The 72,089-nt window shown below is 34.1% G+C and overlaps 2 protein-coding genes across 2 annotated transcripts in view; one reads left to right on the forward strand and one right to left on the reverse strand.

The window, feature by feature from the left end:
- Positions 1-482: 482 nt before the first annotated feature.
- On the reverse strand, positions 483-57,860 carry LOC142973295 (pickpocket protein 28-like). The gene is made up of 11 exons (XM_076114935.1): positions 57,654-57,860; positions 52,760-52,863; positions 48,794-48,953; positions 46,312-46,457; positions 38,260-38,385; positions 34,132-34,213; positions 27,720-27,993; positions 26,492-26,548; positions 16,752-16,875; positions 10,354-10,460; positions 483-634 (listed from the first exon to the last, which is right to left on the reverse strand). Exons 1-11 carry the CDS (start codon positions 57,858-57,860, stop codon positions 483-485), a joined length of 1,539 nt encoding a protein of 512 aa, XP_075971050.1.
- A 3,289-nt stretch (positions 57,861-61,149) lies between these two features.
- Positions 61,150-72,089, forward strand: part of LOC142973296 (sodium channel protein Nach-like) — a 19,232-nt gene continuing 8,292 nt past the window's right edge. Inside the window, exons 1-6 of the mRNA XM_076114936.1 lie at positions 61,150-61,365; positions 63,914-64,020; positions 64,501-64,654; positions 65,949-66,079; positions 66,157-66,277; positions 69,254-69,415. Coding sequence (XP_075971051.1) covers positions 61,150-61,365; positions 63,914-64,020; positions 64,501-64,654; positions 65,949-66,079; positions 66,157-66,277; positions 69,254-69,415 — 891 coding nt within the window. The remainder of the gene's footprint in view (positions 61,366-63,913; positions 64,021-64,500; positions 64,655-65,948; positions 66,080-66,156; positions 66,278-69,253; positions 69,416-72,089) is intronic.

Raw genomic sequence — 72,089 nt, forward strand, 5'->3', positions numbered from 1 at the left:
GTGTTGACATTTATGTATTTGTATATAAATGTTAACTAAGTTTGAGTAAAGATAGTTCACAAATTAAGGTGAAATCTAAATAATACTTAATCACTACTTGCACTAAATATAATTTACAACTATGTTTGTTTTATAAACTACTTTAAAAGCTATTCATAAACAATTATCAAAACTAATTAAAACTTCTAAAAACAATATTCTAATACAAATTGGTCAAAACTTAAAAACATATAATAGATTGGTAAAGCAATTTCTGCACAAAGTTTTTGTTTTAGTTAAATACGCATTAACAACTTGTAGACAGACGAATAACTTTTGATTAATTCAATATGTACATGAAAAATCAATTTTAATGCAAAACAATGTATCCGTCAAAAAATATAAATTCTTTCAATATTACAATATTCTACTCTTAACAATGAACTCTCACAAATCCAAAAACAATAAAATTCTACAACTTTATATGAAGTGAAACAAAAGCTTCAATTACCCACATGTAGCCTGTTCCTGGTCATAACAATGGAAATAATTCGTATTATAGCAGTGATTATAAAAGAAACGAGTAAATACAGTAATTCAACAAACGTTATTATAGAACCGCCAAAACTGAGGGAGAATATACCGCCGTATGTAGCTGGAAAGAAAAATATAGAAATGGTTAGTACAAATTATTTTTCATTATAATTTTAACATAAATTCTTTAAATCATTATATTATATGTACCTACAAACGAAAAAAGAAAAATAATGGAATTAAATATAATTACCTTATTTTAATTATATTTAATTCCATTTTTTTCTTTTTTCGTCATAAAATATCTCTGCATCGCCATCCTTGGGTCCGTTTAAAGTTAAAATATTACTGTTTGGACGGAGATGAAAATTCCGGGAGTGGACGGCCTATAAAAAACATACATTGATCATATCGGTGATGTCTTTCAAAAAGGTCGGGTGCGTAGTACTCGTAACCGACGGTTCTGTATGATAAGATGTATGGAACGTACCAATAGTCGTTCTTTGGTCTCTGCATACCATATGGAAAGGTGTGATTTTTTATACGCAAAAAGCGTTGAGATTTGGTGAATCTCAAAATGCAAATATCTCAGAAAATATTATGATGGATCGATACACACAAAAAGCATTTTGGCTTGGTTTCAATAGGAAAGGGGGAAAAATTATATATTCTCAGCGTAACTTATTTATAGACACGAGACTACAGAAAGAAATAATGAATATAATTATTTTGGACCAATAGTGAGATGAAATTACCAAGATATAAAACAAAACCGAAACTTAAAAATAAACACAAGAACGTGACAAAGAACATGGTCACACGTTGTATATTTTTTTGCTTTCCATTCTTAACCACAGTTTATTTTGCTAAACTCTCTGAAATAATTCCCTAATGTTCTCAACTTTGAAACCAGTTAATAATACTGTACCTTGATTCTCTACCACTATCGACTTCCGACAACCGGCTAGCTATCGACATTTGACATTTAGAAAGTACTGCCAAAAAAGTTTCTACGACGCCCGTCAGAGGCGCTGATAAAATTTTCATACAAATACAAAAATTCTTGATGAAAAGTCGGTTGACGGTAGTCATACATGGTACTGAAGACTTAACTTAAAAACAGACAGTTTTAACTCTGTAATAGCGACAAAACACTAAAAAATCACATACCAAACAAAATATACACAAAAACATCCAATTGAACAACAACGCAACGGTAATATTCAGAAAGTTATTCAAAATTGCGAGATTAAAGCATAAGAGTAAATACCCAAGTCAAAGCAGAAATTCAAAGAGAAACTGCATTATTATTCACAGAAACGGTCTATTTTCGTTAAGTAGGTTTTGAAAACGTTACAGTGCATTGTTTCTGAGAGTAGGCTGTGAGTAAGCTGCTTATAGCATCGGATATCTAAAGAACAGAATTCTAGTAAAAGCTGAAGCTCTTGGTAAAGTTCATTAAATACAAAATCGTGGAAGCCGATGCGTCGCAATGTAATGAAAATATTCCGTTGATTTAGGTAACGATATAAATTTTAAGATTAATTAAATTTAAATAAATTTAACCCATTAATGTCCCACTGAGACAAGGTCACTGGGCAAAGGTCTCCTCTCGAGATCATTTCATGATGAACTCAGAGTCTAATGGTCTCCTCTCTTAATTTGAGAGGAGATCCTTTCACTAACTGGACACTGGAGTGCGGGTAGGAGCCGTTGCAGGCCTTAAAAACTGTTCTATAAATCTTTCAGGCATGAAAGGTTGATAAATAATGAATTTGTCATCTGAAATGCGTTAACGATGATTTTGAACTGTTTTGATTTGTGAACTCCAAATATTAACGGCACAACTGTGTTATACCCAAAGGATTACGAAGTCAGATGTATGTATGAAATGCAAGCAGATTTCGTTGTATTATCGGTGAAGCTAATTTAAAAATATTCTAGTAGAAATTTGAAAATATTTTGCGATCTTATATGGAATTATTAAAATGGACTAAAAATCTAGACTAAATCAAATTCAATTTATTCAGAATTAACATGAGTACAATACTTAACTTACGTCTTATAATTGAATTACATAGTACAAATAAAGTTAGGGAGCCTGTACTAGGATATAATCCTCTGTCACAGGCAGTTGGATAAAACAAGTATTACATTAGAGCAGGAAAATTGACACAATATTTAAACATTAATTATAATAATCATTAGTCAAAATTCTACCAAAATTAGGTTCAGGCAGTACTACTAATCTGTGCAATACTTTACACACCGACTAGACATTACACCCTGACTCCCGTGCAAGGGTAGAATATGCCCGTCAGTATCCCTCGTAAAACACAGATTGCAGTACATTGTTAATTAAATACAAATATAATAATAATAATATGAAATTACGTGCTGACCCCCGCAACTTCGCTTGCGTCACATAACAGAATGGGTCAAAATTTTCCCCGTTTTCGTAACATTTTTTACTGGTACTCTGCTCCTATTGGTTGTAGCGTAATGATATAAGCCTATAGCCGGATAAATCGGATCAGTAATATTATTATAGATTAGTATAGATTTAGCTACAAATAAAACAATACTTTGAAAAATGTTTGCATCACTGTATTTAAGTTGGTAAAAAATCGATGGCTCATCCATTACTGTTAAAAACAATTCAAAGCTTAATTTATAAGTTTTGAGAAAACAGTTTTAAACAACAGCAATTTTAAAATGTTTTGAACTGGAATTAATTGTAAAAAGGATCAAAGTTTTAAGTAGGTATATTTGTTTAGGGCTGAACACGACTTAGTTTGTAATACTTTCAATCTGTTAAAACCATGTGTTTAACATTGTTATTTCAAACAAATATAGCTACGAATGTGAGAATAGTTGGGGTTGGGTGGTAGAAAGAAGCGTGCTTTAAATTCGGTTGGTATGTAAAATTTTTCTTTCTTTTGTTACAACTTTTACAGAAAATGTGTTTTCGGATGAATAATTAGACTTAATATACGTCTTTTAAAATTATGACCAAGATGCTTCAATATTTTACCTTCAGATAATCATAATAAATCCGTCACCAAACCGAACTTGTGTATTAATCTAGATACATAAATCAAACCAGTATTTTTATCTAAAAAAGATAAGAAGAAATCACAACTGTCACTGACGAATAACAAAATGTACAAATGAAAATATAGTCCTTCCCTAGTTACATAAAAACAATATGTAACAATCTATATAAATATGATATCTATACTAATATTATAAAGCTGAAGAGTTTGTTTGTTTGTTTCTTTGTTTCTTTGAACGCACTAATCTCAGGAACTATTGGTCCGATTTGAAAAATTCTTTCAATGTTAGATAGCCCATTTATCGAGGAAGAAATAGGCTATATATCATCACGCTACGACCAATAGGAGCAGAGCACCAGTAAAAAATGTTACAAATACGGGTAAAATTATGACCCATTCTCTTATGTGACGCAAGCAAAGTTGCGCGGGTCAGCTAGTATAATAATAAATCTGGAATATGTATGTGCGCTCATAACTGTAAAACAACTACACCAAGTTGAATAATTAGTTTTTTAATGTGTTTGTAATTGTCAGGACAGGGTTTGTATCGTACAATTGTTATGTTACCTCGTTGATCCCGATCAGCGAGGTCCAAATTCCCACAGAAATAGGATTAACGTACTGTAACTATAGGAAGTCGGGCCAGTCCGATAGTTATTATTATATCATTGCTTTATTTTAATTTAATTCCGATACAAAGTGTATTTGAAGAAGCTATTTGTATTTTCTAATTATAAAAAGACATACCCTGAAGGCGTTACATTAAATCCTAGCTCAGTACAGCAATGTATTACAAAATTAAGGCTTTTTAAACAACTTAAGTGAATTTAGAGTACCCTTTTCAGTTTAAGCGACGTTTTCAGACATGACAGATTTGCGTGTAGGTACTAGGCATTATTTTTTATCTTGATAAAAGACCTAAATCTTTGCACGTGTTGTAATATTTTTAGCTACAATTTCTTGGTTAAATTATCTTTAAAAATATAAGTGGTAATAAGAATAAGACAATACAGATCATATTGGTGATGTCTTGCAAAAAGGTCAAATGTGCAATACTCGTAAGCGGTGGTCCTGTATGACAAGATGTATGGATGTGAATAAAACAAAGGAAATTTGTATGGATCGTACAGAGTGGCGTTCTCTGGTCTCTGCCTACCCACATGAGAAAGGGCACGATTTTATGTATGTCCATAATAATATGTATATGATATTCTTTGGAAATCTAGGTGTTAAAGTTCCCTAGTCTTCTTAAATAGTCTATTGATCAGCATATGATTGATGAAAAAAAAATCGATCGTAATTTGTAGAGAAGCCGCAAGTCATAAAGAAAAATTGGCTTCAGTGTTGAAAGTAATTAGAAGAAGTCAACGACCTCACTATAAGACATGAAAGTGTAAACAGGTAAAGAAAAAACCGGCCAAGTGCGAGTCGGACTCGCGCACGAAGGGTTCCGTACCATAGTCTATAATAGAAAATCACGTTAGCTGTTTACCTTAATATTAATTTTTATCCGGTTTTATCTGTCCAAGAAAATGTTAAAAAACACGTTTATTGCATTGGGACCACTCTTAATTATTTTTTTTTTGTAATTGCTACTAGGAGCGACAATAGAAATCCATAATTTGTGAAAATTTCAGCTTTCTAGCTATTACGTTTTATGTGATACAGCCTGGTGACAGATGGACAGACAGACAGACAAAGCCTACGTAATAGGGTCCCGTTTTTATCTGTTAGTTTCGGAACCATAAAAATTAAGGAAATAATGAGAGTCGTGATTTTCCTCTAAGACTGTTTGTTACGATTTCAAGTCAAATATTTTAATGTTATACACGTGGTACCATATCATTTTATGTGAAGAATAAAATGCTATAATATAGAGATCTACCATTAGTTAGCTTAAGCCCTTCTTAAAAAATAAAGATAAAATGTGTACCTATGTGTGTGTGTGTGTGTGTGTGTGCAGAACATCGTCTATATAAATAAAAAAGTGCATCGTAACAAACTTCGAGTCTTGTATAAAAATATGTTATCAATGCAAAATATAATTTGTTATTTCTTAAAAACACTCTTAGTTATATAAACATAAAAAAATATCACAAAAAACATATATTTTTTATTGGAAGAAACCATGTCTACTTTCTACGAATTCTTGTATAAGTAATTTTGATCAAAATTGTGTTAATTAAGACTTCAAACCGTATGGTTAGGTTACCGAGAGTATAACTATTACTTTTCTATGATTTTCACTTTGTTCATGAAGATAAAAGTCTTAGTTAATTAGTGAGTCTGTTAAAGTTAAATATTTCTTTGACAATAAATGTAAATATTTAGTTAGTTTTCTACCTAAATTTCAGAGGAATCAGATCAAAAGGCTTCGCAGGGAATTTTAACAAAAACTTCTTAAGTGGTGATGTTGTACGAAATCTTACCCATTTTGAAGCATAAATAAATAAATTACTTATTTTTATTTCTGAGTATTATATACTAAATAGTTTATTCTTTATTTCTCAAAAGACCACTCTTATAATAAATATATACCAACATAATCCTCTTATGCTGGTATATCCGAAAGAGATTACTGGTAAATGCATTTTGTACACACAGTTTTAGTCCCGTAAAGTTTTAAAATTATCGAATAAAATAAATGCAAACAGAAACTGAAATGTTGAAATTAGCAAGCTTTACACACACACTATCGCGCATTCTTAGGAGCATTCAATACATGATTACGCGCGGTAAAGCCAGCACACTTTTCGCTCGCGATTTTCTTCGCGCGTCCTATTGATGAGCGCGGCGCGTGGTCTTTCCTTTTCTCTTGCGCATATTTTATACGCGCGGTCTTTCACGCGCGATTTTTGTTTCATGCGCGATAGATTGTGTGTAAAGGTGGCTATTAAACTTTGCAACATAATTTTATTAGAACTAAATACCACTAGTATTACTAAACCAAATATACAGCAACTGAACGTATTTTGTAAAACATACCACAATTCAACAGAATAATTTAAATGTACGTCGAAATTAAACAGAAAAGCCTAAACTAATAAGGAAGTATTGACATTTTATATTAGAATATCAATTTAATGGTTACTTGTAAATCAAATAAGAGGCAATATTCTGTTCAAAATATCATAAATATTAATCAAAGGAATTCGTTCAAACGTTTGTGAAATTGGTTTATTATTAAAGTACCATTTTATTATTATCATTATAAAAACATTTCTACAGATTAGTAATGTAAGAATTATTATTAAACAAAAATAAATAAGAGAATGATCGATATTTGTTTCTACAATGCTTAAATAAACGTGACTGCCTTTGCGCGGTCTGGGTTCGGATCCCACGTCCGGCCAAAGAGTATTTTTTGAGCTTTTCTGTAAAGAATTGCTCAGAGATTACCCAGAGTTTGGGAGTTGAGGTCTTAGACCTCCGCGCCTCAGCGAGCACGTGATACCGTTAGCACCTGACTTCTCCTTAGTCGTTTATGATCTAGTCGGTTAATTGCCTGGCTATGAGAGTGCTGAAATAGGAAGTGCTCAATAAAATTATTTAAATCAAATAGCGAAAAACTTATTAGTAATGGTATTTCAGGTATTTTTTATTTTGTGCTGTCGTTTCATAGAGGAAAGCGGAAAAAATCGCCCTGTACAGATTCATTGAAAGGAATTTCTGTAATCATTTCTCACAGTTACACTCAGTAAAATATACTTGTTTTATTAAGAATAATTCTACTGTCAAAACTCAACTTAACTATTATATAATTAACAAAAATCAAAGCGAAGAAATCTTGAAACCGTTAAAACACTTCAAATTGACTAATTGTAAGAGAATAGATTTTCACAATTCCAATCATTAATAATGAATTGAATTAGGCGTTACTTGCCGGAGATCCTTCACTGAACAATGATTGAAGAGCTTTTGTATAATGAACTGAATCACCGCTTGTAGAAGAATTATATTTTCATTAATATCTGTTAAATTTTAGGTCATTGTACTACTTCAGTGAAAACAATATCAACTAAATTAGGGTATTGTTTCTATTTCAATATTTTTTATCAATATTTTATCGCTACCAAATTCAGTACCTCGACTACTACCACTATCGACTACCGACAACCGGCTAGCTATCGAGATTTGACATTTAGAATGTACTGCCAAAATGTTTCATACGGCACCCGTCAGAGGCGCTGATCAGATTTTCATACAAAATTTCTCGATGACAGTTCGGTTGTCGGTAGTCGATAGTAGTAGAGAATCGAGCTACAGTTACTAAATTTCTTCGATTTTCACTTTTTTATGTCATTTTAAAACTCTTCCAATAACCAACTTTATTGTGAAAGGTAATATGATTGATAGTTACGAGATTTTTTGGAAGTTATATTTAAATGTTGACGCACACTTCAAATTAGTTTATTTGGATTTCCAGACGTGATATGTCTTTTACGTCACACAAAAGGTTATAGTTCTTGTTATACATATATTATAGTTAAGAAATATTTCCGTTAGTTTATTCTTATGTTTATCTTATCGTATGGATAGTGGTCAGTCTAGTACTAGTGCTAAAGTTGTTTAAGCCACCCGAAGGCCTTTGACGTAGCTTAACGGCTGTAATCTTAATTGACAACCACCGGTACCGACTTTTTACGTGCCCTTTGAATTGCGGAGACGCCCAGTTCAAATACTACTATGCCCATCTATGCATTGACCGTGCCAAGGTTTACTTAACTCACAGATTGTTCACCGACCGGTGAGCGCAACTTTCTCTGAGCGTCTTTACCTTGATGATAAGCTCTTGAAGTCGTATTAACGCCGGTTTAAATAATATAAATTTTAATCCAAACAATATTAATTCTTCCCTAACAAAGTCAACGGTAGGCATAATGCAAATTCTAAACAATTTATTAAAGAAATAATTGATTCTAAAACTTTGACCACGCAAAACAAGGAAATTATGATTAATATAAATTTTAATAGAAATGGAGAAAACTTTTGCATATCCAAAGTCCCATTGCTTAAAACGCAGAGTTTTGGAAATTGTATAAATTAAAATTTTTTATTAAGTTACAAATTAAAGCCCAGGATTTCTTTTTTAATTTAAAGATCTTTCGAAACGGACAAGAATAAATGACTATTTCAAATTATTTGTACAAAATTTACGAAATAAAGGATATTTTGAATTCCATTGAGTCACTTTTTTTACTCACATATCTAAGCTATTTTATGTTTAAATATTATTATGTACTTCGCAATTTGGCCGGCACGGTAGGTTTATAATATCTCTTCACTCTGAAAGTGGACATAATGCGACAGTATTTATTATAATGTACAATCAATACAGATAGTATTTTAGTAGCGATGACCTTTGAACAGTAATACTTAATCTTCTTATTTCACAAATGAAAGAAAGGTTACTTTTTCTTAATCAATCTGTTACATCATTTTTCTATGTATGATAAAAGTTTCCACAACTTTTGGAATGAATTCAGAAACTTTTCAAACACTGATTTATCAAACCACGATCGTGTTTCCTACACTGTTTTGCAACAGATTATATTTTTTTATACCAATAGAAGTAGGTAAATACCTATGGAATATGACAATGCCAGGCTAAGCCCTCTACTCATTCCTTTTTTTTTCTGTTTCACAGTTTAAAACGAACCCGGACCATGTTAAAAAATCTAAATGAAATCATATTATTATGTATTTACACTGTTATTCTAACCTTTTTGATAGAAAAGAGTGGATGTGAGTTTGTTGCTAGTCTCATAAAGGTCTACCAACTTTCTGAGCTAGTGGTAGATACAGTAATTGTAAAAAGTATCGTAAGTGTCAAAACATTATGACTTTAACAGTAAAAGATTTGATTTTGATTCTTACAGAAATCTAGATTTGTTCGTATTATAACGAATATATAAACGAAAAAACCGTATGTCATGGTCTAGACTTCAACCAGTGTTGTAAAAGCGACATAATTTATTACTTGAATTTCATATTGAGCATCATTCGTGAGTTTAGATATTTCTTTTTTTTCAGGGAAATACGCAAAATGTACATTTCATTGCCATTTTTCATTGGCAAAAAAATATTTTAGTGAAAAATAAAAACGCGAATTTCGCTGTACTTTTTTAACATTCGTTTCATTATTTATTTCAATTTTGACAAGCCGGAGTGCTTTACAAAAGCACTGAACATTAATAATGGATGTACGTTTTATTCGCTTTTATTTGTTCTACGATTTTTTGTAACACTTCTGATTTTAGCAAAGCCTTCTGGAATTTGAAAGCAGGTTTTTAGAAACATAGCTATAGAAGGTCGGATGGTCTTATCCATAGAAATTCATCGTCAACTGTATTGCTAAGCGCAAAACTCAAGAACAGTCTAACCAATTCGACTTATTGCTTTAGTAATTTTTTTTTAGATTAGCGAAAGGATTTTATGGAGAGACGAAAAAGCAAAGAAAATTTGAGAGCTGCGCTGCAGCTAGTTTGCAAAAAAAAACGAAATCTACCTATAAAAATCCCATAGAACAGTAAAGGGCAAATTTTTTTACCTTATTTTATGTAATTGGTAAATGTAAGTAGTAATGTAATGTACACTTCATACATTTTGGTAAACTAGAGTCAAAACATACCTGCTTTTTGAATAAATTTAAATATAACAACAAGACAACGAAATATAATGAAAATTATTTTACTATTTCTAATAAAAGACATTCCTTTTATATCATAGAAACCAATGAAAATGTAAATGACGATGACAAAGTAATACAAAATAATATACATACCAATGAAATAGCTTAGGTCGATAAGCAATGTCAATTTATAACAATTGCACGTCGATTTACCAAAGTAGACCTGCATTGCAGCCAACTCGCTTATGTTCCGACCCTCACTGTAACAAAAACGTTATATGTATTAAACGATTCCTATTCTTATATGACCTTTTGTATTTGAAGTCAATTGAACACCCTCAACGTGCTGACCTTTGAAATTGAAAGGACTAAAGAAACTTGGTGTTCTTTTGAAATAGTACGTTTAAGAAATTTTGATCGCAGAATTAGCTCGGTATCTAAACTTAGAATTTCGGATATAGAGGACCATTGTTCCTTGATTCAGTGTGTGCCTGATTTGAATAAAAATACAATGCCTGCTACCTCTTTATTGTAAAAAGTAGAATGTCCTACTAGAGACAAGTACGTCAAATCAGATTTGCATTATAAAAATGAAATAAAAAACATTTATTAACAGTCCACAGTTGTACAAAGATAATCATAATAATATCAAAGATAAAAACTTAATCTTAGTAACTAAAGCAACGCTAGGTATAGCCTGTTTCGTTGTTAAAGGGAGAGATTATGAGGTGATGTATTATTCCTTGTTAAAAAAGCATCTTAAAAGAGAAAACAACGACGACTTTACGGTATTCTTGATAAATTTATTCTACACGAGAATAATAACACTATGTTTACATTTATCAACAAAGATTCAAAATAACTAATATAACAACAGCAAACCCTTTCAATATGATAATTTTTGCATACATCTCAAGGGTAATAATAAATTCATAGGAATTATAACGGCTCTACAAAATGTTACTTTACAAATATAAAGTGACAATGGGCCCAAAGTTCCTACATAATTTAACAAAATATATGAAGCCTGGGATTAACAAAACTCGTACGAAGAACTGTATTAAAACAGCTTTGATTTTAAGCTCCGATGGTTAAAAATAGATATTTCGGGTTCGTGTTGCCTAGTGAAGTTTTTGGGTATTTTAAGTTCGGTACCCTAGTTGTGTATAGTGTTGGTCGATCGAGTCTTCATTTAAAAAGCTTTTATTTATTACTGGTAAAAGATTGATCGAGTAAAACTCATTGCACTTGACACTTTGGAGTAGCGAGTTTTGCCGTACACACATTGATTCTTACTCATGTTTGAGCAAAACTATCTCTGTCTGCTGCTTTTGCAGGTAGGTCGTCAATTGTGTCACTTTGTACCATTAATAATGTCGTCCTGGTCGATTTCAGTTCCATTGAAACCAGCCGACGGGGCAGGATTTTGATTATAGTGGCCAAGTGTGTGCACAATACACAGGTACACTCTTTGTTCCTTTACTCTGACAGTCCGGTGGGACGGATAACCGACACAACCAGGGACAGGTTACATTAACACATAAGATCATTTTTACTAAGTAATAAATTCCTAACAAACAAAGTCACGAATAATAACTAGTCCTAAATACAGCCACTCTTCAACCATTTAACCTATTCGTACATCGACATGAAACAGCGTTGTTAGCATACCATCGTTCAATGGAAGGTTAGAACAGCCATAATTAGTTCGCTTCGTAAAAGCTACATACCGGTTACTGTTTCCGGTGATCGCACCAACATTGTTTACTCACACTACAATAGATGGCTTTGAACGTTTTACTGTATATGTACAGGCAGCTATAGAAGCCATTTAACAAGTTTATGCTTTGAAAACTTATATTACGAAATTTAAATCAGTCTCTGAGTAAGACCAGGTAAAAAAAATGGAATTCAATGAATATTAAAAGTTTTTTTTCGACCGAATATAGGGTTTTGAAAGTTTTAATTTATTCAGTGACTAAGGAAGCTTACTGTACTTGAAATTTTTGACATTAAGTTATAACTTAACTGAAGTAATGATAATTATTCATATAATTTTAGATAGGAACTCGATAATTTTCTCACAAAACGGTTAGGGATTATCATCCTTTACATCACAAATATGATCATTATAATATAATAAGACCACAGTTTGTTTGATAGAGAAGAACGAAATTGTTGAACATATGACGTGGTCGGTAGTGTCAGATACACTGCTGAATACGAGAACTCGTGTTCGATTCCCATGGGTCTATTTGATACACCTTCGTATATAATAAGCGTGATATTATGTAGTTATGTATGTACCTGCAAACTTTTAAAAATGTTGGTAGGTTCGGCAGTCTTAAAGCATAAAGAATACCCCTTTAATACACATTGTTTTCACCGACCTATATTATGAACAACTCACTCTCTCATTTACATTATAGTTCAGATATCTGAAATTCAGTTCAGTAATTATTACGAAACAAACAAGTTCACTTGACTGACTTACCAAGTAGAGTATTAAAATTATGTCAAGTAATCATTTATGGCCCTGAATTCGTATTACAACTATAAACAATTGTATGTTTGTATATTTGTTACTCCGACAAGCCAAAGACTCTACTGGTATAAAACCTAGTATTTATTATTATGATAGCATAGTTAAAAGATACTTCTAATCCTGGTAAAAAGCGGCCAAAATCGCCGGAAGTTCTTAGTCTAAAAAAATGGAAGCCGTTAATCTCAAATTTGAGCTCACTGATCTGACAAGACGATTAACTCGTAAACGAGAAAAAGTCTTGAGAATATTTTTTATAAAGCCGTCTAGGTCAATAAAGGCTTAATAACCAAACCCTCATTTATAGAGATTATGTGAACTGGGATGTAATATTGAAATTGATGGTAAAAAATGTCCACACTAGTGTGCTTAGAAAATCAATTCAATATTTCATCTTCTGACACATGATTGAACAAACATAGCGAATTACTTATAAACTAGTTTGATAACTATGTTGGGCATACATGTACCAGATATCAAGATACTGAGGCTTTACAGTGTTAAAATAAATGAGCCACTTTTAGTCAGCACAGTACATAATATCGTATCATATATTGTCACATGCAATGTACGCAAGACAAATAAAATATTAAAGATCTAAGATGAATACAATAGCGCACTAGTGTGGCTATAGCTCAACGTTTACTCGGATACCCTTTCAAAAACTTCCATTTCATCAAGCTTCCGTTCGTATCGCAATTATTGTACGAAATTCCAATTTAAAAGTTGTTCACACAATGAAGAGTGAAGACTTGTGGAAAGTTCTGGAAAGGGGCCATATCCTTGCATTTAACTTGCTAGTTTAGTTTGAATTGATTGAAAGAAGGTTGTATCAAATAACCTGTGGCTAAATAAATAAAAAGCAGGATTCGTACACAATTTAAAAAGTTTTGAATGTGGTATTTCTGCTTTATCGACAGTTTGACAGTTAACTTTTATTGCGTGAACAAAGACTTTACGGTTTTTCTTTAGATTTTCACACATAAATCGATAGAAGCCTATCCACGTTTATCAAACACTGATTGATACAAACACGCAAGAATACAGATCCAACTATTATAATAAATGTAACCCATAAATGTCCCACTGTTGGGCAAGGGTCTCCTCCCGTAATGTGGGAGGGGTTAGGCCTTGAGTCCACCACGCTGGCCAAGTGCGTGTTAGCGACTTTGCATACCTTCAAGAATTTTTCTAAACAACTCTCAGGCATGCAAAGTTGCATCACAATGTTTTCCTTCATCGTTGAAACAAGTAATAATTATTTATAATACACACGTAACTTCGAAAAGTCTTTGGTGTGTTGCCTCGGGTTTGAACCTGCAAACACTTGCGTGGGAGGTACAGTCAGCTCCAAAAGTAGCTGATTATACTCTATCTTTTGAAACCCTATATGCTGAAGTGTGCACATTATTCCATGGAAAAAACATGTGCCTTTTGTTGATTGAAACGTTTAATTCTAACTCATTCTACCTGATATTGATCTGTAATTTATTAATGTTACGTAACACAGAGATTTTGAAAATATAAAGTTGTTGAGCTACTTTACCAAATTATACCACTCGGCTATTATTGCTCTTTATAGAAATTAATTAACTTATCTTCCAGTTGTTAAACACGCGTCAATATTCTATTTTAACAGCCTAAATTTACACTAGACAAACGACTAAAAACTTTAATTTAGAACCAATTCGTTCTCGCCCACAGCTGCCTTGCGGCATAGACGAGACTATTTCCTGCGGTCAATGACCGATATCAACTGGGTATAGCCTGCGTAAAACATGGCGAGACATCAGTTCAACTGCTTTTGACGTCATGACATGAAGACAACGAACTAAAAATTAATTGCCTTTAAAAAATGGTCGATTGATTAAAATTAAATGCTTGGTTTTACTTAGCTCTGGTTTTACCCCTTCTGAATAAAGCTTATTGAATAGAATTAAGACAGTTGTTTTTATGCATTTGCTATCACTTTGTCTGATGACTAGATTATCCGGTACTTAACAATGAGTTGTTAAGTTAGCCTCCAGTTGTTTCGGTTTGTTTTGCATCACGCCAGTGAGGTATTCAGTAGGATGCCTACCAATGTCGATGTTCGAAACATTATAACGTACATTACAAACGCTATTGACTTTCGAGTTCAAAAAATACGTGTCACTGATGTCGACAATTTTTTATAAAGAGCACATTTGACCTTTTCCACATTAGGCGTGCGCGTTTCGAACATCGCAGGGCAGGAAAACACGACGCTCTCGCAGCGCGCTTCGTATACGCCCGAAAATTGTATACGCCATGTGGGGTCAGCTTTAGGCTTAAATCACAGCTTCCTTTACAGTTTTTAATATTTTCAGCTAGTCTCAGTTATCATGCTACTTGGTGCGAATCTTTTACCCTTGTTGAATGTGGGCTTGCTCAAAAATATTTAAATTTAATCAAAATATATGAGCATGTTTTCCTACTCCCACTGTAATTTATTACCGTACGGGATTTAATAAGTAACTTTCGTCCTTATTAGGGTGCCTTTATTATAAAAGTTTTAGGTTGCCAAGATTTCTTAACATAAATTCTGAACATTATTTTTACAAATCGAAAACTTGTATCACTTATCAGAATATAGTGTGGGAGTCTAAGAAATGTTTCTATTTCGAGATAACAGTCAATTTTGAATGAAAGGTCAAGAAAAGGCTTTGTATCTTAGAAAACGATTAAATTATTTATAAAAGGTGTTTTTCCGTTATTGTTCGGGTTTTTGGAAATGATCTATAAACTTTCTCGGAAAGGATCTTAAATGGGTTCGGAAGAATAACTCTTTCAAACTACAAAAGCTTTTCTAGGAAAAATTAAACCGTTTAATTAAAGTATAATTATTGTGAATATTTGGTAACTTGGTATAACTGGTTTATTAATAGTTAAGAAAAATCTTATTTTTCCTGAACTCCTTAAATAAATAATACTGAAATTGTAATAAAACTATCAATTAAAGCATGTTGACAGTATTTTTTGTGTGAATTAGTAAAATACATACAAAACGTAACCAAAGTTTTATTCGAAAGTAAAAAAATAATAATTACACAGAAATTTCAAAATTAAATGTTATTAAATACCCTTAACATAAAAAATGTTAGATATATTTTACGAAACTATGACTTTTCACTATGTAGTTTCTGAGCTTATACTATTACTTAAAATGTATCAGTGACTTGAAATTGATTTGTTTTAAACGTAAAATATTTTTAATATTGGCATGATAACAACTTATGTAATAACTTAAGACAGAAGGTCCTTTAAGTATAGACTAAATAGATAAATCGACTTGGTATTATATAGATCTCAACACTTTTTACGGCAGAGAGAATGAGCAGCAGAGACTTGGGGTTTTTTATAGAATGTTTTTGATGGCATTCACTTGTTATTTACACATTTAAATCGTGATATGTAATTTTATAAAACTTTGTAGCAAATTGAATACATTTTCAAGCCTTTTATTTCGTTATTTTTAAAGCGAATAAAATAATTTTATCACGTGTCGTGTAAAAGCCTTATTAACGATTCTCTTCGAACACTACATTTAATTAGTCCGCAATTACTAGCTGGGTAAATAAAAACCTGGTGCGTTATGAATCTCATTTTAGAGGCTTAAATTAATTTCATCATAGGAAACATTTTTAAAGAGTAATCAAACGTGAAGATTTTGTCAGAATTTTTTTTTTATCTGGTTAGTGGTTCATCGCGTGTCAAACTGTTCAAGCTGGCCGATAGCTTTCTAAATGCCGTAACGGCTGACTGTGTGCTTATTTCGGAACAATAGACTGTCTCTCGTGTATTGCTCCTTAGCGCGGAGATGCTTCGCACCAGTACAGCGGAGTTTAACCGGCCACCTATCCATAAAAAGTCTGTGCGAAGGGCATCTTAACATGTAATCGACAATTCTGAATCTATACATAATATAGATCACACAAATGGCCGTTGAACATGATTACATCTAACAAAATGTGCTATTATTTATACATACGTAACTTCTGGAGGGTAGTTCTGTGGTAGAAACGGCGTCAGGTCACTTGTCATCCTATATCTCTTGTCACGACATTCTATGTAGCATATCGGTACGCACAGCATTTCTTTGCGAGATTTGTATACTGCAATAAATGGAAAATTTATATTTTTTACTGCAACATAATAAAGGAAAGCGTGATATTCTTTGGCAAAAGCTATGCCGCGATTAGCGTCTGAAGCACAGTGATTTGAGGATAAGTGTAAGTAGCGCGAGCCCTGGGGACTATTTTTATTATGGTTCCTAGTTCAAGTTGTCTGCACTATGATAATTTAGGAATCAAAGTAATGATTTACGAATTTTATTTTTACAATATCAGTCAGCCAAGCCTTTCTTCCAACTATGTTGGAATCGTTTTCCAGTCTCACCGGATGCAGCTGAATACTAACATTTTAAATGGAGCGACTGCCTATCGGACAGCCCAGTTTTCCGGGTTCTAACTCGATACGTCGGTAAGACTGGTTGTCAGACTTTCAAGCTTCTGACTCAGTAGTCAGAAGCTTTTTACAAGGTCGTTGCCAGTGCAACGACCTTATAAAAGGTCTATATTCCCCAAGAATTTTATAAATAAATTCAAAGTACTGAATTGTAATTTATATTTCCAAACCACCACATAAAAGCCTGAAATTAATTTTTGTGCTGTCACTAAGCGGTTAACATATAAACGTGGTATAAGCGTATATTTTTCTAGTATTACCTATACATATTTCAAAGAACACTTTATGTTAGAGTAAGAAATCTCGCGAATAAATTTCAGACTTCATTTCAACCTTTCTCATAGAAGTAAGGTATAAGAAAAAAATCTCTTTATAAAAGGAGTTCTAAAGGTTTGTTCAGAAGGCATACATTAAAACTGTATATTCGCACCTAACATAAGACGAGCACGTGTGGAACCTAGTTCGTGAATAACTATAGGAGTGTATTTTATTTCGATTCTTACACGAGAGAAATATATGCGCTGTCGACAAGTATGTAGCTGTATCGGGGCTGGTTGAACTTTGTTTTTGTTATTTCTATGTCTGGAAAAATCCTCGCATAGAGCGGTCGATGTCTTGTAGAAAAAAAGTCGAACTGTTTTGTGAACTTCTTGAAAAACATAAGAGCTAGCTAACAAAAAGCCGGCAAGCTATTAATAAAATTTTGCGTGAAAAACTAATTTTGGGAACATTTTAAGTATCAAAATTTTAATTCTTAATAGTACGGGCTGAAGAAAAATGTGCTGCTGAACGTGACCTTACTAAATCGGTATTATTTTACCATTTGAGGAATAAAAGCCGATCATAACGTTCAGAGTCTCAATAAAACTTACATTTCACATTTAGACTCTATAAAAAGAAGCCTAAGTATTGTGAACGAATTGAAGGATTTCTTTTGATTTTGATTGTGATATACTACGATTTATTGTCTATTATATTTAGTCAATCTTTTATACAGGGTAATAATAAAAAATAGTGTTAAATACTATTTTATTATTATTATAATAAATTACTATTTAACACGGACTTTATTCAGAATTAAGGAAAATAGATATTGAGTCTCACGAAAGCCGAGCTCAGCAAAACTTGGTTTTCTTTAGAGAACTGAAATTTTACTTCACCTTAAAAATATACATACGAGTATATACATACAAATAACCCCGCCTGCCCCCAGGCAGGCAATGACCAAAGAACGCCACTAGGTACGATCTTTACAAACTTCCTTTGCCTCACTCACTTCCATACATCTTGTCATACAGGATCGCCGGTTACCAGTACTACGCATCTTTTTTCAAGAAATCGCCTTAAAGCATAAGGCCATTATTTTTTATACGCACAACGTAAATTATAAAAGTCTTTAGTATATTGCCTCAGGTTTAAACCTCCAGACATTTGCGTGGGAATCGATCGCTTAAACTACAACTTTAGGCAGTTGTCCCACCGCCAACGATGAACGAGAAACGAGTTGGCGATCAGCGGGAAGAGAGTGTAGTTTCGATAGTTTTGTGGCCGCGCTATAAGGGAGTGTGTAAGTGCGACGAGCGATTACTCGCGCTACTTGCCCGTGGTCGCTCAGTCTTGTGCAAACCTGCGCATCATACGTGTTTACTAACAACTCTAGCTGCAAGTTCGGCTCTATGGATGCGTTTTTTTTATTAAATTTGTCCGACAATATCGTTCTCTGTGGGACACAAAACTGAGTTCAAAAGAAATGATCAAGTGAATGAGCACCGCGAGTTTATTTTCGAAAGTTTGTCGCTTAGCGATAAAACTAGTTAAGCGAGTCGTCACCGGCAGTGTGAACAGTCAGCGATTAACTATTTGTATATATGCATCTCTTTTATTTACACGGAATGTTATATCTATTGTACGTTTTTTGAGCGAGAAAATAGTCGATAATTAATCGTTTACTCGCCGTTGGTGGGACAACCGCCTTAGTAGATATGATTGGAAAAAAAACTGACTACATCAACCTTATTATTTCTGAAATAAAGTATTGATTAAGATAAACTTTAACCGTATGTATCTCAGCGGAGATACCTATCGATATTTTTAACAAGTTTAAAACTTTTTTTTAAATAATAAATGTATTCTGCATTCTGTTTAAAATAATTTCAGTTTGAACTAAAATCACAGCAGTTAAGAATAACAATATTTTTCTGCACGAAGAAAATATCTTGGATTTTCACTTCAAATTGCAGACGCTTGTATCTCGTAACTTTCAGGTTGAGAGCTCTCGCACATATTATGAGAAGTATAGAAAACGACAAATGTATAACATTTTTCACGTATTTGAAGGAACAATAGGTTTCCTCGAGGACTTGAGTCCAGGAATTCTATTGTCACAAATTGAGGAAAAGTGAAATACGATATCTTACCTACATTAAGGAGCGGTCGCTTTACTGCTTCAGATTCTTTTACAAGTGTTTTAGGGAGCTTTGATAGCGTATTCGTATGTCAGATATGTTATATGCTCTGCAAAAAGAACTAGATTATTTGATTACTTTTAACCAGGATTTAGGGCGAAGTCACAACACTGTGTTGGAACAACGCATGGCAAAGGCGACGACACAGCAACACAAGATTTATACCCTAAATGTTAACAATGCGTCGAACGCAACGCGTTGGTGTGCCCTTCCGTGTTTCTATTCTTAGGTTGAACAACTCAAATCTTACTCTCTTACTAATATTAGATAAAGTTATTAACATTTTTTTGGACTAACATTGTGTAAATGATAGTAAATAAATATTTGAATTGAGAAACTTTAAAAGAAAGTTAGTTAAGTAAATTAAGAATTGTGGCAGAAGAAGTACTATTAAAAAGGCAGACTTGCACTTTGAAGATCGCCTTGGGTCTAATTTTATCCGTTGCACAACCGCAGAAGTTTATTTTATTTTTACACCAATTATTTCGATTCCCTGTACAGAAAAAAATGGTAATTTATGTTTAATACATTTAATGAGGGCATGCATTGGCATGCACGATCCCCAACCCGCACTTGGCCAGCGTGGTGGACTCAAGGCCTAACCCCTCCCCCCCGTTTGGGAGGAGACCCTTGCCCTGCAGTGGGACAGAAACGGCCTATAAAAAAAAATGTATATTATAGTAGATGCGTACAAATATTCGCCAAAAAATTAAAGTGTATTCAAATATGTATTATTATTTACAACATAAAAGTATATTAAAGTATCTCTACCATTAATCTTTAGAATTTAGTTGTAGTAGATTCTCTAGATACGTTCTCAATGTTCTCGCTAACAGCCTATTACAGTTCAAATACTCCTGGGAGGGTTCACCTCGCGTGATCTGCTCTCGTTAAATCGAGAGAAATTACTTCAATACCTATTAGATCGTTTAATGAACCAATCATATTTCATTCCAGAGCATTGGGCAGAAAGTCTGTTGGGGATTGGAGATCGGGAAATTATAACATTAATAAAATTGTAAGGAGATTGTACTCATTATTTTGTATGGGATCTTTGATTTTGGTTAATTTATAAGTAATATTGTTGTTCTTCTTCTTATCGTATGGTTAGTGGTCAACCTAGTGTCAAAGTTGTTCAAGCCGCCCGAGAGGCCTTTGACATGGCTTAACGACTGTTATCTTAATTGACAACAACCGGGACCGACTTTATACATGCCCTCCGAAGCACGGAGACGCCCAGCTCAAATACCACTATGCGGTCACCCATCTATGGAATGACCGCGCCAAGGTTTGCTTAACCCACAGATCGTTTACCGACCGGTGAGCGCAACTGGCTATGGATATTGTTGTAAAAAAAGGAATCCCTAGAGTGTTAGGGAAAGTCAAGGCGCGATTTTTTTCCTGTTAAGGACAGACGTTACCAAACGTGGTTCTGTTGCAAGTGACTTTTATATTACGCGAATATCGTGGAATGAATTTGATTTCTATGTAGGCACGGGAGATGGCTCGAAGATGGAAGGTTTTTAAAAGTTTCGTATAATAGTTTTTAGGATTCCGCACCAAAAGTGTAAAATCGGAATCCTGTTATTAAGCCTCCGTTGTCAGTCTCTCTGTCCGTTTGTCCGTTAGTCGCCAGACTGTATAAACCGTAATAGCTGCAATACAGCTGAAATTTTCACGAATTATGTATTTCCGTTGCCGCTATAATAACAAATGGTCCCCATACAACAATTTTTTTTTAGTACAGATCCCTTCGCGTTTGAGTCCGACTTGCACTTGGTCGGTTTTTGTTTAAGACTAGCTGACCCGCGCAACTTCGCTTGCGTCACAAAAGAGAGAATGGGTCAAAATTTTCCCCGTTTTTGTAACATTTTTCACTGGTATTCTGCTCCTATTGTTAGTAGCGTGATGATATATAGCCTATAACCTTCCTCGATAAATGGACTTGGAGTCTAAAAGTGGACATAACTTTTACCTCCCAACTTTTAAAAATATAAGAATTTTAAAACAGGCTTGTCTATCATACTAGCTACCAATTAAAACAAAAAGTAAACCTAAACATGACATTTTATAAGCTGTACGAATTCTTCATATAAACCTGCCGTTCGCCTTTGATACGAACATAGTTTGTAAGTGATGTTTGTTTGTTTCAATGGTTTAGTATAAAATAAACATTTTTCTTTGAGTGCACCCTTTATTTATACTCGTGCCTCCTCTTACTCTAAAATATATTTTTTAACTGACTTAAACAAAAAATAGGTTATTTATTCGAAAGTTTTTACCTTTTTTACACTTAACAAATACACTCAGCGGCAGAAAAAGTGGCCCAAGCGCTTATCGTGAATTTGTAAACAAATTAAGTTATATACGAAAGATATATTGTTGTATGTAGTTGCGAAGTGATCTGTTTAGTGTTATGAAGTGTTTAATTTCAGATTAATTTAAGTGACGGATGACTTTTCCTAACAATGTGTGTTAGACCTGAATTCAGTGTCGATTCGAGAGGTCAGTTGAAATCTGTATTTTGAAATATTGCTGCAGAGGAACGATTATTTTTATGATTTTTATTGATTATTGGTCTATTTAGATTTCAGAAAAGATTTGAAGATGCCACTTACTGCTGAACAAGTGGCTTAGGTGGTCTTGTTGTCCGATCAGGGCCATTACCATTAAGAGGTGGCTGCATTATTTAATGTATCGCGTACCACTTTAAGGTCTGCGATTAAGAGGTATCGTGAGACTGGTCTCTACACGCGGCGACCAGGAAGTGGACGAACACCAAGTACATCCGCCAGAGATGACCGATTTGTTAACCTCGAAGTGCTGAGAAACCGCTTTCTGACAGCGTTTGAGCTTCACCAGAGTCTTCAAGCGGCACGCAGAGTCATTCTTAGTGAACGGAACGTAAGGCGAAGGATAAGAGAACGTGATTTACGGGCTGGAAGACCAGCCCGAGTACCAGAACTCGAGAGACACCATCGAGTTGCGCGATTACGATTTGCTCGTAAACATGTGAATTGGTCCATCGACCAATGGAGCAAGTTCTTGTTTACCGATGAGTGCTGAGTAGCATTAAGAGCACCAAATAGTCGTGAGAGAGTGTACAGACGCCATTAATAACGGTTTCTTCCCAACACAACTCGTCAGCCGGTCAGTTACAAAGGTGGGTCTGTTATGGTGTGGGGAGGGGTATGTTTGGAGGCACGTACGGAGCTTGTCATCGTAGATCAGCGCCTAACGGCAGCTGGGTACATTGAAAAAATTCTCCAAGACCATGTTGTAACACTTATGGATTTCATTGGTTGGGAGGATTAACTCTAATGCAGTTTAATGCGCGCGCTCATAGCGCCCGCGTTGTGGAATCGTACCTTGCTGATATCGGGATTCAAAAACTGGCTTAGCCTGCTCGCAGTCCAGACATCAACCCCGTAGAATATGTCCGGCACATGCTAAAAAACGATGTAAGTGCACTGCCCAACCCACCAAAATCACTTGGTGAGCTAAAAACCGCTCTAGTCAGAGTGTGGGATAAAATTCTTCAAGAAGTAATTAAAACATCCTAAAAAGTATGCCAGAACGCATGCAGGTCACCATAAATGTTAGAGGAGTTAACACGCGGTATAAACTTTATTCTTTATTTGGTACAGAATTAGTTTTATGCGAAAACTTTCAAGAAACGATTTCGAAAAAAGCTGTATTTTTAAAATTTTTCCCATTTCTGATAAAAAATTACGACTATTTAGTGTAAATTGTAACTAAACTTGTGTATAAACTGTTTAACTAATAGTTATAGCCAAAATAATAACCATGTATTGTTATTATAAAAAGATTTATCGTAGTTTTACTTTGGGCCACTTTTTCTGCCGGTGAGTGTATATCAATAAAAACAAAAATACAACAAAAAGTCACACAAATATTTTATTTCGGTGGGAATAATACATTCTCGATAATCAGAGTCAGGCACGTGACTAAAAAGTAGTTACTTGGTTTATACTCGCATTTTAAATAGAAATTAATAAATCACACGAAATGAGAAATGAAGTCAAAACTTACAAATTAACCATCGCACCACAATAAATGTTCCAAGAATGAATTAAACTACAATATAATAGACTAAATCCTACAAACAATTAAGTACACCTCCTTTAATACACCACATATAGTATATGGGGAGCTCGTGGTTTAGTTCACAACAGCCGCACGAATCGATCTCTGAGGTTAAGCTACGCTTGCCGAGGTTGTTCCGTGGATGGTTGACCATAAACATATCGAGTTCCTCCGTGTTTCGGAAGGCACGTTAAATTGTGGGTCCCGGTTGTCATTTTCGAAGATCTTTGACAGTCGTTAACAGTACCTAGTCAGAAGCTTGAAAGTCTGACAACCAGTCTTACCGAAGGGTATCGTGTTATAGCCCAGGTAACTGGGTTGTGGAGGTCAGATAGGCAGTCGCTCCATGTAAAACACTGGTATCCAGCTGCATCCGGTAAGACTGGAAGCCGACTCCAACACAGTTTGGAACAAAGGCTAAGCTAATATATGTATATATAGTAAACAGTAAACAAAATTGAAGTAGACATCTGACATCACACCAAACCTTATTCATAATAGTAATCTTTAGTAGTGAGGCCACTAAAAGACCGATAAAAAACATAACGCTATATATTTATGTTCTTGTATTTCAGTTTTAGATTTTTTTGACCCATGACTGGAAAGGGACTCCTCCCAAACGAGGGATTGGTAAGGCCGTGGGTTCATCATGCTGAAGAAATGTGTCAATGTTGTCAAGTTTTTATCACGTATTTTTTTTCACCGTAAGAGCTAATGATAGTTACTGCTAATATACACATAACCTCGATATGTTGTTGATGTTGTCTCTTGCATTTGCGTGCGCTTTGCATATACTTTTGATACTACATGTCCCGTGTTTATAGATAAATTGAATATGAATTAGGTAAGTAAGTTCAAAATAATAAACAAGTCGTACGCAAAATTGAGTTCAAGAGAGTAAAGATTAATGATTACGGTTTTAGCTAACTAAATGGGTATCTATTTATCTATAAAATATATATGTACTAGCTGACCCACGCACCTTCGCCTGTGTCCAATAAGAGAGAATGGGTGAAATTTTTCCCCGTTTTTGTAACATTAATTACTGTTACTCTGCTCCTTCTGGTCACAGCGTGATGATATATAGCCTATGTCCTTCCTCGGGTATCGAAATATCTCCATACCAAATTTCATGCAAATTGGTTCAGTAGTTTAGGCGTGATTGAGTAGCAGACAGACAGACAGACAGAGAGACAGAGTTTCTATCTCATTTGTAATATTTGTATAGATGTACAACATACTGCTGTTTTATAGTCTGTCCGACTTATGGCCCATCAAAAACTATCACCAGCTTTACATATAAAATTGGTATTAATGAAGGGTATTTCAAAGGTGTGTCCAAAATAGTATAAGAGCCCAAAAACGGCTTAGTCTCGAGGCTATGTGGGCGTGCGTGTGGGTGTCGAAACTTTGAATAAGTAGTCTTATTCTCTAACAACAACCAAACCGGTTGTATTGAACACACTCAATAATGTTTTTGAGGTTTTTTATAACTATGTTTATATACAACTACATAATGAATAATAATGTCCTGGCAGTTAAAGCGGCAAGTTTCATTGAAACCAGAACTATTATGAGTAGATCTTTGTTTATAGGGTCCAAGTTTGTGCACAAAACAATTGTATCTTCTATTCGTTCACTCTCATAGTTCGTTAGGATAGCTAAACCGATCGTGCCGCAAATGCAGTATAATACCTCTATATTAATATATAATTCTTCTGTAAGTGTGTATGTCACTGAACTTCTCTTAAACGACTGGACCGATTTTGATGAAATTTTTTGTGTGTGTACAAGGGGATCTGAGAATGGTTTAGATTCACAGAAAAAAATAAAAAAATATATAAAATATAAAATTCTCGCGTCACAGTTTTCGTTGCCATACTCCTACGAAACGGCTTGACTGATTCTCATGAAATTTTGTGAGCATATTGAGTAGGTCTGAGAATCGGCCAAAATCTATTTTTCATGCCCATCAGTGACAATATATATTTTTTAATTTACATGGCAAAATAACGTTTGCCGGGTCAGCTAGTACCTCTATATTAATTAAATTGGTTTAAACTTCGAATGATAGATCATTGGCCAAGTAAATTTTAAGTAATTTCCATTAAGCAACAATTCATTATTTGTTCTTAAATTGATGGCAAAATCTCGCAATACACACTTTACAAAACAATGAAATACGCTTGCAAGATATGCAGTCAAATAATCCAAAAAGAAAACATCTTCGCCACGCCACCCCACGTAGCTACCCTAAAATCCTGTTTTTTTTACGCTACGCTGCTACTTAGCCTAGACACCTACTATGCTTAAGCCTTACTTACTATGTATATTCTTCGTCTCTACTCCATCTCTGCTACGCTTCTGTTATGCCTTTTAAACGTAGTCCAATGCTTGAGGCATACACCTGCGCCCTGGGTGGAGTGTAGGGTTATGTGGGACTTTCTCGGCAGAACGTCGCGACGTCTACGTTATGTCTACACTACGCCTCTGCTACACGTGCGCTACGCGTGAACTACGCGTGAGCTACGCCTGCGCTACGCGTGAGCTACGCCTGCGCTACGCATGACGTACGCCTGCGCTACGCCAGTCTATGCTAAATCCTCTACGCTACGTTTACTTTACGCCTCTTCTACACGCGCGCTACGTCTACGCTTATACAATTATTATATTTTCTATTAGTTATACGTACCTGTAACATTGTTCAAACATTTCAAGTCTTCAAACTCACAAGTGCGTGTCGTGGGATCTGAAATGAACGTTAAGATGAACAAAATATGTTGTTATCCTAGCTACTTTATATTCAAAGTAATTGGCTAATATATAATAATTGGTGATTTTAAATTATTTTTTCTAGCATTTTGACTAAGAATAACGGTTGTTGTTGTTTGTTTGTCGTATGGTTAGTGGTCAACCTAGTGTCGAAGTTACTCAAGCCGCCCGGGAGGCCTTTGACATGGCTTAACGACTATTATCTTAGTAGACAACAGCCGGGACCGACTTTTTACGTGCTCTCCGAAGGACGGAGACGCCCAGCTCAAATACCACTATGCGGTCATCCATCTTTGGAATGACCGCGCCACCGGTTGCTTAACCCACAGATCGTTTACCGACCGGTGAGTGCAACTGGCTATGGGCGCCTCATAGAATAACGGTAATAATGTAAAAGTATTAAAATCTATTAGACTCATATCCAGCTTTCGATTTCGGTTAAGTATTTATATTATTTTTCGTAATTAATGTTTCTCGTTCTGGTGATACTAATGATAAGATAGACAAATTGTGATGTCAAATGCAATGCTGATTAATTGCGTTTGACATTTTCCTGCGTAGATCACAGATAGCCGCGCCCGAGGTGTATTTGTGCAGTTCACTCATCCCGCCGAAGAAACAACAAAGCGGACGCTCGTTTATCACATGTTTGTTTATACAGTCAAAACGTATGGCAAAGTTTAGACATTACGATAAATAAAAATAATAAATACATATGTCATTAGCTGAGAACATTGCAAAAAAGAAGTAGTTTTTTTAAAAGAAAATCAGGAAATATTTATTTTTGTATATTGTATATTTTATTTTTGTTAGCCCATTTACGAAGATGTCATTACCTAATCGTACCTAATAATTTTGAATATACTCTAATCAATCTTTCTATAAAATCAAATCAAATCAAATAGTATTTATTGCGAATATAGGTAGGTATACAGATGTTATAATTTGAGTAAGTTGCCAACTATATTCAGCCACATAACATGCAGTCATTAGAACAATATCATTTACATCATATTATTATTATTTTATTAAGGACATGTTACATAAGTTTTATATCAGTCAAATATTCATGTGCGTCATAATATGCTTTATTTATTAAAATGGCCTTCAACGAAAATCAAAATCAACTGACTATTAACCATACTAACCTCTAGGATACTTATAAGGCACACAATTACAAGCCTCCAAATAATTCCTCATCTTGCACTCCGTACAGCAAGTTTCAAAGCTATACCGATCCGTATGACCCAAGAAGGCTTCGTTATGAAACCAGCAGGCCCTCTTGTCAGGGTCTACCCTTCTTATGTCTGACTGACTTTGAAACACCATCGGTTCTACCTTCAAGTCGACTGACTCTCCAATTGTTATGTACCGGTAGATGACAGAGGTTTCTGGGTAGTCGTTTGGATCGTTAACTAAGACCTGAAAATGGGTAAAAAAATCTGCGGGTAGTAATCTAATTTGCTTTGCCCAGCAGTGGGACATTAACGGGTTAAATTTATTTATTTTATTAGTAATCTAATTAGGCTATTTCAATATTATATTGTTTGCATGAATTAATGGGGTAAACTTAAAGTAATAGTACATATCAAAGCAATAAGTTATATAAATGACAAAAACAAATGAGACTATTGTTACACATATGATATACAACAGGGTCTTCTCATAATAGCTGGTGATATTTTGGGAGGTGATACTGCCCATGATTCTGTTCACGAATACGCAAAAAAGATTTTTTTTTGGAAAACTTTATTTTTTGCTTTTCTGTAGTGTGAGTGAGCGCTCGTATTTCTATTCATTTACATTTCAACAAAAAAAAGTAATATCTAATTATTTTAACTCAATCTGGCAAAAAAACCAAAACGATGTTTGTATTTTATCTACATTCGGGTTATCTTCATTACGTGGTCTCGATTTTATCTCTATTTATTTCACTCGTTTTCTAACACTAATAATGACTCAAAGTATAAATATCGTTCAGACTCAGACTAACTCAGTTGCTATCTGCATGAAGACTTAAAGAATGTTTAATGTCATGGTACAATAAAAGAATGTGCTCAAACCGTTATATTATCCTTTCAATCCGTTTTAACATTATTAAAAAAAAAACAGCATAGCAATCCCACGAAAAATTCTTGGAAAATACACTCAGAGCCTTGGCAGAAAAAGCATAAAATAATACCAGATGGTTTTCAAAAAACAGGAAATAATTATTCCATAAAAGCAAAACGAACCTAATTATGATGGATGAATGTTATATTTAAGTAAGCCTTAAAACAATTACAAAGGGCCCAGACCCTCGTTAGCGGATCCAAAATTTAACAAACACGGTTCATTTGTTCAACAAAATTAATTATTCTGTTATAGGTGAAATGCAAGGAGCTCAACTTTTCTGCCTTAGAACGTAGCGTTAGAACATTTTTATATATATAATTCTTCTGTAAGTGTGTATGTCACTGAACTTCTCTTAAACGACTGGACCGATTTTGGTGAAATTTTTTGTGTGTGTTATGATGATAAATTGATGAAGAGTTTCTGTCATCAAAGTATTTATTCTATTTGTGTATAGAATATGCAAACGCTACGTTGGCTATTTTTGCTTGAAAAATAATAGTATTTCATAAATTATTAAAAAGTCTTTAAAAAGAATTATGTAACTTTAAGATATTTTTTCATCGTTTGCACGGTCACCTTAAAGTGGATCGAGTCACTTAAAATGAGCATTGCATTTCTTAATTAATGTGACCACAACCGGGACCTACTTCTTACATGTCCTCCGAAGGACAGCCACACTCAGATACCACTAAGCGGCAACCCATCTATGAAATGTCCGCGCCAAGGGTTGCTTAACTCACATATCGTTTATCAACCGGTGAGTGAAAAGCTCAAAGTAAAATTCGACGACAACTATCTTATTCGGAAACTGTAATCCGTTTACTAAGTAAGTAGTTGACCACTTCCTTAATTTGACACACGTGCAAAAATATTACACGTGTGAAACTTTCACCGCCTCGAGGCCTTAACAAATTAATGTTATAAACTGGAGCTGTATCTATGCTGTGATATTAAAGCTTTGGATATTGCCAATAGCCATTAGGTAATCACGGGAAATTTGATTAAAAAGAGATTGGTAATGCGAAAATGATTTTCTTCCCGAAAATAATACGTTTTCAATATTTATGAAAGTTAAATAATATTTTGAGGTGTATTTAAAATTTTAAGTACTTTGTAGCACAACAAACTAACTTGACTCAATAAATGAAATAAAAAATTGTATGTAATCGAAAGTAAGATTAAGTTTTTTATTCCGCTAACTAATGTATAAACTAACTCAAATCAATGCGGTGAAACATCAACCCAACCAAAAACGATCCAAATTAAAAATCCCATGATTACGTTAATCGCTATTTTAAAATAATGAATACTCTAGAAAACTATTCTCTACGACATAATTCACACAAGCTTTAAATAAAGTGTGACAAATTTATTCGATCAAAAGAAAATGACATTTGGAACGTGTTTATCGCAGACTGGGCTAATAAGTGTCGCAAAATCACTTCTAAAGTTCCCAAATTAATTAAGTAAAACTCTCATTCAATAAGTTTTATCCAAAGACTTAGAAAAAAATAGGTCAAATATTTGTACTATAAGAGCAAGAGGAAAACCGTCTGTCTGTCGGTCTGTCACACTTTTATCATTAGTCGTATAAATCTACTTATTTTCTGCCTTCTAAATCCTACGAATATTATAAATGCGAAAGTTTGTGAGTATGTATGTATGGATGTTTGTTACTCTTTCACGCAAATACTACTGAATTGATTACGATGCAATTTGGTATGTAGGTAACTGAAGACCTGGAATAACACATAGGCTACTTTTCATCTCAGAGTTCCCGAGGGATATACACAGGAAGGATTTCCACACAGACGAAGTTGCGGGCGACCTCTAGTTATTTATAATATTGCACAATATGGCGTCTTGCACAATGTTTTTAATGTAATTTAAGCTAAGTATCAGATTTTCAAAGAGTATTTGCAATCCGGTCTCTGCATTCCTAATGGAAATCCAATATTCTAATGGTTGGTAATAACCGAAATGGATTTCTTAACAGATATTTATATCTATTAACATTTGCTTATTAAATTGTGTCAATAGAGCACATTTACTTTCATTTAACTGCATGTTTGGCGCAGTGGCTTAAGCGGTCGCGGTGTGGTGGGTTCGAATCCCACCCGGGACAAATCTTTGTGTGATGAGCACGAGTATTTGTTCTGAGCCTGCTTAGTTTGGAATCAAATGGCCGTGTGTGAGTTGTCCAATAATATTTGTTTATTTCCTATTTCAACCCCTTCTTAGGGTTCCTACACACAGTGCCGGGTGTGCGATCAGGCTATGCGGCTTGCCGACGTAATTTGTTTCTAGCATTCGAGCGGTAATGCTGAGTATTGACAGCTCTGCGCAGCTTGTGCCGCCGGCATGTGTGTATAAACCATTACGTAGTTTTTGAAAATGCTTGTACTAAAGTTGAAGTAGTAAAGCCGTGCCATGGCCGTGGCATTTAGCCGTGATAGTTTAACAAACAGGCAGATCATTTCTCAAATGTTATTTTTGAACTGAGTGGTAGTAACTGTATATGACTGCTGATCACTAAGTTAGGGTTCTATACTAATTTGTACCAACATATTTTTTTTATGTTAACAAAATTACTGATTGTAGTAATGAACGAATAGCGGTTCACTCCCTATTTTATGGAACTAACATTGTTAACGGACACAAATGAGAGTGTTTTATATATACAATTTCGAGTATCACGGGCATGGTGTTATAAATAAAAAATAATATGTGAATATATGCTGAAATTCAACAAAAATAGTCGCGGTGAAAAGTTAGTAAGTACATAAAAAACTTTATATCAGCTTAGCCTTTCTTCCAAACCATGTTGGAGTCGGCTTCCAGTCTCATCGGATGCAGCTGAGTACCAGTGTTTTACATGGAGCGTCTGCCTATCTGACCTCCACAACCAAGTTACCTGGGATTTAACACGATACCCTTCGGTAAGACTGGTTGTCAGACTTTCAAGCTTCTGACTACTGTTAACGACTGTCAAAGATCTGCGGAAATGAGAGCCGGGACCCACAATTTAACGTGACTTCCGAAACACGGAGGAACTCAATATTTGTTAGATGGTCACCCATCCACAGATCAACCTCTGTAAGCGTGGCTTAAACTCAGAGATCCATCCGCGCGGCTGTAGCTAACTAAGCCTCGAGCTCCACAACAATTTTAAGAACAAGTAAATGGATTAAATGGATCTATTAAGTTGGAAATCGGGCCTCGGCAGAATCTTGATTAAGGAATTCTTAGAAACGAAGGAATTTTTCAAAGGATTTTAGAGACTTCGGTGTAGGAGGCATTTTAAAAGTAAATTATTTTTCTTTGAACTATTTTGTTCTATAGTAAGTTTCTCCCTAAAAACATTTTATTTACGAATATTGTATAATAATTTATAATTCTTCGTTGAGTAACCTAAAGCTATATAGTTTTTATTTTAAGGGGTACTTTGTTGTTGATGAAATTATCTATATTTGAATACTTATTTCATAAATGCGAAAGTCAGTCTTTCTGATACGATAGTCCTCTTAAGATATATTGCTTAACAACTCAACCGGTTTTGATAAAATCTAGAGCGATTGTAGTTGAAAAACCAATAAACCATACAGGTTTTATTTTTTGTTTTTAAATTAAGTATTGATATAAGCCTATATCCTAAGTTGTTGATATAAGCGATTACACTTTTGACGTAAATATAGGTCGGCAGTTATCAGAAAAGAATTTTATCAGGCTTATTCGTTCAGTAAAATAAAAACAAAGCTTTATAACTTTATTTACTTAACTATTACTTTACAAATTAATTTAAAAATTTAGTATCTTCGAGTGGCCTCTTGAATTGACATTGAGTGTTTGAACCGATCGCTTAAGGATTTCATCATCATTACGCCCTTAGTACTATAGGCCTAATTGGTACAGAACTTTTCTTCAAAAAAGGAAGAGATTTTACGAAAGTAATTTTTACCTAAAAATGCTCTAAATTTCAATATTTTCAATGGAATTCAAAGATAATAATATGTTCGCTAGATTTTTTTAAAATATATTTTAATATATTCAGAAAGTTAAATTTGGCATCAAATCAAAATTTGCCTTTGCTTTTTTCGCTTTTTGAAAACTTTTCGCAAACCCTTAGGTTTGTCGTGAATAAAGGACTGCTCTGATGCAATAAATAAAATGATAAGTATTTTTTTCCTTATTTAATGCTCTGTCAGTTTTTTTTTAACATAAAACAATGAACGAGAAATATTTAATAGATATCAGTGATGTTAAAGCTAAGTTTCATATTTTTAATTATTCTGCACACTGGTTACCGGAGAACACATTAATTCAACGTTAACTACACAGAAGGTTCTAGATTGCCTTAATCAGAACATGATCCCAGCTCGAACTGAGTCAGGAGCTCATTAACATTTTAATTACTGTAATGACTTGTGAGAATTGGGTGCTAGACATATCAGGGTCAGATTTCGGACTAGTTTGTAGTGAACATTACACGAATGGATTAATATTGATATCTTTAGTAATTAGTATTGTAAACAAGAGACCGCCCGCGACTTCGTCCGCGTGTAAACCCTTCTCGTGTAAATTCCGATCCCTCGGGAACTCCGGGATAAAAAGTAGCCTATGTGTTATTCTGGGTCTTCAGCTACCTAAAAACCATCGTTATCGGTTCAGTAGTATTTACGTGAAAGAATAATTTAAATATCCATTCAAAAATACATACAACAACTTTCGCATTTATAATATTTGTAAGATAAGATAGTAAGGTGTTGATCCTACCTGTACACAGATATTGGTCTATGATGTGACTAATATAATCCATCTTTATACTTGTTTGTTGTGTAATAGGCAGTTCCGCTCACCGGTTGGTAAACGATCTGCGGGTTAAGCAACCATTGGCGCAGTCATTCTATAGATGGGTGACCGCATAGTGGTATTTGAACTGGGCGTCTCCGTGCTTACGTACGTAAAAAGTCAGTCCCGGTAGTTGTCTACTAAGATAACAGTCGTTAAGCCACGTCAAAGGCCCTCGGGCGGCTTGATTAACTTTGACACTAGGTTGACCACTAACCATACGACAAACAAACAATCTTTATACTGCAGGCATGTAAGTGCAAACGGGGTTTCCATTTTTTTTATATCAAGCATTATTGTTATACCAAAAAGAAAAGGCCGAGGTGTATGAAATAAATGCATAGACGTTTAACAAAGTAAGACCTATGTAAATACGAGCATTTTTCTATATACCGGGCGCGTTACCAAACTGAGTGCTGCTATTAGGAATATCGTTATATAAATTGGAAGAGCACGATAGCACAATATATAATTTCTGTTGGAATATGGTCATAAGTAGGTTAGAGACTTTCTGGCATCATATTTTCCCTTCTACTTAGTTTAAGAGTCAACACGGCGGAATCATTCATCAATCCGGTCTCTGACAATACGACGTACCTTTACGCCGTAGTATGGTACGGGTGCCCAGCTGGGGTAGTCGTTAGGTTCCACGTTAAACACGATGCTTAGACCGGATCCTCTGGAACAAATAAATATTTTTAAGGCTCATTAAGTTTCCAACTATCGAATGGCTATCAGTGATAAAGCCTCTATACGTCAGTGTATATTTTAAAAGGTTTTTAAAAATTATGGTGAACTTTTGATTTTAGTACCAACTACGGTAACACAAAAGAAAGTACTGTAAATTGGTAAAAAAAATACTAACCCTATTCATAAACACTCTATAAACCTATTTTAGTTAAAAAGCTACTATAATAATTATGTTTTGTGAAAGAAACAAAACACTTTATAAGCCTTTCATAACTTCATATATTTTTATGAATAAGAAAGTAGGTTTCTGTCAGTCAAGTCCAAATTAATAATGATAAAGAATTTCGTGACATTTTTGTTAAAACATTTTGAAGTCCTATCATGCAATTAGAATTTAACTTGTAAAGATAAAGTGTAACAACTGTGGTTGGCGTCTGCAACAAACACGACACACAAACAGAAATCCAATTAAATAAGTTTTCTAAGAATACACCATAACCTATTTCTTCGAACCAAACGTATTACCCACCTGTTTGTTATCCATATTGATAAACTTCTCCATACATACAATTATACATACATACAAACATGAAAAGTAAACAGAACACCGTCACGCTTGATAACGTGATTTAATTAAACCATTTGTTTCTAACCCAGATGTGACCGGGATTAAATGAATTAGGATAATGGACTGACAGTCTGTATGTTCTTATAAATTCGGTAATCTTCCGAGTTCTAAAACATTAATGATATTTTAGCCAGTTGCGCTCACCGGTCTGACAACGATCTGTGGGTGACGCAACCGTTGGCACGGTCATTCTATAGATGGGTGACCGCATATTGGTATTTGAGCTGGGCGTGCTTCGGAGGGCACGTAAATAGTCGGTCCCGGTTGTTGTCTACTAAGATAACAGTCGTTAAGCCATGTCAAAGGCCTTCGGGCGGCTTGAACAACTTTGACAATAAGTTGACCACTAACCATACGATAGGAAGGAAGGGAATGATATTTTTGCTAGATTTAAAAGATAACGAATGCCTAATAGAATACTGGAATTAACGCGAACACGTTAAAATGCCTAACGTTTCGGCGCAGGATGCTCTGGCCGTGGTCGCAGGCTTTACATATACACTATTATTCATAAAAATATATGAAGTTATGAGAGGCTTATAAAGTGTTTTATTTCTTTCACTCCTTAGCAAAATGAAAAAGAGAAAACATATTATAGCAGTTTTTTAACTAAAATAGGTTTATAAAGTGTTTATGAATAAGAGGATAAATATGTAAGAGTTTTACAAGTTATAAATGAATGCCTCTGTAGAGCAGGCTGTCGGTTGTATACCCGACTGCTGATCATAAGGGTTCACGGGTTCAGCTCCCGGTAATTAAACATTCTTTGCAAAATATGTTTCTAGCTCCAAATCAATGCAACGCAGTTCATTTAAATTGTAACTTAATTATTATAATAATTAAAATGGGTCACCAATTGTATTTGTGTCTTGTTTTTTATATCTGAATATAAAGCAGTTTAGACTGTTCTAAACGGAATCCTGTATAATGTATTTTATTATGTTTATTTCATAAAAGTAAATAATATTTTTAAGCCAACAATCATGTAGCAATTAAGAACAACTTTAATTAAAAATACTAAAAAAACAACTAAGAAGACTTCAGCAATGAATTGGCCAGTTTCTCAGGATTAAAAAAGTTAGCTTGTCTCAAATGCAATTCCACTTCTGCTTAGTTAAAGTTTGTTCTCAAGCAAGAGAAAAAACCCAATGCACTTTTTCAAAGAAACATCAAAGATCAACAAAAGTTAATTTACATAACTGTTGATGAAATTTCTTTTACCATACTTATACAAAAAAATTGCGTCTATGGCGCAGTGGTTAAAGTTACCACGCCACTACCAGTGCGAGTCGACAGGTCATGGGTTCGGTTCCGTGTCTGATTGTACTCTGTGTCCGTTGTTCGTATGTTTGTAAATGTCCTCGCGATACAAGAGCAATTCTTAGTGCGGGGGTGGTCTTAAAAAAAAACGCTTGTGCGGCTTCCTCACGCAGTCTCATTTGCATGTAAATAGATTTTTAAATAATTTCAATGTTTTCACGTTTAAAACCTTCCTTGGTCTTTTATAACATTTTAAAATCAAATTGAGTTTAATCGTTCAATCCAATCTTCATTATAACGACTTACAAACTTCATATGGATCGACAATGGCCTTTAAGATCTGATTATTCAGGTTTCACAGTTTCACACTGCGTAAAATTACCAATTTCAGGCAGCAATTCCAGCAATCCCGAACAATATTGTTAGGGTTAACACTAATATGATAACTAACGCCAGCTGAACAGCAACCTAAATTGGTTCCTCGTATATCGAATATTGTCTCACAGGAATGGGCTAGTAACCCTTAGGTAAATGTTTTTACCTACTTATACTAACTTATAAATTTTATAATAAGATTAAAGTCAGTTGTGTAATTGCTAGAAGACCGTGTATTTTTTGAGCATGTTTTAATTCTACTACAAATTAATTTCCAAACTACCTTTCTATCTCATTGTTTGTGTGCTAATTTATATTTAAAGATTATTACGGAAAATAACAATCGCCCATAGCCAGTTACGCTCACCGTTCGGTAAATGATCTGTGGGTTTAGCAAACGTTGGCGCGGTCATACCATATGGTATGACTTAGTGGTTATTTAACTGGGCGTCTTTGTGCTTTGCAGGGCACGTAAAAAGTCGGTTCCAGTTGTTGTCAATTAAGATAACAGTCGTTAAGCCACGTCAAAGGCTTCGGCGGCTTTATCAACTTTGAGACTAGGTTTACCACTAACCATACGATGAGAGAGACGGAAAATAACAGACTAAGCAAAGCGCAAAAGAAATACCGATGACCACCTTACCCTTGCTTTATCATTGAAGCGAAACATTATAACCATTTTATACCTAAGAATTTTTTATGCAATCTTTGAATGCATGCGAAATGCGAAGTTTCCACTTAAATTTGTTGAGTTAACAACAGCCGCGCAGATCGATCTCTGAGGTTAAGCTACGCTTGCCGAGGTTGTTCTGTGGATGGGTGGTCACCCATCTTATACATACCGAGTTTCTCCGTTGTTCGGAAGGCACGTTAAATTGTGGGTCCCGGCTGTCATTTTCGAAGATCTTTGACAGTCGTTAACAGTAGTCAGATGCTTGACAGTCTGACAACCAGTCTTACCGAAGGGTATCGTGTTATAGCCCTGATATTGGGTTGTGGAGGTCAGATAGGCAGTCGCTCCATGTAAAACAATGGTATCCAGCTGCATCCCTTGAGACTGGTTCACTTCAACTTAGTTTGGAACAAAGGCTAAGCCAATATAATGCACTAGAGTCCCCAATCCTCTCCATCTTTTTAAGAGGAGACATAATATATGTCCAGCAGTGAGACTGTGATAGGTTCCATAAACGTATTTTCTAAATATAAGGCATCTTTTTTGTATGGGAGAATACGGATGGAGCTGTCGTGCAAAATAAGCAAAAAGTTTTGTTTTCGTAACGACAAAATTGGCTCTTGTCCTGTTGATTTACATTTTATGCTAGTAAAATATAATTTATTGTGTTCTGTATTTGTCTGGATTTTTCCATGAATTATTAGAATGTTTGTTGTTTTGTTAGAACAATAATAATATTGGCTGTCATATTATGATCTAGAATGTCAAAGAAAATATGTAAGAAAATGAAATGAAAAAAATGAATAATTTTTGTTGTAACTCTACTGAAAATACATTAGTTGAATAATTGTTTAGAACTTTGTCATGTTTGCTTTAGCGGGACGACCGGTGGCACAACTTTTTTAATTACGATTGTTATTTTGAAAATCCATTTAGATGTATGTATGTGATATAATGTGTGTCCATAAACTTATTTATATCAATAAAAAAAATTAAAAATAGTCGAATTTCTATAGGAAGTCAATATAATTAATAACTACCAGATTACAAAATTAAATGAACAAAAGTGTGCTATGTGTTAGGTACTGCGCATGCGCACCTGCCAGATTCCGAAGTAGCTATGATCCTGGTGTACGGAGGAATAGCATCACCGTCGTCATCATCATCATCATCAGTCGTCGGATCATCGTAGTATTCCAAGTCTGGGTCCGGCGGAAGAAACGGTCTGAAAAAACAAAAAAATTGTTTCATGTGTCAATGTTGAATAATTCAACACTTACAATTTAACAAGTTATCTATTCATCGTTTTTTTTTGACAACTCCCGAACTAGAATTGTTCTTGTGTCGCGGGGACTTTTACAAACATACAAACAACGAACACAAAGTACAACGAGACCCAAAACATTTATTTGTGGATTGCACAAATAATTGTTCCCTGTAGGAATCGAACCCACGATGCAATGGTAGCGGCGTGGCGACCTAAACCACTGCGCCGCGGAGGCAGTCGATTATTGTTTATGAATATGGCGCAAATACGAAGCTATCGATTTTAGTAACTCGTACCCTATTCCTTCGAATCAACAGGAAGATAGAAACGTTGGGCACACTTATATACTACTCTCAATCGTACTTGCCACAAATTAATCATGATTTTCCGCTAAACTTGATTTATGAAAGGACCTATTTTAATATTGTCATACTCAGTTGATTGGATGTTCCTTCTTGGTAGTACTAATATATTGGAACACAAAGGTGTTCTGGGAAGACATAATGTTAACTCCTTTACGAGTGTATTAGATTTATTGATATTAGAATGTTCGGGAAGGCTTATATCATTATTCTAGTAACTGTGTACAAATCATAGCTAATTGCCTTCATCGTTTGCTACACGTTCAGCCAGTAGGTGCCTTTTATTGTTTGGTGGTATTTTAGCTGAACTCTTCCTTGACTCAAAAATCACATTGAAAGGCGGATCAGGGTTTTGTTTTGTAAATATAGCAACATTTATCACACTTTTCTAATCGTTTTATTATACAAACTGAATAAAAATGTTGTATCATTAAGTTCTTGCACGTTAGTATCGCCAGTCCTATGTGTTAAGAAAACTACTTTATAAGAAGCACATTTTGTTAAGCTTTATGTGTTTTCGTTGTAGTTGAAGCGAATCGTTGCATTGCAATGGATAGAATGTAATTTGTTTCAAAGGTCTTAAATACAACGAAATCGTATAAACGTTGAAAATGTACAATTTTTTTGTTCTCGTCTGTGTGGAAGACATGCAACGAAAACAGTTCATAATATGTATGAATTTATAACTTTTAAACTCTCGTGTTGCATGTTTAATGTATAATAGAATATTATGCATGAATTTAAACTAAATAAAAAAAAAATAAAAAAATAAAAATAAAAAAATCATTTATTAACAGTCCACAGTTGTACAAAACATAAGATCAGTAACTTAAGCCACAAAATCAAAATCAAAATCAAAATCAAATCATTTATTCATTTAGGTCAAATATTGACACTTATGATAGTCGTTACAATTACTGAATCTACCACTAGCTCGGAAAGGGGGTAGAGCCTTATGAGAAGAGCTAGCGAGAAACTCACGGCCACTCTTTTCAATCGCCAAAAAGTTTTACAATGTGGTTGATACAATAATTGATCATGCGAGGAGCTGCCAACAATCAGCGATATAGACTAAACGTCAATTAAGTTAAATGAACATAGCTAGGTTATTTATTAGTCTCTGATCATACCGTATGTTGGGAGCACCTACTAGCATGTGATAATAAGAATATGGGCAGCAAGTGAGCACACTGATTGTGAACATTATAAAAGAAAAAAGTGACAGTTTTATGAATAACATCAAATTGTACGTAACATCACCTATTTGCATCATTAATTGCCCATATTTTACAATATTTAGACCTACTGCTACTGAGTTTATACAATTTATAGCAAAGTTCCCTAATTTCAAAGAATCCTAATCAAGCGAGCGACTAATCCCAAGAGCTATTGTCGTTTAGATACTCATCAATTCTGTAAAAAGCTTTCCTAACGAGATGTTCCTTAACAGCAACTTTGAATTTTGGCAGGGGTAAATCCATGATGTGCTTTGGAAGCTTGTTGAAGAAACGAATGCCGAGACCTACAAACGAATTGTGCACCTTGTGTAAACGATGATGGGGACCTACTAATTTGTGTCTGTTTCTAGTGTTGTAATTGTGTCTATCGCTATTTGTTGCGAAAGTCCCTAAATTTTGTTTTATATACAACAAGTTTGCAAGCACATACTGTGATGACACCGTCAGTATCCCTATCTGCCCAAAAAGCTCTCTCAAGGAGTCTCGCGCTCCTAAACTATAAATTGCACGGATAGCTCTTTTTTGAAGGACAAAAATAACATCTATATCAGCAGCCTTACCCCACAGTAATATACCGTAAGACATGACGCTGTGAAAATAACTAAAGTAAACCAGTCTTGCCGCATCCACACCAGCAAACTGTCTTACTTTTCTGATTGCGTACGCGGCGGAGCTGAGTCTCCCCGAGAGATGCGCTATTTGAGTGCCCCATTGGAGCTTGCTATCCAGACTGATACCTAAAAAAGTTGCCGAATCTACCAAATCGATAGTTTGCCCATTTACGACTATGTTAGTACCTAAATTCCTCGCGTTGGGCATAGTGAACCTAATGCACTTAGTTTTGTTAGAATTTAATAACAGATTATTACAAGTGAACCAGTTGTGGACCTGTTCAAGAATACTATTGATATCAATAAAACAAGACTTCGAACGATCTACTTTAAAAATGAGTGAAGTGTCATCTGCAAATAATATAATATCACATAAGTCCTGCACCTGAAAGGGGAGATCGTTTATATATACGAGAAAAAGAAACGGACCGAGTATCGAACCCTGAGGCACGCCGAGAGAAACAGCTGAACCTGAAGACCTTACACCATTGATATCTACTCGTTGAATCCTATTACTCAAATATGACGCAAGTAAATCGAGCGCTGTATCCCTAATCCCATAGTGGTTTAGTTTCCTAAGGAGCGTATTATGTTGGACACAGTCAAATGCTTTGGAGAGATCGCAGAACACCCCAATGGCGTCCTGGGATGTCTCCCAAGCATCATAGATATGCTTGACGAGCGAAATACCTGCATCGATCGTTGACCTACCCTTTGTGAAACACACACTAGGCATAGCCTGTTTCGTGGCCAAAGATTTTAGGCGATTACATAGTAGGACTATAGGTGCAAATAGAAATACAAAGTAAAAATCTTAGTACTAGTAGGAACAACATAGTATTTTATAAAATTAAATGTAAAAATAAAGTGAGTGTATGTGTGTGCGTTGTGTGCGTGTGTGCATGTGTGTGTGTATGTGTGTGTGTGTGAGTATTTGGACGTGATTGTATATGTGAGTAAGCCTAACGTACAGTTTTTAATAATTGTTCAACCTCTTGATAATTTAGACGACTAATATATTTTGTAACTGTTAATTGAGCTTCGCGTACCGAAACTTCTTTGAAATTATTTTTTTTGCTTATTAAATTATATAAATGTGGAAACAGGTAATTTTGGAACCGTTGCGCGAATGAAGTATGTACTGCAGGCACTTGTGCCTTGAAAACTCTTTGTTTTAGCATATTGTTATAATTGTCGGATTTTAATAACGTTGTATGGGTGACTTTGACTGCGTTTACCACATAGAGCCTACGAATGCTGAGAACATTGGATTCTTTGTAAATTAGTTCAGTGGGGTACCTTACAGGCTTTTTTAACATTACCTTTATGACAGATCTTTGGGCTCTTTCTAGTGTTAGTAGATATGAGGAAGCTGCTCCTCCCCAGGCACTTAAGCAATATGTTAAAATAGACTGACAAAGAGAAAGATAGATCTTTTTGACCAGGCTTTCACTAGCCACGTTTCTGATCTGCCTCATTATATAAATTAATTTTCTGGTTCTAGCAGATAGGGTCGAAATGTGCTCCTTAAAGGACAGTTTCTCATCTAGGGTCACACCTAAGTATTTAATAGTTTGAGATCTTTGTATTGCTTTACAACCACAAACAATGGGAGTTGCATCTATATTATCTATGTTACATGTGTGTATAAAAATATCAGCGCTGTTGGTAGGGGATGAAGGTAGAGTTTTGTGGAAGCAAAGGTACTTAGTTTTAGTGGTATTTAAAGTAAGTAGATTATTATTAAGCCAGCAGGTAATTTTTGCCATACCAGATTCTACATTTTGAAAACACTGATCCCAGGTTTTATCGTGAAATATAATTGCAGTGTCATCTGCATAACAGATTATTTCAGCGTTTTGTAGGGGTAAATAGGCTAGGTCATTTAGATATAATAAAAATAACGTAGGACCTAGTACACTGCCTTGAGGAACTCCGAAAGACAACTCTTTTGGTGTACTAAGCCACGTGTCAACCTTTAAGCATTGCTGCCGTCCTGTCAAGTAGCTCTGGAACCAATCCAGTGGAATTCCTCGGATACCTATATTTTCGAGCCGCTTTAATAGAATCGGAATTGACACAGTGTCAAAAGCTTTGGCTAAATCCAAGAAAACTCCTACACATGAGTCGCCTCTATCTAAATGATTAACAATCCCATTAGTAAGCATACTTACAGCGTCTTCAGTTGATCGGTTTTGTCGGAATCCAAATTGTTTTGGGGATAATATTTGATTGGCTTCTATGAATTTAACCAAACGCTTATTAACGACTCTCTCTAGAATCTTTGAAAACACTGGGAGTAGGGAAATAGGTCTATAATTATTGGGATTATTTGTTTCTCCGGATTTGTGTATGGGTATAACGGATGCACGTTTCCAATTGGTTGGAACAATCCCGGAACTCAAGCTATTATTAATGATAACTGAGAGGGGTTCAAGGAGATGTGCTCTGAAAGTTTTAATAGTTTGGACAGATATTCCGTCAGGACCAGGCGCAGTGTTTGATTTTAAAGAAAGTATGATGGATTCCAGTTCATGGTGGTCAGTTGGCTCAAAAAAGAATGACGAAACAGGGGGGTTACTAGATTGTGCTATCTGGGCTAATGTTTGTTGTGTAGTGCTGTGTGTATCTAAAATCGCGTTTGCATAATTTTGACCTACAGAAACAAAGAAATCATTACACATATTAACTGAATCTAGTGGGCAGCTTTTGATAGATAAGAGATCCAAATTAGATGTTTTAGTTGTGGGTTTCCTATGTGTCACTTCATTAATAGTATTCCAGAGTGCCCGTGGCACGTTTCTATTATTATTTAGAGCCTTTGTATAGTATTCGTTCTTGACTTTGCGCAATAATGAAATGTAATAATTTCGGTATCTTGAGTAAATTATCATCTTAATAGAATTAGTCGGATCATGCCTCGCTTCCAGGTGCAGTTTATCTTTAACTCGAGAGCATCGGAGTAATCCTTGAGTCATCCAGGGTTTTAATGTAACTTTCGATCTACGAATGCGTAATTGTTCTGAGTTATTGTCAAATATTTTAATAATAATATTGGTAAAAGTATCAGTTTGTAGTTGAACATTATCTATTTCACTTAATCTAGTCCAATCAATAACACTTAGTTCCTCACCTATGGATTCATAGTTAAAATGAATTTTGAATCTTAGAGGACTGACGGGTTTCGGTATATCCTTAGTAATACCTGTTATTACCATGTTATGATCAGTTAATGAAGATGCACAAACTACAGTTTCAACATCTACATCTCCTTTAAAGAAAACATGGTCAATACAAGAGTCGTCCCTTGTCGGTCTATTTAAAGCTGGTTTTAATCCTAACTCCGCCAGAGTGCAAAGATATGCCGAGGCATAATGTGAATCGGCGTCATTGATGTTAATATTTATATCACCAGTAAAAACAGTGTATGGGTAGGTGTTCAGAGTAGGAAACAGTGATTGGAGTGAGTTAATGAACCTCTCAGAGTTTCTGAATGATGGGGATCTATAGACACCCAGTATAGTGGCAACGTTTGGTATTTGAACTAAAATACAGTTAGCGTCTTCGATCATTGGCTCATGGACAAGCGGGGACCATATGTTTCTTATGTAAACAACGACCCCACCAGCTTTGTTAATAAACTTCCTAGTTTGATGAGACGTGTAACCCTGAATTTGACAAATTATTGAATTCTCAGAAAGCCAACACTCTGTAAGAATTATCACATCAAAGTCTATTTTGAATCTATTAAGGACTATAAGAAAAGAGTTGAAGTTACGATTTAAACTACGAATGTTAAAGGTTAAAATTTTGAATGAGTGATTTTTTACTATATCATAACACTTTTCTGCAATGTCTATTGAATGGCATTTCAAAGTATACGCATTATCAATATGATGCATATGTTCAAGTGTGGTCATAGTTAATAATTGTAATTAAAATAAAATTGACTAGAAAGCAATAAAATTTAAATGCCATTATTTTATTTGTGAGCGTTATGAGTAATCCAGTGCTATGATATGAGTTTGAGAAGTTATTATTAAATATATGGTGTGAATGTTTGTGTGAGTATTTGTTCAGAGTTGTATGTATTGTTTTGTTGATTAAAATGTTAGTGTCCCGAAGAGTATTGATGTGTAAAAGAGTGATATGTGTGTATGTAAATAACAAAATTAAAATATAAGAATTTGGTGTTATACAAAAATATAGAAAATAGCTTTGAAGCTGTGACCAGTTTACAGATAAGTTATTCTGAATAGCAATAAGTTTAATTTGAAACTGAATCTGAAGATCCAATATACCTATCCAGGTCATCCTGGGTTTGAATGCGTATGGCAGGATAGTGGCTATTAGGACCGTTAGCAAAGTGATACACAAGCATAGATTTTAAACCGAATCAACGGACATCTACAAAATACAGTACTTTTTTACTGAGATTCCATATTACGCGCCCATAGCCAGTTGCGCTCACCGGTCGGTAAACGATTTGTGGGTTATCAATCCTTGGCGCGGTCACTCCATAGATGGGTGACCGCATAGTGGTATTTGAACTGGGCGTCTTCGTGCTTCGGAGGGCACGTTAAAAGTTGGTCCCGGTTGTTATCTACAACGATAACGGTCGTTAAGCCATGTCAAAGGCCTCCGGGCGGCTTGAACAACTTTGACACTAGGTTGACCACTAACCATACAATAATAAGAAGACTGAGATTTCTAGTACCTATTCAGAAAAATAATCAACACTTTTCTAATCTTGAAAAAACAATCAGAATACTGTGTTCCATATTTTATTTAGCTAACAAAATACACAGTTTTATCGAAGTAATTAGCTATGTTATCCCTAATAATATGTATATAATATATGCAATATGAAACAGAATACCTAATAAAACAAAGCTGAACTTGCAAAGACCACCCACGCAGTCTTGACTACCGGTCATTCTGATCGAGCCTAATATAATGAAGTATCGAATTCCAACTGGCCCGATTTACCAAAATAAGATCAGTTATTTTTAGTACCAAAGCTCGATATATCGGAACAAATATAAAACATTTCAGAGCTCACACGTCATCAGTAATTTTCCAAGAAACTTTTTGATTCAGTTCCATATTTTTAAATAAAAAAGCTTAGTCGTCATTTTAATTGAGGTTTTCAAAGTAGACAAGTTGTGGCAAAAATAAAGTAGTAAAATATGAAGAAAATAATTTAAAGAAATTTTCATGTTGGTTTCCTTGAAAAATAAATTATTGTAAAAATGAAGAAATATAATATTTTTCACACAGTTCGTATAAGCAGTGCTATGTACTCTGTAGATAGATTATAATTATTGTTTGAATTGGAAGAAGGCGTATATAGTGGTCAGAAAAAACCTGTGGCTGATATATAGACATACATATAGATATTAATGTCGATTTTTTTATACAAACTATTACATATTATCATAGAGAGCTGGCGTTTTCATAAGACACAGAATAAACATTGCCGTTCAACGTCACAATGCTGCCAGTCTTCTCGGCGATGCGGAGATATTTTATGAAGCCTTATGTCAGTTATATTTATACTTTTTTTTTATACTGTTAGATTCCAAATATATTTTTTTAAATATTTGGTAGATGTAAATATTCTGCACACATAACTTCTACTAACTACGGACTAATAACAATAATGTAACTTACAATTCACTAGCGTCCTTTAGCGCAGCATAGTTGAATGCACAACAGAAGCCGGAATAAGTCTTCACCATAAAGAATATATCGGCACAATTCCGTTGTTTCCTATTGAATGTGCAGTATAAGACCAGGTTCTCACATTTCTGATGTACCTGGAAATACATTACGAGATGAAAAAAATGGCCAGCGTGGTGAACTCAAGAAATTCCTCCCTAGTTTTGGGGAAACCCTTGCGGGAGTCGGAGAATAATAGGTTAATAAAACGCACACACGGACATTTGATTTCAAACCAAGCAGAATTTGTATTTCATAATAGGGAATATGCGTGTATTTTTTTTATTTTTTTAAATGTTAATTTACATCATTATATGAACGTAAAAAAATAAACAGCTAAAAAAAAACGAAATTTAGCTCGAAATAAATAGTTTTAAAATAGTAGGCTGATTTCATCATTTTAAACGACTGCCATTTTGGCGCGCTTGACGTGACGTCAAAGTCTATAATAGCAATCAACTAGTGAATAGCTACAAACGTGTTTCGGCCTCTGTTTTATGAAATTATTTTGTTTTATTTCAATTACACAATGCAGGAGTGCAGTAAACTAACTTTCAAGTACTGTATCGTGCCCTTATGTAAAAATACAAATAAAAATGCACCAAATAAAGTGTTTTTTCTTGTACCAAAAAAGTAGATTTATTATACAATTTTTGTTTTATTTCTAGTTCTCTTATTTAAATATTACAGGGAAAATGGCATTACTCCAAAACAAAGTACATTTTTCAATTAAATTATCACACATTTCCTTATCATAGTCCACTTTAACTATAGTGACATTTTTTGATTCCTCAAAATTGGTGTCAGCCACACAGAATAGGCCTTTATTTTTGTTTGCAAAATGCATTTGCAACTGCACCTGTGCCATGCATCTTGCTGAAATTTAAGGCTTACTGATTTTTCAGATGAAGGACATGTTATTTCAATGCTGTAATTATCAGTTTCACCATCAGGGGATGCTCCCATAATCGGATATAAAGGGCTTAATATAATCCCACATTTATTTATTCATACTAAAATGGAAATACATTTCCCAAGCATTGTATGGCAAGTAGCCTATGATTTTGATACCATAAAATAGTTTACGTAAGTCTTTCGATTGCTAGCAACTTGATCGGGGTGCCAAGATCACCATAAAAAACATTATAAGCTTTAAATAATGTGCTTTTGCCATAAATCAAACAAATCTTATAATGTTCTCTTACTCAGATTTTGAGGTTATTTTGACTAATAGATAAAAAAACATCTAAATAATGCGTGGAGAATCGAATAAACATAATATTTATTATGTAATTACCTTGCTGCTTTCACCCTTTTTATTTCAGTAGACGTAAAATCCAGGTTTGATGCAAAAAACGTGGTCATCATAAACACATCAATTTTCGGGAGATTGTCCGATTGTGCTTTGACGAAACCAATATCTGTCATTTTTCTGTAAGTCTTTTGACTTTATTTTTACGAAAAAAATGTAATATAACTTCAATATTTACTTTAAATCACAATAAAACGGAATTAAATCGTTAACAGCACAGAACTGAGAACAGTATTATTTGTTATTATAGACTTTGACGTCACAACTCGTTCCGACCAATAGCGTTGCGTTTCAGCTCATTTGAATTTTTCTCGTATTTTTTGCACTTTTTATTTCATAATTTCTAATTCACAACGTAATTATATTAAAAAATATTAACGTGTACGCAATTCTTAGGCAATAAACTTTGGGAAAAAAAATATTTGAGCGTTATTTGAATCTTACGCATATTCCCTATTATAGACTCGTATAATATTAATAGAGATAAATTAACAACTAGGCTCAAAACAGATACTCGTGTTCATCACACTAATATTTATACCGGGATTAAAACCCACTACGGTCATAGCAGCGAGGTAACCACTTTTCGGTCACAAACGTGCAGATATTTTTGCGAGGCTGTGACGCTGCCGAATAGTAATCAACGCAGAAAAGATTTCAATCAGAGAATTTCGCAAAGAGCTTTAGTTTTTCTCCACTTATTTGTAGATACGTCTGCAACAAACCCTTCGATGAGTTAAGTTTCGCAAACTTTGATTAACTTCACTCGCCTTCTTACGATAGTAGACTTCTTTGTTTTATCTTAACCGAGTTTCTTCCATGAATGTTGGGTAGTTTTTTTAAACCGGTTTTCCCCCTACTGGGCAAGAGTCTTGTCCAGACCGCGCAAGGTGCCACACTCCACCACGCAGGTCAAGTGCGGGTAGGGGACTATACTTTGCATGCCCTCAAGAGATGTAAAAAACAATTTTAGCCATGCACCTTGCATGGCTAAAATTGTTTATAACGATATTTTCCTTTACCGTGAGAACAAGTGATAATTATTTCAAATACACTCGTAATTTCCAAAAAATCTTTAGTGTTTTATTTTTGCTTTTGTAGTAGTTGTGTAATTTTACGTACCTCTTCTATAATGATATCCATAGTAAAGTAGTGGTGCTTCAATATGGACATGATTTCGGTAAAACTCTTCAATTTTCTGCTGCCTTGATCAAAGAACCTCATGGCGGGCATCGCGTTGAAGAAATCTATTATTTCACTTTCACTGACGTTGTAGTGCCTTCTAAAACAATAGAGACACGGAAAATCTTTGTTATGTTTATCTTGAGTCTAAGTTCAAATATGATCTACTCGAGGTTAAGGTTTTAAAAAGAGTTTAGATACTTGTAAAATAATGTATTTGCTGGATCCGACAATTTACGATCAAATTCTGATTTATTGTCTAATTTATGTAATTAGTAGGGCAAAGAACCCAGAAATACTATTGCGTATCTACCTATATGATAATTTTAAAAAATACAGAAATAGCTCGTTATGTTGCGCTCAGTGTTATATTATGTCATCTGTCATTCGGCCGATCGTCCAAAGATCGGTAATTACATCAGTATAATAAGTTTATTAAGCAATTTTACGAAGAAAATTTACAATTTAGTTTAAATTTGGTCTTTATTTTAGTGCTTACTTTTTAAACTGTTATGGAAATAAAGATATGCACTGCACAGTGGCGTAGCGTGCATTGGCGGGACCCCGTATAAAAAATTGTTTGAGGGCCCTTATATTGTTTTGGGGTAAAGATTTTTCACAAAAGAAAATTATATTAAATAATAATAAAAAATATAATAATAATTATTATTTCTTTTTCCTTACACACTTTTGGGGCCCCCCGTGGCCCGGGGGGCCCGTATAATTGATACGGCAGATACGGCGGTAGCTTCTTCTTCTTCTTCTTATCGTATGGTTAGTGGTCAACCTAGTGTCAAAGTTGTTCAAGCCGCCCGAAGGCGAAAATATCCGATATCTAACACAAAATATATTTCGTTTTTTACCAATAAAGCTACACATGTAAAGCAAACTGTAGCAACACTGTACATATATTTACAGCTATATCCAGATTCTGCAAATACCGTGGAATCTTCAATAATTCTAGAGGCGTGACGGATTTGATAGAAGGAAATAACATAAGCGATTTTATTGGAAACAATTTGTCATACCGGATTTAGTGCCGCTGAATGTTTACGTAGCTTCGGATGAATTGGATTTGTTCAACTTTACGTTTGTTTATCAAGACATGTATTGTACTGATAGAGTATATTTGTTTTTTTTTATATTTGACTATCTAGTTATTATTAACCTTTCCTGTAGTGCGATTTTCTACGGTCACGGTTTAACATTTAAAATGTACTGCCAAAATAGTTCCTACGACGCCCTTAGAGGCGCTGATTAGATTTTCATACAAAATTTCTCGATAGCTAGCTGATTGTCGATAGTCAATGGTGGTAAGGCTACTGTACTTTATATGTACCGGTGCCGTCATCGTCAAAATGATTGTGTCACAATTTTCATATAAAATGTTGTTTGAAAAATGTGACATAATCATTTTTTTTCTTGTTATTAGTTAACAATAACATACATATTGATTGTAAATTTACTTTAGAGTTAATAAAAAATAATATTCTACTATTCTTATTGACAAAAATGCTATTAAAACTAGCAGTGTATAGATATTTTTGCTCTTGGCTTTTCGTTCACAGTTATGGTACACTTACTCCATGCGAATATGGTTCCTATACGCGTAAAGTTATCTGATTACCTGTCCATTACACTTTTGCGGTTGTACCTTTCGCTGGGCCTATATATTGTGGCATTTAGCTTTGTGATACGGTATCATTATAATATTGTAGGGAAGGACATATACTAAAATTCTGTTAACTGTACTTTAAAAACGACTGCCTCGATCGCGCAGTGGTTTAGGTCACCACGCCGCTACCATTGTATGGGGAGGTCGTGGGCTCGATTCCCACACGGGACAATTATTTGAACGATACACAAATAATTGTTTCAGCTCTGGTTGTACTCTGCGTCTCCCTTGTTTGCGTGTTTGAGTCCCCGCGAAACAAGAGCAATTCTTAGTGCGAGAGTGTCTTTTTCAATGAACAAAAAATTTAAATCCCAACTGCCAGCTGTACCTTAAAATCATAATTGATAGTGTTATTTTCAAAAGTATTTCGAATTTTCAAAAGAATTAAGATTTTTAAGAATTAAATTACTGATGTGAATGAGCCTAGAGATTTTGTAAGGATTGTACTAAGTGGCGTTCTGCGTAACTCTTTAAGAAAAAGGAGTAATATTATGTATGTATGTATTTTTTATTATATAACAATATTGTTATCTAACAATATTATTACAAGTTACAAAAAAATATACAATAATAAAACAAATTAGAAACTATAATCTCAGTCTGAATCTCTTAAATATGTTTTTAATATTTCTTTTGCGAAATCAAATGCAATACCTTCGGTATCTTATCTAAAAGAAATAAAAGCTCAAAGAATATATTAATAATATTGAAATCGCGGTCCACAGCTGCTGTAATATCAAATGTTTTTATTAACATTTCTAGCGATTGATCTATCATTTTCACTTTTAGCAGCTGCAAACTGAATTTTATTTCCATTTCGATTCACCTAGATTCACATCAAAGGCATCTTAAATCTCGAAAAGAATTTCTCTAACTCTTTCATGTAAGTAATGAGCTATACTGTGTCTAACTTCTGCGGTCTAGCGGTCAGATTTAGGAGTTCTGCGTTCACTGTAACTTATCCGCCTATACTTTGTCTTATACATATTTGGTTCGGCACATTTAGTTAGGCTAAATTACCGCACAAAAATCGACTCAACTCCCTTGTTTTAGCTTGTGCCGTCATTTACACATACTCGATTTTGCCGCCCGGCTAGACCGATTAATATCAAACCGGATATGTTAGTAGCAAGCCTTATAAACCTACACACCCAACATAGGCTAGACTACGGCGGTGCGTGCACTATCAGCCTTGAACGCGAAACGCAGACCGATGGATGAGTTAATTGGCAGCGCAATTTGCTAACACTATCAACTTACTGTCGATAAACGACAAGCTATCTACAAATTGTAATAGAAGAACCTGATAAGCGCCCCTGGCGGTTATTGTTAAAACTATTTTTTATATACTACTAGCTGACCCGCGCAACTTCGCTTGCGTCCAATAAGAGAGAATGAGTGAAATTTTTCCCTGTTTTTGTAACATTTTTTACTGCTACTCTGCCCCTTTTGGTCGTAGCGTGATGATATATAGCCTATGTCCTTTCTCGGGTATCAAAGTATCTCCATACTAAATTTCATGTAAATTGGTTCAGTAGTTTAGGCGTGATTGAGTAGCAGACAGACAGACAGACAGACGGACAGACAGACAGACAGACAGAGTTACTTTCGCATTTATAATATTAGTATGGATTTAAATTTCAAACTCTCCATAGTCGACAGTACCGGCAGTAGAAAATCGGGACAAACACTTTGGCGTGTTAGCAAACAAACAAATCGAGAGCCCAGGCCTATCTGTCATACAAATATTTGTCGTTGTATCTACTAGGCGGCCCCTTCAATCATTGTCTCAGTCGCAGCTTTGAATACGTAACGTACTGTTACGTGAAAGCTCTGATTTACTTTTAGTGTAGACAGGTATATTTATAAACATGTTTGCTTGGCAACTAGTTACAGGTCTATTGTCTAAGATATTTATAAGGTTAAGGTTGACGCCTTATCACTACCGCAAAGGCGGTAATACGGTTTCGATTACGAAACAAAATGAACAATTTATATGTAGCATAAATACTAAATTGTTTTGCGTCTGTTAACTGTTTCTTTATTAAAAGAGGTTTCTTCAAAATACATTCAATATAAATTGATTTATCTCCTTACTTCGATCACGATTGGTCCTTTATATTATAAAAAAATAATAATAAAAAAAAAAAAAAAAAAAAAATAAAAAAAAAAAATAAAAAAAAAAAAAACTTCGCAGTAGATTGAATGTAGTCTAAAACCGTAATACTCACAGAACTCGGGCAATGTTCTTGGATTCTCTCAGTGACACCAGATTGAAATTGCAGATGCTGACCGCCGGGAACGGCACTTGGTTCACTTTGCAGTTCGCGTTTATCTGTCAATGAAGAATTTTTGTCAGTGATCAATTTACTTTGTAGTTTCGTTTGAGAAATTATTGATCAATAATGCGTTTTGACTTTATAAAACTGTGTTGATCTGAAACATTGCAAGAAACTTTTCAAAGAGTACAGATTCCAAAAAGTCATACCCATTCATAAATAATTCAATCTAAATATAGAGTGAAAATAGCTAATACATTTTTCCTGAAGATAATAAGATAGTCCATGTATCGCTAACTTCACAAATACGGTTCCGTACGTAGAAATTTCTAACAACGGTTTCCCCTTGGTTATTTGTGAGTAGAATAACCAAAAACCCGTTTTCGTAGAATATCCAAATTACGCTATACAGTCCCCATTCTCTCCATGATAGTAATACAAAGGACTATCACGTCTCTTAGTTGACACCTACTCGAAAGCCACTATGCTGTTCATTGTTCTCTCCCTTAGATTATTGTGATTACCACAATACGTCAAAGCAGCAATGTATTGCATAGTGGCTATCAATTATAATTTGGCGTTCACTAGTTGTCAACTGAGCTACATAATAAGTTTGCTGGTACGGGTAGTAGTGTAAACGACTACTTATCATATGGTCTCGGGCTCGATTGCCGGGTCGGGAAAAGTGCTAAGTTACTGTTACATGCATCTATTATACGTCTTAGATTTTTCTCAATAGTAGCCCAGTGTTCAGTAATGTGCCAGGTATACGGCAGTGGGCTCGCCCCATTTACCTAATTCTGGAGCTTATTCCGATATCTATTATGATATATTAATATTTTTATTTCTGTAGCGAATTCAAGTTTCGTTATACAAGTTTGGTACATGACATAACACTATATGCTTCTGAGAAATAAACATACATAGCAGGATATTGGAGTCAAAATACACAATTTTTTGGGAAAAATAGAACATAGTATATTAGGAGAAAAAATATAATTCTGAAGACGAAAATACAAATTCTATGAAGCCTTGAAGTAAAATGTTACAAGCAAATTGTATACAGTGTTTGTACTGAATATTTGTTCTGCTACTTAATGTGCTTATTCAGCAAGTTTATTTCACAATACTTTCTCTTATACATATTATTATACTAGCTGACCCGCGCAACTTCGCTTGCGTCCAATAAGAGAGAATGGGTAAAATTTTTCCCCGTTTTTGTAACATTAATTACTGGTACTCTGCTCCTTTTGGTAGTAGCGTGATGATAATATATAGCCTATGTCCTTTCTCGGGTATTAAAAATCTCCATACCAAATTTCATGCAAAGTGGATCAGTAGTTTAGGCGTGATTGAGTAGCAGACAGACAGACAGACAGACAGAGTTACTTTCGCATTTTTAATATTAGTATGGATAACTCTTGCGTTAGAAATCTAAGTGATTCATTGACTATTGTTGTTGTGATTGATGTATTTCTAAAATAGATGGTAGTGTTTATACTGATATGAGTGCGATCAGGCGTTGATTAGTTGACATTGTTTTTTACTTATAACTCCTAAATGTAATTAGACAATATAGGAATATGTATGTATATAACTGTAAATACATACATAATAAATGTAAATACGGCCAATTTTTTTTTCATAACTTCTTATATTACTTAATGGGTAAGCGAGTTTTCTGGTACGGGTTAAAATAACTATGCAAATAATATAATCTTGCCTTGGGAGTAAAATCAATACATAATTAAATGGACATAAAAATCTACAATAAACTTGTCGTAATAGTGATGAAGAATTTGGAAAATAAGCAATAATTTTACTTTATTAAAAGCGAAAATAAACAAAGCAATAAAATTTAAATAAACCATATTTCTAAAACAATACACAAATGACTACTTGATATTGTTAAACAATAGAGAATACTTGATATTATGACATTCAGTTACTTTGTACTCTGCACATCAAAATAATTAATCAAATCAGAACCGTGACATTTAAACTTTATAATTACCGTCCTTTATCAGAAACTCGTTGAATAATCGTCAAACATAACATTGTTCTACAATATAAAACAGTTCCAGGAATCACAAACATACAGAGACAGGCATACTGTTATGATAATTAATGAGCGACTTTATTAAGAAACTCTTCGAGTTTGGTTGCTAACAAACAACATGTTATACAAAAGACTAAAAACACAAAAGGGATTTTTTGGCTCCATTTTTTTCTCTCATCAATTTTCATTAAATAAAAATTAATTAAACATATTTATGTCCAACTACTAGCTTTAGTCCCTACGCTGACCAAGTGCAGGTAGAGGACTTCAAATTCCATTATGACAAACAGTTTAGCAGACAAAGAAGACGACAATAGGTTAATTTGGTGAGGATTGTTTTACCCATTACTGGTGGGTAAGATATAAATAAACGAGAGCGTGATTAGGCCTTAAGTCTACTTGTTCGATCATGTGAGAGGGTGCACCGCATCGCCTACTAGAGGGCCTTGTGCATGTGACGCACATTTCTGAATCGCGCTATCAAGATTCTCCGGCGGCCACTATATAAAGGTCCGATCAATCAATTATCCTCGAGCTTGTACAATCGATTTGTTACATAAAATCACTCTTACACCATCAACTAGAGTCGTACAGTCTGCGATCGTACTAGAGCAAACGCTTCTTGATGACCCAGTGTGGGTTGAGAACTTTTATTACCATGTTTTCCTTTACCATTACAACAGATAATAATTAATTCTAATACACCGAATACACGCATTGATGAACTTTGTTGCAATTGCTAATAAAAAAGCAAAATATTATAAGCCTACTTTAATCCTTTAATAAATGAAAATTCTGTTACAGAAATAGATTACCAAATATCTAAATATAATCAAACTGAAATAATAATATTAGATTGTCACACAAAACTAGTTATTTTTCACAACGGTTATCCTGCCGCTACGTCTGGAGATATTTACAATGATAGTAACTTGACAACTAGTTTGACTATTTATAAAATCGATTTATGTAATTAAATTATGAATCTATTTATATGAATCAGACAAGCCAAGTATGTAAGAATCGTTCCAAGTGGTTGTTTGGAGTCTGCCTACGCTACCCTATGTACCCTATGTACGTATGTATGTTCATATATATATATATCCATTTAAAATTATGAATCTATTTGTGTGGCAAGGAAAGTTTGTAAGGATCATTCCAAGTGGCGGTTTCGACTCTGCCAATCTTACCCCTTTAGGAAAAAAAACTTAATATTATGTAAGCATGTATGTTCTCAATTTTTTACGATAGATATTTCGAAAAGGGCTGTTTTCTTATGAGTACTTGGGAGACTGATATGTTTTAGAGTAAATTTAAAGTTAATTTTCAAAAACGTTTATGAAGAAAACGCAAGGCTATTTTTACAAATTAAAAAACAATATTTCTTCTACGAAACATCAGACGTATAATAGGTTCGTACAATCGCTGTATGTTTAACTAAAAAATACATACACATACATACTACTTTTTCTTGTAGGTTCTTAACCCAGGAAATCAATTTCAAAGGTGTTTGACATCGTTGAGAATATTGTGAGGTCTATTTGAACGAGTTCAGGAAACGGGTGAATACGTCAGCAAGGTTCCCTGATATTTTTATTAGAAAAGGTTAGAATGTCAAGTTGAATTGAAGTTTTCTATGAAACTGGGAAAGGCGGTGACCTTAAATAATATAGAAAATGGTTATGCCTTTATTCATAAGCTTTTTTATCGTAGCATTTTATTTTATCGTATGGTTAGTAGTCAACCGAGTGTTAAAGTAGTTCAATCAAGCCGCCCGAAAGCGTTATGACATGGCTTAATGACTGTTATCATGGTAGACAACAACCTGCGAAGCACGGAAACAGATTCAGTTCAATATCACTATTTGAATATATTTTGATTTTGAATATATTATGTATTCATAATTAAAATATACAACAAAAAAACTGCTTATTACGGCAAATCTTTTGATGTCTTGATTAAAGGTAAAATAAAAAGCTTTTGGATTTGCACACTTATTCAAAAGTTTGAAATTAGAAAATGCAATGCAAAGCTTGAAATGAAACCAGAGAACACCTGTCTCTCAGGTGTTTCAACGAAAGAACTATGCAGGACAAAAAAGATTTAAAGCTTTAACTAATACCTAAAAACTCAAATTGCTTTTCGATTTTGTAGTGTAGTCTTATTGAAATAGATAAGAAACTGAAAAGACATCCGACAGTTCAATGACATTATACATAGATTTTATCAAGTCTCAATTTAACCACACTCGTTAGCGCGAGTCAACGTGCAGACAATTCGCTCAAATCGAATCAGCTTCGATCAGTCAAACTAGATTCGCGGCTGAAATTTAAATTTCCGATATAATTCTAAGTTCAAAGATTATATTATCGGAGGTTAAATGAGGTACAATCAGTCTTCGGGGACGGTGATTGGTTTTTGAAGAAAAAGAGCAATCCAACATTTTGATTAAATTCATTTAGGACTCAAACTTTGGAAGTAATTTTCGAACATATTTTTCTTAAGGCTTTGAAGATATAAAAGAATTGAAATCAAAATTATTTATGTCAATTATTGATCTTTCTCCTTTATTAAATTGAAGCTTGCCTAATATAATCATGGCTATGTAATTATGTCTAAAATATGACACATTATCGAATTTCGAAAAGTATTCAAGGATTATTGCGACTAACGAAATAGTTTTTTTCTTATTCTCTCTCTCTCTCTGATAAAACCAGAACAACTTTTTCAGCAGTTGCAAAATCTACCTAATAAAACGATGTGCAAATAACAATTTTGAAAACTTACCGAAGTAACAATCTTATTGTCATTAAACTTATCTCTGATAACAAATATGAAGCTGATAGTCAGCATCACGTTGAACAGAATCAGTAAGGTCCAGAGCCATAATGATCGTCCTCTCTTAGATGTGAAGTGGTTTGTACCGTGCAGTGTGGTTATACGTTCTAGAAGAGACATGTAGTAGACACTGTCCAGCTTCTTCTTCTTGGACATTTTTGGCTACTGGAAGCAGAAATTAATAATTGTTAGTAAAACAACGTTATTTTTTTTGGGATTCATTTTACGTAGCCGGTTGTGTTGTGTATATCAAGAATCAAGATGTATGGATGAAAATGAAGCAAGATAAGTTTGTAGGAATCGTAACCAGTGGGGTTTTTTGTTCTCAACCTCCCAGGCAAGAAAGGTGTCATTTTATGTAAGTACATATTATGTAAGTTACATAAGTAATGCGAAATACTGGAACTTCAGTCTGATATGTTTGATTCTATCAGTTCACAACCTGAAGTAGCGAAAGTTAAGCATCGTAATTGATTCAAGTTTCTATAATGTTTTTTTTTCTTGATAATGCCAGTTTGTCACAAATATAAATTTGCTTTTAAACCATTACTCCGATTCTAAATGATGAAAATTACAAGAAATCTCATTATAGAAGGTTTTTAACCTTATTAATCGCCTTCATAATCTAAATGCATTTTACAGATATATAATAAAATTAAATCTTATGAAATTATTAGAATCATCTCGATAATGAATCTCAATATCTGAAAATTGCCAAAATAATCTAGTCTATAATTTATTTAATTATAAGATTAGTCTAGATTTTACAAGCACATCTTTTAATTATTTAAAATCAAATCATTACGATTGAATGGACGATAATTTTGTGAAATTTGATTATTATCGTCTGAGATTTAATAGTTATATTAATTTTAAGCCTAGGTCAAAGACACAGGTCGTGGAAAGTGTGGGTAGTATTCATTATTTTGTCAAGATATATATAAAATACTTTTTATGTTAAACATGTTTTAATTTGTTGAAGTTTGAATTGTTTTTTGACAAAATCTAAAAATACAATTTATTTTTAAACATTCAGAATAAGATTGAATTTTCATTATTATGTTAAATATCTTTAGGATATTATTTTTTCAAGAAACTCAAATTTGTAAACGTCGGATAATAATGTTCGCAATAAAATCTGACAGCGTTCAATTTTTGTGATCAGTGTTATTTAAAAAAAATCATACTAAGTACTAAACAGCGATACACAATTTAAGTAGGTACCATATTATTATGATAACAAAATTTTAGAAACTTACCCTGTTGTTACCTCACAGAAAACTATTCCTTTGAGATAGGAAAACAAAATGCTTAATAAAACACGAAACTATAATTACAATTTAATTGGTGTCCAAGTAAATAATTGTTAAACAAATGACTTCAAGTACACTTCAAGTAAATAAAAAAGTCTTTCAATATTTTGTGGTTCATTCGTATTGTTTGTTGGTTTCACTGTTAATTGTCTCTTCATTTCGGGTCAGATAGTGGACAAATAGTTTATTTAAGTGGCTGTCACATTTTTATGCAATTTATGTTGGAAAATCTTAAAGGCTTGCCTTGCAAAAATTACTTGAATATTGATTATATACTATAGGTATGCAGATCTTTATTTGAAAGCCCTTTTTCGTGACACTCTGCTGCATGCTATGAAGATTATTGCCAAATACTCGTAACAACTGAAAGAAGTTTCATCTGCAGTTCAAAAATGCGTAAGATAAATACTAAAAAAAAAATTTAAAAATAATATTTTACACAATTTTACTTATTTTTTATAAAAATCGGAACTTTGATATAATAATAAAACATGTTTCTAAAAACGAAGCTGTAGAAAAAGGCATAACAAAAACCAAAAAACAAATATTAGTATACCCGTAATATATTGTTAATTTGAACAAAAAAAAACTTTTCCTTTCAGCATTAATTGCTCTTGACAGTTGAAGTGGATTCACTCGGCGCTTTACAAAGACACTTAATAATTCAAAAATGTACTAGTAATATTCTTGTGCCTTTTCACGGCATATTTGCTCCTTAAATAGCGTGAAATAGTGCTTGGAAAGATCTAATATTAGCGTTGCTATTTGTTTAGTGAAGTAAACAATTAGGAGTTAAATAAATCAAAGATTCTTACTAAAAATAAAAATAAATGTTTTTAGTTTTATTGTAGTGAAGTTTTTGAAAAGTTATTTGAAAAATAAATTTATTTTTGTCTAAATAAATGTCCAACCCTTGATACTCCATAGCGTGTAGGAAATGTATCGCGATTGAATACATTCTTGTTTGTACATTGCAACGTTTTTTAGATATCCGATATTGAAAGATTGTAAAGTTGTTCTTCTTCAAGTTAAAGGTCAATTGGAAATTAATATTCTTTTTATTTTAGAACCGTATTTAACCTGATCAAAGAAAATGAGAGCTTTATTATATTTTTAATAAGCTTAACAACAGAAATGATTTAGTTAACGTTCCAGACCGTAGACGAAATTTAAATTTTAATAGGAAAATATTTTAAAATCGGTCAATAAACTTAATTCAATTATGATCAGTGCAAGCAAATAGCTGCTCTCGTCGATGATTGCATATCTGAGCTCTTAGGGGATGAGACCATGGGATCGTAAGTTCTAGTGCTCAAAAATCTTTCGGGAAATCAGACACCAACTGATCAACGCGACACGTGACACGTTTGATACGTCATTTATTGTAACTGTAAATCGTAAAACGAGAACTAAACCGATATAATTACTTGTTTACTTTGCTTAACTTTCTAGCCATGTTATTTAGGACGTGGTTTTCGACTTACTTATTGAAAATTATTTTGTGAACATATCATCATATCATAATAGTCCACTCAAAAAAGCCAGTGTAGAGTGCGTGAGCGGGATCCTAAGCAATTTCTTCAGAAATTGGTTCAGGATGCTTAGAGAATAAAAATACTAAAAAGATTCCATTTTTTAGTTTTTCACTAATATCTTTAAAACGGTTCATCGTAGAGAAAAGGTGACTTCTATGACACTCACTCATGATCTAAAAACATTCATTTTAACTATTTCGGAGCGTGATGCTCGAAAACTGATGAGAATTTCGATAAAGTGTGTATAACAAAAGTTGTAGACAATTTTATCAGCTTTCATTATGTACAAGTTACTTTTTCTCTACGATGAACCGTTTTAAAGATATTAGTGAAAAACTAAAAAATTGAACCTTTAACCCCCTCCCCCCACTCCGGTGCCCCCCCCAGAGGCGGGGATTTTTAGTATGTTTATTCTCTAAGCATCCTGAACCAATTTCTGAAGAAATTGCCTAGGATCCCTCTCACGCATTCTACACCCGCTTTTGGAGTAGGTACTCTTTGAGTTGACTATAAAGAGTGTTTTCCATTACAAAGTTTTATCACAATTATAATTTGACCAAACTATACAAGTGAGTTACCTTATAAAAACAACAAAAAATGCCGTCTAGAAAAGTAATAGCATCAATAGTAGTGTCAAAATTCAAGTCGTTCTGCAAACACTCCACACTCCACGGCGTTTACTACTTCTATAAGGCTTCGAGCTGGTTCATACATTTACTATGGGTGTTGATCATCGCACTGAGTATGGGACTGTGCTGTTTCCTCGGCCATATGATCTGGGAGAAGTATGTTATTGATCCTACTTTGACTGTGGTGAGTTGTACTTGTAATTACTTTTTTATTCCAATTGTTAATGAGGTTATTGATCATACACATCACAAAATCCAGTGAAAATAAAGATTTACGGCGCGTTGAATTTTGTGCTTGATCAAAAACTATATAGCTCAGGTGCTAAGTACGGTCATCCTAAAAGGAGAAAATAGGTTTAACGAATACTTCTTTGATACTTCCTTAAGGCAGTAACATATAGAACAAAAAATACATAATTTTTTGTTCTAGATGTTACTGTCACATATTATTAGATGCTCATCTAAAACCTTACTCCTACTATTTTCAAAAGTCTACTTCTACTCTTCATAACGTGCAGATAAAACTTGCACTTCATAACAATTTCACATAAATATTTTATTGTGCAACCAAAACGACACGCAATTAAAAGGCAACCACCGTACCTTATCACCGCACACAGCTTCATTTATTCAACTCTAATACATAAGTAAACGCCAACACATCGACAATTGCCTCGTGTATAATAAAAACTGACCTCTACCTGTCAAATATTTCAAATCAACATTTTCACACAAATATATATACAAGGCAAGCCTTTTGTATGAAAGAACATATTCTTCAATGAAATACCGCTGACAGATGTGCTATCAGAATTCAATATCATCAAAGAGCCTTCGGAGAATGCTTCGTTGGAACTTTGTTCAACAATATTGGTATATTTTGATATTAATATATTTGATGAAGTTTTAAGGCTTGAATTACGGCAGTCTTGAAGAAATTGAAAAATTATTGGAACAGAACGTAGATGAGTTTGATTTTAAAGACGAAAAGTTATTTGTGTATTCGTTTGTTTATTGAACTATTGTTATTGATTGACATAATAGTATAGTTATTACGAAACGGATAATGGTGATGAAAGTTTCTATTCTCATACTTGTACTTAAAAATTTGTAGAATTTTCGAAATATGTCTTTGAAACTGTGATTTTTGGTAAGACTTACTTTGTTAATATTAAAGGAAATTAATACAAAAGGCAAAAAAATAAACAATGCTTATATTTTTTCGTTCTCGAGATACACTACTAATAACTACTACTTAACCATTGCGCGTAGGATGACATCTATTTATTTTTAAACTGCCTGGCAAGAAAAACTAGTAGCAAATTTTTATTTTTACACGTGTTCAACCAATTTCAGTTTCAACATAACCCAAAAAAGTGCTTACAAAAATGAATCCTAAATACCCAAGACGTTTCAAAGAAAATAAAAGGCATACAAATCTTTGGAACCTGAAATTCCTATACGAAACATATCTTTGTAAGGCCTCTTTCATAACAAAGGAGTGTGAATATGTGAATACTAAGTACCTTCTTATGTAATACTGATATTGAAACGTTAGCTGACAGGCTTTATTTATTTTAAGTAACTGTATTTTGCTAGACTAATAGAGTCCGACAACATTGTAGAGAGTACTTTAGTTGTGTCGGAGATATAGAATTACTTGCAAGCCTTTGGAGTTAATGGTGGCATGTTCGGTACAGTCGCTAGTTTTTAGAAATACAAAGAATTGTTAATAATATTATAGTTATATCATGCAAGCCAATGCTCCCTACTAAGTTGTGGGAATATAGTCTAGTAGATCAGTGTTTTTATTGTTGAAGAAACATCCTTGTGATATTGTTGTGAGCAAATCATATGTTAATGGTGTAACAAAAAACGGTATGATATTTTAAGAAATAGAAAACAGGTTGATAGCGTTGATAAAATTCATCTTTATTTTGTTATCAAAGCACCAAATTTAATGTTAGGTTTCAAGTCTAGTTCTTTGAAAGCTAACACTAAATTAGGCAAAAACCTAGTGAAATACTGCCCCATTTAGATAAGACATGGGTAACAGCTATTGAACACGAAATACTACCATTGGTTCTTGATCAGCTTTGGAATAGGGATGAGTTCAATTTACTTTACTACTTGCTAGTTTCTGGAAATCCACACCCGAACTCGGCAAAATTTTAATACGTAATGCACAGTCTTTGTAATCAAGCCATCAATGTATATTATACTTATTAATTTAATTCTCAAGCATGGTATGAGCATGATTTTTAATGGGTAAGACCCGGTTCCTTGGACATTGATCAAATAGGTTATCAGATTGTTGTTTGTTTGTCGTATGGTTAGTGGTAAACCTAGTGTCAAAGTTGTTTAAGCCGCCCGAGAGGCCTTTGACGTGGCTTAACGACTGTTATCTTAGTAGACAACAACCAGGACCGACTTTTAACGTGCCCCCCAAACACGGAGACGCCCAGCTCAAATACCACTATGCGGTCACCCATCTATGGAATGACCGCGCTAAGGGTTGCTTGACCCACAGATCGTTTACCGTCCGGTGAGCGCAACTGGCTATGGTCGCCTTCCTTTTCAGATGATATGATGATACTTTCAGTTTTCATAGATTTACTATCTTTATTTACCAGATAGATTATATTATCTTACATTTACCCCTTCTTATGCCTAAAAAAAAAATATTTATCTATGTCTTAAGTATCAAATTAATGATAATACCGTCTTTTTAGGTGGAAACAACTCATTACCCGATGATAAAGATCGAGTTTCCAGCAGTAACTGTGTGTGACAGCGAGAAGGTGTTCATGCCGAAGACAGCAGAGATCAATGCACTATTGTAAGTGATACACCTTGTTAAATGTTTACCGACGTTTATCATAGTTTTTAACTGGTGAAAGGAATTTATCAGACTAGGACTAAAGGTTGTGTTATTTTATTTTGTGTCGATCTTTTTGCTATTTTTTAGTAATGTCAAAAATATGACGGAGTCTTTTGTCCATTTCAAAATAATTTTGGTTCACAATAACTTGGCGTGATAGCTGTCTTACTGAAAAATATGTTCCAATTTCGACAGTTCAGTTAATTGTAAAACTATTTCGTAAGTCACCCCAACCCGAAACATACATGTGCTTCAATTTTGTCAAATTATTGTTATAAATCATGAAGGTGAGAAATGCATAACGATATTTTATTATGATCAATGTATTAGTCTCAATGAAGTCAGTCCTTGGACAGTTTTCTTCCAACTTTAAGATCTACGTAAATTACTTTGTTTTTTTCAACTTCAGGAATCACGAACTATTTTTTACTATTGTAGGCTTCTACGCGGTTTCAACCAGTCAGAAATAAACGAATTCTACAAAAGTTTCAGAGATGTCATGTATCAGGATTATCAACCTGAACCTTATGTTAAGAAGATGCATTCCGTTCTTGAAGACCTTGGATACTCACTGAATGTGTTATTAGAAATGGTAAGGTTAGATTAACAATTTGTAAGTCACAGAAATAATATTATTTACGGCAGTTTTTGATTCATACCCTACCTGTAGCGTGATTGTGAAAACTTGATACTGGGATATTGGTACTCTGGTGTTTTATATTTTATACAAGCTGACCCGCGCAACTTCGCTTGCGTCACATAAGAGAGAATGGGTCATAATTTTCCCTGTTTTTGTAACATTTTTTACTGGTACTCTGCTTCTATTGGTCGTAGCGTGATTATATATAGCCTTCCTCGATGAATGGGCTATCTAACAGTGAAATAATATTTCATATAGGGCCAGTAGTTCCTGAGATTAGCGCGTTCAAACAAACAAACAAACAAACAAACTAGCAATCAAACAAACAAACTCTTCAGCTTTATAATATTACAATAACAATATTACAATATTAGTGTAGATTACATTTACTTCAGATTTGTTTGGCGCTTTTAGAATGTGGACGTGTGTTTTAATTCTATTAAGATTGTTATACAAAAAAACGATATTTTACACATTTCCCACCCACAAAACGTATTTGGATTTTGTATTTTTTATTTCTAAAAATCAATAATATACCCAACTTTTTTTCTGTCTACGTAAAGAATAAAGAAAACAAACATCTTGTCTCTAAAATAAACCACATAATAGGATTTCATGTTAGAGCTACAATTATTGTTGTCAAAATAAGATAAAAAACGTTTTAAAGCTTATTAAACCTATGTAAGTCTTTAGGTAAGGGACCTAGCCGGTGGGTCGACTTTTACAGCGACCCCGACGGGTTTACCTGACGGAAAAAAAAGTAGCAACAGCCTTGTATAAGTCCTTTAAGAAAATAATTTACAATACAAGATTGTGTTCTCACAGTCTGTCAGGTTTTAATGTAAGGCTTACTTGTGTTCCAATCTGTGTTCAAGGACTTTAATTCCTTTGTTTCTTGTATCAAGCGATTTTGTAGGCTTTCAAACATGTCTGTCGTAATCTTTTAAGTAAATTTCTGTTAGTAAATATATTATGATTATGGTAGAGTTACGAGCAGAAGGACATTTTTAATTTCTATTTCGGGAAGAAAATGTTTTCGTTTTTTAAGAAATGAACAAATAGTATAACTTTTTTCGTATTCATATTACATTTTTATTGGCTTAAAAACTAAATTATTTTACTAAATAAATTAAATTTCTATCACCTGTTACCAAACCTAGATATTTAAGATGTTATAGTTTAAATAAATTTATCCCATCCAAAAACTTTGCAGTAAATTGCTATTCAAAAGCCCATTATTTTTCAGTTCAAAAGACCATGCAGTGATATGATAATAGAATGCAACTGGAGATCCAGACCATACAATTGTTCGGACATGTTCAGACCTGTCCATACCTTGGCTGGGCATTGCTGTCAGTTTGATATACCGTATTTCAAGTAAGAGCTGCAATTATGTCGTTTACGAGAAAAATATATTTGACATATCTTATTTGTACGTCTTTTATTTACTTCAGGGAAAATAATGACATTCAAGCAAACTACATATCGGGAATGGATTCATCCGAAGCGTTAGACATCGTCGTCATGCGTCCCTTAGAATTGGTTGATCCAGAAGAAACACATGGCTATGCTGTGGTGAGTTATATACAAAAAAACACATGTGGGACAACAGATTGAAACGAAGATGAAAAAAAATACAGTATGTAGATTAAGTACCATTAAAAATAACTTAAGACGTGTGGCTTGTCATGGTCGATAGAGATAGGGAGAGAGAGAGAGAGAGAGAGAGAGAGAGAGAGAAAGATAGAGAAGTAATAAGTTTAATCCTATACTTGGCCTGCCCCCTCTCCGAACGCTACGCACTATTTCAAAAGAGCCTCCTTTACCTAGGGTTGCTATCCGTCCGGGTTTCCCCGGATTTGTCCTAGTTTAGAGGGCATCCGGGGAGCGTCTGTGGAAGGTTTCATTTGTAGACCGGGTTTTAAAAAATTAATAAATAAAAAAAATTTGGGCCGCCAGCGAGACACGCACTATGCTCGCACACCACGATCAACCGACGCACAAGTATATTCAACGTTCCCCCACTCCTCCCGTCGCGGTTGCTCTTCTTGTTGACATGTCCGGCTTCTGGGCTCTAAAATTCGGGGTTTTCACGCGTCTTATCCGGTTTTCCAAATTTTAAAGATGGCAACCCTACCTTTAGCCAGTCTACCGCGCGGTAAGGAACTTCGTTCCAATAATAAAGGTAGAAATGTTTCACATGTAATTTGAACTACAAAGTAAAACTTTGTATGCAGATTTAACGAGGAGAGTATGTTAGTATGTTGTCAAAGGTGATAAACAAAGGCAACTTGAGTAGACTGAACAAAAGGAAGTACCGTATTCTAATATTTTTTAAAATATAAAAAGATTTGATTTGATTTGATTTGATATAAAATGATAATCCAATGATAAACTATGTTATTATGTATTATAATATTTAGGGCAAAACCTTATTAAAATAAATCTTTTGGTATACCTTTTTGCAAAAAAAAAACACTTATAGCTTTTTCTTTTTACAATTTACTCCTTCAATTATGTAACTAACCTGCAAATCTTAACATTTCATATCAAACCGAAAGAGAAAATTAACCACAATAATTAATTACCTTCATGTATGTAAAACATAGATGAAAGAAAACAGTTCTAATAACGAACAGAATTCATGAAAATAGTCTAAATGATTTGCTCGTGCGTAAACGGGTCTGTTTGGCCCATTATTTTGATTGTATTATCATTCATAACGTCATTACTGTTGCCAAGTCTAGCTTTAATAAAAGTTCTTTAAAAACAAAATGGTAATAAAACCAGATATACAAAGTTATGATTTATTTATAAGCTAAAATTCTTGATTTTTTTCTTTTTTCTTATCGTATGGTTAGTGGTCGACGTGGTGATCGTGGCGCCCATAGCCATTTGCGCTCACTGGTAGGTAAATGATCTGCGAGTTAAGCAAACTTTGGCGCGGTCATTCGATAGATGAGTAAGCGTCTCCGTTTGAACTGGGCGTCTCCGTGCTTTGAAGGGCACGTAAAAAGTTGGTCCCGGTTGTTGTCAACTAAGATTCGGGTGCCACCACCACCACCACCAACCACCAACCACTTGGCAACCTAGTGCCAAGTGGTTCAAGCCACCCGAATCTTAATAACCACTAATCATACGATAAGAAGAAGAACGCGGTAACAAAGTTGTACAATATGCCTGAAAGCTTTTGGCCTGACTGTTATCTTATTAGACAAAAAACCGGGACCGATTTACTTGCCCTCCGAAACAAGGTAACGATGACATCCACCTGTGGTATGACTAAGCAATTTGGCTTCCGGTCGGTAAGCGACCTATAGGTAAAGGTCGCTTACTTACCGGTGAGTGCTTATAGTTAAAGGCAAATTTTTAACTTATTAGGTTCTGTGGTAGTGTATGTGACTGCTCTTTATGGGTATTAGTATCGATTTCTTGTTTAGGTAAAGTTCAATTGAGTTTTGTATTAGGAACTGTAATAGGACCTTAGCAGTGATAGCCGAGTGGTATAAGTTGACACCTCCCACGCCAGTGGTCCCAGGTTCGAATCCGAGGCAACACACCAATGACTTTTCGAAGTTATGTGTGAATTAGAAATAATTATCACATGCTCCAACGGTGAAGGATAAACATCGTGAGGAAACCTTGCATGCCTAAAATTTGTTTAATACATTTATTGAGGGTATGCAAAGTCCCCAACCCGCACTTGGCCAACGTGGTGGACTTAAGGCCTAATCCCTCCCTCATTACGGGAGGAGACCCTTGCCCAGCAGTGGGACAGTAATGGGTTAAATTTATTTATTTATACTGTAATAGTCGTTTCAATAAAAACGCTCACTTTGATGTGGGTGCGGCATGTAGCAAAAGGCTCTTTTGATTAAAACCATCAATAAATATCCCTAAACGTAACTGGAGTACAAATACTTTACTTTCGGATAACCAAATGTGAAAAAAAACTTAAGCTTAATTCCTAGAAAAATCTAAATTGGCAAAATCACAGTTTATTCACGAAGTATTCTTCGTTCAATAAAAAACGATAGTCCGGTTTTCCGTTTATCTGTCGCAGATATGAAATACTTTTTAATCGCTAAAACCATCCGTGCCAGTGAGTAAATCTAGATAGAACTTTATTCACGCTTTGATTTAGTTTTCAATGGTCTTGTATAATCCTTTGAATATTGGTTTGCTCTTCCAAGTGCGAGCAAGTAGTATCTAAGAGTAAGTGCAAATAATTGCGATCGAATAGTACAAAAAATAGTATTTCTTGGTTCAGATATCAGTTATTTAAATTGTACTTACGAGAAATACTTAATTTTGGGTCTCGTCATACTAACATTATTACAATTTACAAGCCAATTTGCCCCAACCAGCTGCAATAGGTAGCACCTGTGCTAAAATGTCTGGCAATAATATAATCAATGCAATTTCTTCATTGCATTGATTATATTATTGCACGGCTCTATTTACGAAGGAATTAGATGACCAATAATTGTTCCAATAAAAAGTAAAAGTTAAGGCTGTATTTTCTTGTTTAAAATAAGCATTTTTTTCTAGATGTACGTGTTTGATCGTAAAGACAAAATCACGTTGATCGATAGCTTCATCAGTTTGACTCCTGAGTCATATTTCGATGTCAACGTGTACACATGGGCTATTGACTCCTCAGACAACGTGAAAGCATTGCCTTTAGCCAGCAGGAAGTGTATTTTGGATAATGTGAGTAATTTAAAAAAAAAATGGACCAATCAGATCTTGATTCCACCAATTTGAACACAAGTTACCGTAATTAGTAGCAAACAGAAAGCAGCTTAGCCAAAACAGTCAACTGTGTCGTGATTCTCTACAACCGGAATCATCGAGTATTGAGAGTTTGACTTTTAAAATGGCGCTAAAGGAACTATTATTTCAGCACATTTTTAATGTAAAATCTCGATACTCAAAAACCGTTAATTAGGATCCAGTATTATAACTATAAAAGTTTAATTTTCTTAACGAACTAATTAGTCAATCTTATGAAAGTATCAGCCTGCTGTGACATTATATAATATCCATATTTTATTATCTATTTACTAAAGGGTCTAATTAATATTTTAAACCAAAGAATCTTATAATAGAAACAACACATTACATTTAGAGCCATCTGAGACTTGATGGTACTAAATATAAACGAGATTTTAGTCTACCTAACACCCTCTAATATTGTATGAAAATATTTAGTACAATTTGCAAGATGAAGGATTAGCATTCTTCTCTCACTACACGTGCCAGTACGAATGTATACTACACCAAGCAGGCAAGGTCGAATTTAATGGTTTTAATAAAAATATGCTTATAGCAATAAAATTTTACTCCTATTAATTATAATTTTACCCGAGACTTTGTGAAAAAACAAGGTTAACTCGTTCCTTCAATAAAAATGGAAATTCTTTTGTTCTCTAGTGACTTGCCGACTAGTGGCGTAAAATATATTAAAATAATACTGATGAAATTTTATTGGAACCACAAATATCATTAATCATGTGTCGATCAACGTCGAGGGGAAAAAAATGATTAATATGATAGAGGGATGGCTGAAAACGAGCATTAAATATTATGACTAATAATGATAGAGTGGTAATTACAAAGGCAAATATTCCTAACTATTGTTACGTCACACCTGTTGCTGTTATTACAGGTGCGTAATAAACTAATTGACATACTTGATTCTAGCCCCGATTTTGTCTGCGTGAAAAGATTTTCCCGGGATTAGTCCAGGTTTTAAACTAACTGTTTACCCATTATCATCAACATACGTTCAGTCGTATCTAAACTCCTTTCATCGTTCTCATTCCATCTAAAACATCGGAACTTTCGCATTTATTATATTTACCTATTAATATATATTTGACGCTGAACGTGGTTAGTGTTATTTACTACTTAGTGCTATTTTACTAGTACTATACAGTTTATACTTAGTACCATAGCTCTTTACCTAGTGAAGACCAATCAAACTCACTTAACAGCGCTTCAACTTTCCGAACAAATAAAAAACTTTAAAAACGTATTTTACAGCAACTTACCTTCTTTTTCTTTAAAAAAGTAAGTGACCTAGATTGTACTTTTTACTAACGCTTGATTCGTTTTTAATTATCTTTTATTTATTGGAAGAAGCAATTCGGTAGAAGGGTCTAATTAATATATAATAAAGTGTCTGAGTTTGATTCAAGTTTAGGGTTCTAACGGTAGAATTAGATTAGTGAAAAGGTAAATGTCGTTATAAGTTCTAAGGAAGACTTAATATTAGTTTGTCAAAGGAAACTTTACTGTCTCAGGAATACAGATTTAATAATAAGTTTAATTTTACATACCTAATATATGTATAGACTTTACCCCATAGGCGGTCCAGTACGACAAGATGTATGGATGTGAATGAGGCAAGGGAAGTTTCTAAGGACAGTACCAAGTGGCGCTCTTTGGTCTATGCCTGAGTTGAATTATAATAAATTCTTAGCCACGTTATACAATAGTAAAGAATAAAGTTGATATTTTCCTGTTTAAAACGATTTCTAAAGGAATTGAAAAATACTTATTAAAATATTTACATAATATTCTATTACTAGGAGAACTAAATAATTACGACATTATAACACTTTTATGTAATAGGATAGACACTGTAGGCAGGGACCAAAGAACTCTACTTGTTACATTACAATATGAATATAAGAAAAAAAACAGTTAAAGGTGCCTCTGAAAACCTAACCTCCCTAATTGGCCTTATTTCTATTAAAATACAAATAGAAAAAGGTACTTAAGTATCCTAAACATGTATCTCCATAGCAACCACATTCCAAAACTATCACGTAAAACAAAATTAATTACAAACATCACCTCTCACCATTCAACAACACAATTTATCTTCGTCCAAACGTCTCTCACATTTACCCGTGTCATTCTCCACAAAAAGATAAGTATCTTATAGAAGAAAAGATTATGACGTCATCAAATGATAGGTTTTGTGACACGATTTTTTTGATAAGTATTGTTCCTGGAACTAATGTGTTAAGATTGACCGGAATAGTTCGACTGTAAATTAAACTCGTGAGATTTTTCTCAGAAGTTTATGTTATGTGGTATAACACTTATTTAACACATTTATGTGAAGACCCAATGTAAGTCAAGGACCTCCTTCCGGAATAAGAGAGATTTGGCCTCACGTAAAGATCTAGTTTTATATAGTATTTTAGCTATGAACTGTGAAGCTTGTTTTAAAGAATAATCTTTTCAAAATTTATAAGCTAACAAAAAATGCGTTAATATAAGCTTTCCTTGTTAGTTATGTGTATTTACTTTTCCAAAACCTGTTTGATAAGCCTGTAATTTCGTCATTTATATAGTAACATGCCTTTTCATT

Source organism: Anticarsia gemmatalis, chromosome 5 (assembly GCF_050436995.1).
Source record: "Anticarsia gemmatalis isolate Benzon Research Colony breed Stoneville strain chromosome 5, ilAntGemm2 primary, whole genome shotgun sequence".
Lineage (NCBI taxonomy): Eukaryota > Metazoa > Arthropoda > Insecta > Lepidoptera > Erebidae > Anticarsia > Anticarsia gemmatalis.

What these genes read in the sequence shown, in the direction of transcription:
- LOC142973295 (XM_076114935.1), bottom strand. Translation starts at nt 57,860, where the DNA reads ATGTCCAAGAAGAAGAAGCTGGACAGTGTCTACTACATGTCTCTTCTA. An exon ending in TGGATATCATTATAGAAGAG is followed by an intron (nt 46,458 to 48,793) that starts GTACGTAAAATT and finishes ATGTATTTCCAG; the next exon opens with GTACATCAGAAATGTGAGAA. An exon ending in ATGTTTGAACAATGTTACAG is followed by an intron (nt 16,876 to 26,491) that starts GTACGTATAACT and finishes CATTTATTGCAG; the next exon opens with TATACAAATCTCGCAAAGAA.